The sequence below is a fragment of the Colossoma macropomum genome, unplaced genomic scaffold, assembly GCF_904425465.1.
Source record: "Colossoma macropomum unplaced genomic scaffold, Colossoma_macropomum, whole genome shotgun sequence".
Taxonomy (NCBI): Eukaryota; Metazoa; Chordata; class Actinopteri; order Characiformes; family Serrasalmidae; genus Colossoma; species Colossoma macropomum.
In genome coordinates this window covers 37,805,953-37,878,041 of record NW_023494792.1, presented here as the reverse complement: position 1 = coordinate 37,878,041, position 72,089 = coordinate 37,805,953, and the positions used below count along the sequence as shown (strand labels likewise).

The window sequence follows — 72,089 nt, the reverse complement described above, 5'->3', positions numbered from 1 at the left end:
GACAAACATGCATATGTTTGCAGCACAACAGCTCAGGTTTAGTGTTTATCATCTCTTAAAAGACCATCATCACTGGAAAACAGTCCTACCTAGCCACATTATGTTTTCCATTTTGAAGAAGGGGAACACATTTCAAATAGTGAGTCAAACAGCAACATAATGAGCCACACTTACTGCTGTCACCTTTCTTACTCTTAATGCTAGTTGTACCTTTTCCAAATGTCAGGATGTCCAGATGTCACTGTTTCTTGTCATGCCTGAAATCAAGACTAGATCTTAACTAACCATTACTCTTTAACACCACAGGAGAGGCTTGTATTAAATGAAAATGAATATGAAAAATCATTACTTTTTAAAAGTGAAGTGTTCTAGTACAAAATAAACATTTTTAACCAACACATTTTATGTTATATGAACCCAGGAAAGAAACTTAGAATCTGGTCCGGGCTTTGTGAAATGTAAGGTAATAAATACAGATATAATTTTGTCAGTGTTTGTGTGCACCAACCCAATTTGAATGGCATATTTCCATGAGTCAGGGATTAGTCTTTGGTTTTGGTTTCACACAATTCCACAGTGCAATCAAATCATCACTGCAGAACCCAAAACCACCACTTCCCAAAAAGAGAAGTAAGTCTACAGATATTGAGTATTCTGCTGCATTACGTCAAAAAGTGAATCAACTTTGCTATATTTGACATTTGCTTTGTAATTTGATATTCATGTTGCTTCCTGCCATTAGACTCTGTAATCTAATTTAAACCACTTACAATGCACTCTTCTCTCTTCCCTTGAAGAGGGAGCAGCTCACTCGTCAACCACACTTAGATGTGTGTCTAATCCAGGAAGATAAAGGATACAGTCGTTGCCTGGAAACAAGACCTTCCCTTTGAGAAGTTCACCCATAATGCACCCCACAGACCAGATATCCACTGAAAAAAAGACCAAACCAATCAATCAGCATCAACCAGTGGAGGTAAGATTTTATTCAAACCATCACAAAGTTATTTACATTATACATTGTCATATACACATTTCTAACAATGAGTAATTTCATATGGCAGCAGTGATTTGAAACAGGTTTGGAACAGAATGGAAAGTTAGACACATGCTAACTCATTTTTATTTACTACATGCCTCATCTACAATTTGCATCTCCAAACTTTTCAAAAAACATTTAGATTGCTAAATCTGTTATGGTAACACTGTAACCGATAGGATGACTAATTCTTTAGCCTGAGCATAACCAACAATACAGGCAGAATTTTTTATTACTCATCACCTGTTATATTTCACAGTTTATAATCTGTAATGCTATTAAATAGTGCTTTAAGAATACAGACCAGGACTGGTTGCTCTCTCACCTGTTTGATTGTAGTGCATCCAGTTCAGCATAATTTCAGGTGCTCTGTACCAGCGAGTCGCCACATACCCTGTCATCTCATCATCTGTCTGTCTGGCCAGTCCAAAGTCCAGAATCTAACAATACAATCAACTGACCAATTACATTGCCAGCGGCTCAAGGCAGTTATGCTTTTATATTTACATTTCTATTTTATTCATACTTAATTTCACAGGACAAGAATTTTACGAGAATTATGAGATTATGAGCCGTGTGGTAAATTCCTTACCCTGAGCTCACAATCTTCATTCACAGCTACATTACTTGGCTTTAGGTCCTATAAAACAAATAGGAAAAGAAAAAAACTGCATTAAAGCACAGTCATACGGCCATATGCAAAAGTTTAGGTGTCCCTGTTCAAAAGACATTTTGTTGATTTTCTGAGTGAAAAATAATTTAAAATATTCTCTACAGAGAACACATTTTGCACAGGTACTGTTGAAAACATGGCCTGTTCAAAAGGCACATTTTATGATGTATTATTATTTTTTTTTACAATATGTTAAACTCTAAAATTTACAAAAATATTACATATTTTTCGTTTTGGAGCATGTGTTTATTTATATACTTAAAAATCGATTACACATACCATTTACACTTTTCTCCCACTGGACAACATCCTTGATGATTATTGATTTGTTTGTCACTCATTCATTACCATGCAAAAGCTCAGGTTGATGCGTCTAAAACGCATTACAGCGAATTATTAATGTTAACACCATGCTGTTGTGTAAATTCAGATACAAATACAAGTGTTACACTTTAGGCACACTATAAATCTTTACTAATATGTACTCATACATACATAATAATGCTTTACTGTAGCCTAGTAAATACAGTCTAATGAACAAAGTCTCATAAAGACTTGTAGGTTGTAGTGTGAGTGAAAAAGCTTTGCTCTGCACGTATGCATGATAAAATTAGCGTTAACTACATATCTAACAAATAAACAAACATCCCCCTAAACATATTATAGGATCCAGTTAAAGTTAAAACTTTGATTGTTTATGTAAGACCCTGACATGTCTGAATGTTTAAATGTTTCTGCTTTCTTTTATTTGCATTTATTTATTTCAAGTGCACTGATGAAAACACACCCATTTCACAATCTGCTTGTTGTGATACAATATTATTTTGAAAGCTAACAAATAGAAATTAGTTGTGGTCCATTTAAATACCTGTGATCATCTCAAACAACTGTAATCAGGCCTAGTTATCTGTTTTGCCCAAACATGTGGCGAAGAATTTAGTATATCAGATCCTATGGCAGAGTTGGGTAATATGACAATATGTTATCGTTATTGTGTTAAATGTTATCATGATAAAAAATATGCTCTTCCGAACATACTGTGGATGTTGTCCATGCTTTCATTACAAACAGATCTTAATTAGTCCTCTTCAATTGGATTTAGGGCAGCGCTGTATCTGCCCTAGTTTTTATAGCAGTTTTCAATGTGGCTCTACTAGTGCATCATGTCTGTTTCAAAATATTGTATCGTGTATCATGAAAATATCTTTAAGTACTGTGATAAAATATCTCCCACCCCTACCCTGCAGACACCCCAGTGTGGTTTTAGACATGTTTGTTGTCAACTGTGAATAAAGAGAACAAGAGAAAAAAGAGAAACTCACTCTGTGTATCAGTCCGGCTGAATGAATATACTGTTTTGGAAAAAGAGAGGAATAAGATTGGGGATGTAGGAGGGAAAAGAGGAGACAAAGGCAAAATGCAGTGAGAGAACAGAAGTGCATTCTAGAGCTGCCCAGAAACAAATTTCCTTTTTTCTAGAGACTCTGTGAAATTCCATTTTTTGAATAACCTTAAGACCTCGGAGCAGCTGATAAATGAGGAACTGCACATGCTCGTCTGAAAGGCGCTGGAACTTGACTATGTTGTTGAGGTCTGCTCCCATCAGATTAGTGACGAGATAGCTGGAAAGACAAGAGGTGGATGAGAAAAGGCTACAAGCTGACATTTGGGTAAAATGTTTGAGTAGATCCCGGTGTAAAACCTGAGACAGATTTACATTTAAATAGAAGGGAATTCTACAAATCCTTCACAATTTCTTCACATAATTCTATCACAGAGATGTAAACTAAGACATTTAGAGTGATTTGCTAAGGAAAACTCCATTCTAGAAAACCCCTTTTCTAGAGTTTCCTTTACAGTGGTGGTGATAGGAACCTGGAGTCGCAGTGAACCTACATGTCTCCTGAGTTTCATAATAGTGAAACAGTAGTTAATAGAAAAAAAAATCTTCTATTTTGCCTCATAACCCCCTATATGTACCTCTCTGCCATGAATGCATTAACATGGTTTTCGAACAAAACATATAACAATAAAACAATGCTTTAGGCAGCACCAGTGTACCCCTAACCATTTTTTTATAATAGCTTTCTGTGAGGGAGCCTTTACAGGCATTAAACTCTTCAGACGTCTGGTTCCTATCACCAACACTGAAAAACTCTGACTCTGCACATTTCTCTAGAATGCAGCATCTCACATCAAACCACTCTGAATGGCTGTGTTTACATCTTAATTATTAAATTATGCAGAGAATTTGAAAACTTGATGGAATTCCCCTTCAAGCCAGTTCAACAACATGCTCCACCTTCCAGATCTCCTGCTGGAAGCCAATACAAATAGACGTACGATAGCCGAGACCTATACTGTAGATACGTACACCTCATTGAATTCTTCAAGAGATGCTGCAGGAGTGAAAACATCTAGCAACCCAATAACCTAAAAAACACACAAACATACACAAAGAAAACATAAATCTCCATAAATCAACATAAAGGGCTCCTGTGAGTCCTGTGAATTCCTTTACAAAGTCCGATAAATGGCTGATGTATTTTGCCAACATTATCCTCTCTCAATTTAAATTCTGCATCCAATAAAAGAAGTTTATTTCTTTGAACAACCTTCAGACTCTAGGATGAGAGGTCAGTCACGGTGCATATTAAAAGTGAAAACATTGCGTATGTGTCTAACTCACATTCTCATGCTTCATATGCTTGAGAAGTCGCAGTTCTCTATAGGAGCGTCTGCTGTGGATGAGTGACTGGAACGGCCGAGAGAGCTTCTTAACGGCTACCTTCTGCCGGAGACACACATCATACGCTGAGCTGAAGAAGAGAAGAGAAGAGAAGAGAAGAGAAGAGAAGAGAAGATACTCAACAGCCCAGCAGACAACAGCACAAGGACTCAGTAAGAGTCACCACTCAGGTATAACAATGAGAAACAGTAAAAGCCGCTACTGAGCTGGTCAGAAACCTGACCTGACATTGCGGTCATAATTTGAAGTCTGACTGATTTCACCAAGCACACGGTTAGTGTACTGACAGAATACTTTTTAAATGCAGGCTGTATATAAAGGAGAAATCATACACAAACAAGTTCTCTCTTTTTAGTAAGATAATTGGTTGGCAAATAAAAATAAAAAAATATTACTGCAATAATATTCAACAAAGTGGATTTTAATACTGACCCACTTTCGCAAAACATGCTAAGTAAAGTTTCAAATCCATGTCATATGCAAAAATTTGAACACCCCTGGTCAAATAAGATGTTTTGTTGGTTTTCTAAGTGAAAATAAGTTACACATCCTCTACAGAGAACACACATCTGCAAATTTTAATGCACAATAACTATTTTTGTGCTGTGTTTAACAAATTAGAAGAAAATAAAACTTAAAATGTGGCCTGTGCAAAATTTATGGCACATTTCATGTTTTATCTCTTTCCAAGATTATTAACCTCAAAGAAATAGAACTTTTTTACAAATATTTGCTGAAAAATTCCACATAGAAGTGTGTTCTCTGTAGAGGATGTGTTAACTTATTTTCACTTAGAAAATCAACAAAACATGTCATTTGACCAGGATGGTCATTACCCTAACAGTTAGTTATGTATTTAAACCAGAATATTTAATCAAGGACCTAAATATGCATGTATATAAATACCAACATTAGACTGTTCACCTACCTTATTAATGCCTCTGTGTGATGTCTGCAGACATTCACACGGCGCAAGGCCAGATCATTATTTTTAGGTCTACAGGCTTTATATAAGATACTGTGTAGAGTCATGTTGCACATAGAGCTAATTCAAGAGAAATCTAACATTGTAGAACTTTTTAGCGATATAGCATCTAAACTAGAACAGACAGAGGTAAAGACAGAGAGAAAAGACAAAAAAGGGAAAAGGCTGAAAACAAATCTATGGTGAGAGGACAGAATGAAGGGAGAGAGGACCAAATGAAAAGAGGTATGGAAGAATACAGAGGGGATCGAGTCAAAGAGACGTACTGCTCATACCATCATCATAAATGTTTTATAATTACCAGCAATAAGGTTTTGTCTTACATTAGAAATGTGTTGTTAAATGTTTATTCAGCATGCCAAATATTCCAATGTTGGCCATTTCAAATTGTCCCCAGAAATGTTCAGATATAATGCAGCATCATAACATAACGTTATTCATCAACCTCAGCAATAGAAACTTTGGTGTTATTACATGCACTTCAACATCACTGTATTTATTAAAACAATATATTTCTGACCATAAGCTTTTTCCCCTCATAGGAGCCTGAAAATAATAACTGATGTAGCTAGAATCGATATCTGAGACTGATTTAATAACTGTAACACATTCAATATGCATATATTGTACACTCATCTACTGTATGTTTTAAAGTGTGCTTAGCACCTTGTATATTCAAGTCTATTAGGATACTGAGTAGTTAACTAGGAACAGTAACTGATCCTCCACGTGTTAAAACTCCTCCTCACACTCACACTTTGCCAGTGGTACTTAAAAAAGGTTCTCATCAAACTTCCTTTTCTATAATCAGACTTCCTTTTCCTCATTATCTCTGATCTCTCTAACACAGATCACTACAGCCATTAGACAGAGGGCTGAGAGAGAAGCGCATTGACAGAATTGAAACAAATGCTTTCAGAGTGTGATTCAAACAGACATTTTAATGGGAGTACCAACCGGGCATCGAACAACAGAGCACAAAACCAGACTCTGTGCTCCAAAACTGGACACCTGAGAGATCTTAGTTAGACATACAGAGGTGTCACACAGACACAGGTGCATATCTTCATATGTAGAAGCTTTTTCTAAGTTTAACGAAGTAAATAATTGTGCTAGACATACTAAACTAGCCAGCTTTCACTAAAGAACGGCCTTGTGTTTTTAATCCAGCAGAGAGCTACAGTCTACGATATATAAGCTGGCAGTGTCTTACATTATCACAAGTAGCTGTCTAGTTTACTTCTCTTTTAAACATGCTTGACAGTCTTAAATTTTTTCAAAATTATACAGGCCTGTGTGTCATGGTAAATGGAGGAGGATGCGTTTGTAAGCTTAACATCCAACATCAGCACCTGATTACACTAATGCTCTTGTGACTGAATGCAATCAAATTCTCACAGCAATGTTCCGACATCTAGTGTAAAGCCATCCCCAGCTGTTACTGCTGCAAAGAGGGAGAAACGCTCTATTAATACCACTGATTTCAGGAGAAAGGCTGAATGAGCAGGCCTCTGCAGATAGATTTGTACAGCCTAAGAAGCCTAGATTGACTTGCACATCACTTACAGAGAGAAGAAGCCGGACATGCTTAAAAGGGGAAATTCACATAAGACATTTCCACTCCCACACATTGATTTCCTGCAATGGTGTCAGTTCATTCCAGTAAGGAGTCAACCAGATTTATAGAGCAGGATATTTCACGTTCTCCATACAGTGCTCAAGAGTAGGTTTGGGACTCCTCTATCATCATTTGCTTTTTTTAGAATCACTTAATATTATAATGTGTTATTGACATTATGATTTACCATGTTCAACTAGAGAGGCTCTAAAGGGCCATGGATTCACATTTTTTTTTTTTAACTGTTTTTCTGTAATAACAAGTCATTTTCATTTGTTTTCTGGAGTTATCTTCACATAATGTTTCCCCAAGATCTTAATATTTCTGCCATTATCACAACATAACAAAGGTTATCTTGGGAAAACAGTATTTGTTTTGCTGTGATCGTGACATAACACAAGATCTCGAGAAAACCTGACAATACCTTGAAAAATGGACTAAAGAAACATGTGAATCTATGGCTCTTTAGGGCTTCCATACAAAACACATCATTTGAGCTATATTATACTTTATCAACACTTTGGGTCCTATTGAACAATAGCAAACCAGAAAACATTTACCTAAACCCCTCTTTTTCCTCCAATACTACTCCTGGAAAGCCACCATCCAACATACCTGACTTAAGCTTTTTTACTGAGTTGAATTACTCTCATAAAAAAGACAGCTTTTAAAATTAAAAAGACAGAGAGTGAGAAAAAATCCAAAATTAAGCATAAAAAATGTAAAATGTACTAAAGTGATGTAAATAGACAGGCAGTTTTTAAAGCCTGCCACGCTCTGGCCATCCAAAAGAGAACATCTAACAATCCTGGCTGAGCATCACTTGTGTAAACTAATGCCTAGGAAATTTCAAGCTGTCACCCAAAAGAAGAGATATGCCACAAAATACTGACCTAAATAAAACACTAAATACTGACCCACATAAAGGAAAGAGACACTAATGCTTTTTCCACTAATCTTTTGTTGGACAATTAACTTGGGAGGTGCCAGAAAAGCTGGAGTAGGTGAGTCAAGTTAAGCCATACAGTGCGTTCCAAACATGTAGTGTTAAAATGTCTTTCATTTGGCAAACTGTCATGAAGAATTTGGGTAAAAATGAATAGTTTTCTCTTTACCATCTACAATTTTGACAGCTCTTTTACATAATGCGTTTTGCTAGGCTGTTGAATCTACTACTTTTGGTTCATTCATTTTTTACCTCAGTTTGCAGAGAAGTAAACTCCAGTTAACTGCATTTCGGCCAAGCATGAAGCACAATCACTGCATTCATTCACTACAACCATGTTTAATAGCATCATAGTATCATCCTCTGTAAGATTTTTGTTTGATTATTCAGCAAGTCCAGAAAGTTTCCAAACATTGTTAATCGAAATTAATTATTAATCCGAATGCCATTATTTTGATTTGCCCTGAGAGAATCGGTCTACATCACAACATAAGAGAACAAAAACAGAGAACAAACAACAGCATCTCGCTGCTGCAGCATCAGGATGTGTGCTTTGTGCAAACTGCCAAAAAAGTAATCCCACAAAACACATGAATCATGCTTTCTTGTTCTATGTGGTGCTGAGAACTCAACGGCTACAGACAGTACTGGATTATAAAAACACTGTGGAACATTACATGAGCAATGACTCAGAACTGCCCCAAAAATGTTATTGTTGTTATGTTAAAGCATTCAAGGCCAGAAAAAGGCTTGCTGACACCATCTCCACCAGTACTGCTGTACATTAACTATTAAAGATACTCTGAAAGGTAAACTGAGTTAACAGCCAAATCATTGGAGTGTCATAAAGTATCATAAAGTGTTTACATGTACATGAAAAAAATTAAGACAGTTTAGCCTTTATACATTGACTTTGCTGTGTTTTTTTTAAATTCAGGTAATATTTTAAAATGTAATATTTGTAAAATGTTATACAAAATACAGTTGGGGCTTTACTCGCTTGACTTTACTCCAATTTTATGCTTAAAAATATATAGTCATATGCAAATTTTGAACACCCCTGGTCAAATTACAAGTTTTCTTGATTTTGTAAGTAAACATGAAACGGTCTTTTCAGATAACAAGCTTTATTATGGCATTTGCTGCCAACTTCAGTGCACAACTTTCATTCATTCATCAGATCAACATACTGGACAAACACAAAACATCCAATATAAAATGTGCCATAACTTTTGCACAGGCTACATTTCATATTTGATTTATTTTTTGTTGATATTTTTTGTTGGTTAAATTGAGCAAATAAACAGTAATTGTGCATTAACATGTGCAGAAGTGTGTTCTCTGTGAAAGATGTGTTCACTTATTTTCACATGGCATTTGACCAGGGGCGCACAAACTTTATTTGAGTTTGATGGTTTAGCTGATCTGCCAGCATGGCCAACATGACTATGTTGGTTTACATGCATGACCAGCAAGACCACATTAGTTGACCAGCATGACCAAGTTGATGAGCATGAATGAGCTAGTCGACTGGCAGACCAGCTAAACCATCAACCAGGTGGTTGACCAGAATAGTGTATGCTTTCATTCAGTCGAGCTGGATGTCAACCACCCTGTCAACCACTTCCACAGTGAAGGCTGGACCAGTAAATCAGGGACTTGGGGGAAGGTTTATTAACTGGAGTAGGTGTGGCAAAGGAAGGTAGCTCTCCAGGACCAGGGTTGGAGACCACTGCTCTACACCATCAAAGACCAGGTTAGACCATCTGAAACCAGCTACCAGCCAAAGCTTTTGTCTCGAGAGCAATGTTACGCTACACAGAGATCCCTGGCTGTAACATTTACCAATAAATTTCTATCACAGACTCTGGCTACGGGTGATGCAGGAAGCTGTATCACCACAGCAGCTCACCATGGCAACCATATGAGTCACAGCAGGGGGGTGTCTAATGGTATAGCTTGGACTTTTGCAGGAAGCTAGGGGACTTTTTTAAGCAAGAACCTGAGCGTGCACTGCAGAAGAGCGTGTTCTTGGTGCAGATGTCTGCTGAATGGTAATGATGTAATGAAATGCTTGAGCACAGAAGAAACACTGCAGCACGTGCTTTCAACCTGAGCAGTAAATGGGTGAGGCAGGCGCAGCTACTCCAAGCCAGGCTGGCAGTGTGGTACAGGTTCACTATGCCTTTAGCAGCTGCGTTGGGTGAAAGCTTCTGTTGTTTAGGAACCTGGAAGACAATGATCACTGAACAGGACTGGCACGGCCTAACTGACCACAGCAGATTCTGCAGCACAGAAGTTAGTAGAGGCTTATAGTTGTGCATTTCTAATGCTGGCTAATTACACATCCTGACAAGCTGCATGCAAAGCCCTGTCCAACTAACAGACTGGACTATGTGCTGAACTCGCATTTTCTATCCTACTTCAGTAGCCAGTTCTCTGAAATGGCCAAATATACATACTTATTAAAATCCAATGGACACATTTAGACAGATTCTAGGAGAAAAATCAGATCTGAACTACAGCTTGGAAGAAGCCTGACACAACGTCACTGGATGACCAGGCAGGAACCTCTGAGTCGATGACCACTTTGCAACAAACGTCAACCAACGTGGTCCAGCGTGCTTCAGACAGGGATGAGCTGATGTACATTACTGAGGTTCATTTGTCTCAGACTAGGATGATTATCCGGTTTAACGCAGGCACGTTTTAGTGAACAGACGCCTGAAGCGTTGATCACAGTTCAGCTCTTTGTACTGCCCGGCGCTACACCGTTATCGCTACAATGCGGTGGGACTCGCACTGAGCCAGTAGCCTGTAACGTTAGCTCCACTCCGCCTGTGAAATCAGGACTGAGCTGGTGGTTTCTGGAAGTGAATCGTGTTCCGGTGATGTGGATTTTTAGCTGCCGCGCCCTCCCCACAATCTGAACTCACCAGACGGAGCCGTACGCCCCCGAGCCCACCGGCGTCAGATTCTGGTATCTTTCGGGCACCTCCCATACGGTCTTGTTGAGCTCCTGCCGATAGAATCCCGGTCTGGCTGTCATTCTTTCCACCAAAGGCAGCAACGAAACCGGCAGCAGTGTCCACCTTTCAGCCTCAGCAGGATGCTCCAGCGAAATGTCCGAGCCGCCCAGACGGTTATCCCCCCAGCCGCTCAGCCTCTCTTCTTCTTCGCAATTTAGAAGAATGGGAGGCGCCGTCTGCGGGGGAGGAGAGAGAGAGAGAGAGAGAGAGAGAGAGAGAGAGAGAGAGAGAGAGAGAGAGAGAGAGAGAGAGAGAGAGAGAGAGAGAGAGAGAGAGAGAGAGAGAGAGAGATCGATCTAGTGCCACATCTATGGTGTGCCTGTATTCGTATACTCCTGTTCTGTTTTTGTTTCTTTCTCGGTTGAAAGCGGGGCAGGATTTCTCGGTTAGCCTGATAACTTAGCCTGTCCAATAGTAGACGAGCTAAGAAGCATTCCTACTGACAATCCTCAACTTTTGGCCTAAGTCATCCAGTGTACTGAGAATTGTTATACTTAAGCATATGTATTTGTGTGCATGCTGGTAGACATGCCCCGCCAAAGAAAGACCATCAGAACCAGGATTGAAACCCGAGGGCTTTGCTTTCTAATAGGAATTGGATTAATGGTTACCATGAGAGACCACTGGTTTCCTTAGTTTCCTGTAAGACACCTTTAGATCCCATCAGAAAAACATCAGATGCATCTGGAATCAGAACACCTGTTAAACCATTAGATTACACTGTGATATCAACCCAAGCAGGAAAACATAAAATACCATCACTGACTATCAGACACCACCAGAAACGAGCAGGAACTTTTAACTCTTGGTGTCAGGATACAAACAGGTGACACATTAAGAAAAGGAGTAGAGAAGCATAACGAGTGCAGATGCTGTCAGACAGGTGTACTACATGATACAATTAAGCAGTCATCCGCCTGCCATGCTCTGTGGTGTGTAAGTGTTTTTGAAAGAGAGTTCATTATTCCAGCACGGATGGCAGGAGCCTCAGTCACAAAGGGACAAAGGGTGCGTTCAGACTTGGCAGGTTTGGTTTGATTAAAATGAATCCCTGTAGCAATTGCTCTGTTAGTGCGGTAAGAGCACGTGAGAACATTGCCACCCTATAAATCTCTGTGCACTAAATAACCGGACAGAGACGCCCTGAGCAGTTTTGTCCTAATTCGCTTCATAATGAACTCAGGTGCGGTTTGTTTGCAGTATGAACACAATACTTCAGAAGTCTGGAGAGGACATGACCTAGTAAGAATTTTCTGGATTGTTATCTTGAGATCATGACTTAATTATCTTGTGATCTTAAGATGACAAAGTTGTTTTCTTGAGATAACGAGTTAATTATCTTGTGATCTCAGGATAACAAAGTTGTTGTCTTACGATTACAAGTTGTTAACTCAAGATAACAATCCAGAAAATTATAGCAACACCTCATGGTCTCTCAGGACTTCCGTACATTATAGACCAAAATTGTCTAAGTGGACCAAAAACATTGAACCTTCATCACCTCTCCCTGTGATTACTTTGGTGGAAAAGGACAAGTTTCTGATGCTGTTGCAGGTGCATGTGTTGTGTCATCTCTTCATAAGCTCTGAATAGGTCATTATAGAACGGATAATTTGGGTTTTAAAACAAGGACATGGATAATGTCATCATAAAATACTTCATATACACATGTGACTGCACACATACATTATATTATGTATTAAGGCACCAAAGTTTGTCCGTTTTGTAAAGCAGTAAGCCACTCAAGGCTGCTACAGGGATTTCATTCTGCTTCGCCTTGTACAAAAACACTACGTTAAACTCAGGGAGTCTTGTGGCCTATCGCTCTAATGTCACAAAACTGATAAAACAAGACATGAATAAAACCAGAGAGCCCAGATAGAACAAAGGACAGATTTAGAAATTTCAGTGAACATTATCACAGTCGTTGTGCATCATAAAATCTGCCCAATCAGACTTTTTATTCGTATGACTTTTGTTTACATCTTTTGGTTTGATGTTCAGTATGTCAGGGTGAACACCTAGTGAACCAGAACCAATGTAGAATTTTCTGCTTTGGTCCGGACCAAAGAAACCAAACTACAAGTGTAAATGCTTCTAAAGATTGCTCAACTGGCCAGTATTGCAGTAGGAACAGGAACCAAATCATTTATTTTCAAATATCCCAGTGACTCTGCATTATTAGCTCTTTTGGCAAATTAATGGTGGCAATAGTTTATTTCAACAAAGTGTTAATAGGCTGGTAGATCAGTGCAACCAAGAACCCTCTTATTGTCAGTCCAAAAAAGGTATTTTGGGTCTTTCACCTGATTCTTATCAACCTCCATTAACAATTCATGTCCTATAAATATCTTGGGGTACATAAAAATGCAACATTATCATGGAATAGTCATACTGATTCTATGTGCAGTAAAGTAAAGCAACATATTTGTTTTAAGATTGTTAAGATTTTCGGGGCCGACAAGATTTCATTTTTGTTTTGCACTACAGTGATCCAGAGGGTGATGCAGTGTTGTGTGATAGCATAGTACATTTGTCTTAAAATTAAGTCGTAAAATTAAGGACTAGATTGTTTAGACTGAAATGGATTTGTTCCTGATAACTTAGCCTGTCCAAAAGTAGACAAGCCAAGAAACATCCCTACAGACAATCCTCAACTTTTGGCTGAAGTTATCCAGTTTACTGAGAAAGCCTGCTTTGTGAAATACCCCCCATGTATATGCATATGTGTTTGTGTGCATGCTTTACACTGTGATGTTAACATAAAATACCATCACTGACTCAGACACCACCACAAACGAGCAGGAATGTGTAACTCTTGGTTTCAGGGCACAAACAGGTGACACATTAAGTCAAAGTCAAGGTGAACTTTATGTCATTCAGACTATACAACAAGGAGTGCACAGCTGAACTCTGATGTGCAAAACATACATAATAACAAAGGCAACTGCACATAGACATTTTACACAGTATAGACAGACATAAAAACATATGTATATAGAGGCCAAACATATATGCATGTATGTATATATATGTATGTGTATATATATATATATATATATATATACACACATGCAGACATATGTTCTTTGCACATATATGTATGCATGTATGTATGTATATATATATATATATATATATATATATATATATATAGAGCATGTAGTATTTTGTCTGATATGCTGAAATATGATGGTTTTCAATCACAACCCAATGAATGCAAATCATTCCAAGTTGTATCAGGAAACTGTACAGCAGAATGTCAAAGCCTCTGAGATCTGAAACTCAAAAGACACTGGATTAACATGACAAAGATCTGACATGCAGGAGCAAATCATTAAAAGAGTGGCCAAAGCCAAAGCAATTCTGTACATTAGTCCTGATCTCAGTTCTTTGAAAATGCAATTTTACCAAATTAGTTCAGTCATTGTTGAAAAGATATTTCAGACTTTTAACTCACTTGGTATTTAGACTAAAATCCTTTTGCTTTGAGTGACCCTATACCTTAATTATGTTTATTTTATTAAAACAAATAATGAACATTCAATTTTGTCCACTTTGAAATCAGAAAGATCTTTTTAAAATACTACTTAAATACTACAAAAAAAAAAAACTCAATAGACTTAATAAAAAATTTCAATAGAAAATACCCTTTAAATGATGATTTTGTATACTTAGCTTATTACTATCTCAATTAATGCTTAGGGTTAAAATGGACCATAACACTGATGTGTTTACATACACTCAATAATCCGATCATAATCGGATTTCTGCAGTTATCTGATTATTCAAATGGTCATCTAAACACCATACTCCGATCTAGAAATCTGATTAAGAAATCTGATAAAGAGAGCTAGATTTTAACTTAATAATCAGATTTCCCAGTGCATGTATACTCTTACTCTGATTTCTTTCAGATTTCTCAGTCTGCACATGTGCGGAACAGACTGCTGTACCAGAAGATAAGCAAGCAGCATTGCCGCGAGATGGCAGCAAAACACTTTTGGAGCGACACTGAAACCACATTCACACATTCACAACAAAATGAAGCATTTAAATATTCTTCATCTTCTAGATGACGTACGTTCATATTTTCATAAGTGGTGCAATGTTTTTTTAAATAAGTCGCGGCATGAACCTTTAGTTTACATTATGTTTATGTCACGTCTTCTTCTGTGAGTTTATTGGCAGGCTGCAAAACAGAAATCCAATTACTGTCTGAATCATGTAGACCTGGTTTTCACATTATCTGATTACTCAAGTGCATGCAAACACATTGATCGGATTACTGACAAAGTCTGATTTTTTGCATTTATCGGATTATTAAGTGCATGTAAACATGTAAAAAACATTATCCTTGTAAATATCTAGGATCTGAATGTTTAATTGGTCCTTATATTAACTGAGACAGTAAAGGAAAGTGCTGTGCAGGAGCGATTCACAGCTACAAAGCAATTGTTTGAGGTTTCTACAAATTAGGGAATTTCATACTTACTAATGGTTTAACATTCTTTTAAGCTTTGGGACTGCTGATGGCTGAGAGAGCTCGTGAACTGTTTAGTGTGCTCTTTTACACTGAACAACAACTTGAATTGTTTGATAAAAAGTGGAGATAGAAAACCAGCCATTCCTCCTTTTCCTCTTGGAAAGCTGTATTTTATTCGTAACTGGGGTTTTGCATTGTATTATTTTGTCCAGTCTTTTACATTTATCAGGTTTTTCCCCAGCAATTGCTATATAATGTGTATAGCAGAGCATCCAAAATCTTCATGTAGCTGCTTTCCAGTGAACCAAAACACTGGCCTAATGCAGTCCTTTGTGCAGTTACCAAAGCGTGCCACAAGGTGTTACCAAGAGATCAGTTACAGAAGTACTCAAATACTGTATCAGAGCTTAGTGATGGACAATAACACTCATTTTCTTTTCAGTTCGATACAAAGCAATATCAAGGCTGATATCCTGATGCAAAGATACTTACAGTCAAAAGATACTCGTCATCTTAGACGTATGTCATCTTATGTGTGTGCTTGTATGAACAGAGGAGAACTGTATGTGATTATTATTGGGATATAAATGATGCTGCAGTGGTTTGTTAGCTTATGGTTTGATATAGATGATATAGTTTCATAGCTGGATTTTGTTTTCATAGCTTCTTTCTTGGTTTTTATATGTGAAGGTGGTTAAGTAAAACCATGAAGATGTGAATAGTCCTTCTTCATTATCTCTGCAAGACTTCAGTGATTCTCTTCAATGTAATTAACACAGCACCTGCAGGTCTCTCTAAGGTTTTGTGTTTTTCCCTCACAGAGCTGGTGGATGCTGATAACTCTTGTTCAGGAACAGCACCAGTTCTCAATAATGAAGTGAGGGAAACAATATGCTATAACATCTGGGATGCAATAGATGCTGCAGGGGTGTGCAGTGGTACTGTGAAATTAATACATATGTTTTTTTGTATTTTTTTCAAAGATCTTTTTGATTTCTTTAAAAATTATATTTTAGATTTATCAGTTAATGTCGCTTGCAGATGTTGTTTGTGTTTGAAACATGATCCAAGCTCGTAGTCAAAAACATGCACAGGTCAGATCCAAAACAATCCAAAAAGACACAAAGAAAAACATAACACAGTCAGGCAACCAAGATCAAAAGGGCAAAGGCAAAAATCAGAGTCAGAAAAGTCCACAAGCACAGTCCAGATACACAAAATGCAAAAACAGTATAGACCACTCAGTAGCTCAAAGAAATAAAGCAATACCTCACAATTTGCTCAGCTAAAATCCCAGGTTTATATACTGACTAGACTCATGAGGCAAGCAAAACAGGTGTAACAGATTAGTATTCAGGTGAGTGTGGTTGTTGGCTGATCAGCAGTCACATGATCTCCAAGAGAGTTCTGGGAAGTGTAGTTCTCAGATCCAGAGGAACGCGTGACAATGACTGGTTATCAGGTTCTTTTATGTAAGCTTTTATGTCCGCAGGCCTTCATGAATGCAGATGTGTTCTTCTCAGTGCACATATTGAATTTCCAGCTGCTTTGCATTTCATTTCCTTTATTCAGAAAGTCTGATCCTTATCAATATTTGCATAATTCTGTCCCTAATAATCTAAAAAAAGAGTATTTTTATATGTATAAATTTTTTAAAATAAATACTTATTTACTCAATTGTTTCCACCATTTTGGCATTTACTTTACCCATGTTTTGTCACAAATATATTAAACTGAATATTGTATATTGTAAAATATGTTTGTCAGCTCAACCTAAAAATTCACTCTATGTGGTAAAAAGCAATTGAATTGATTTCATTTAATAATAAATACTTTAAAAAAAAACAATGCATAGCAAGATTTTAGTTTAGATGGACAAATGAATTAATGATATTCTACATGAATTCAAGCCATTCCAACCTGTTTCACATTTTACAGTGTAAGCAGGTGTTTATTTCCTCTCTCTCTGTGTACAGTGAATGGGAGGGACAGATAGATTGCATCCATATAACTGTGTTCAGGGTGTGGTTTGATTAGTGTGAACACCGTAAGGAGAAGAATATTGTCAGTGAAAGGACTCTGGATATTCAAGAGTTCTTGCACAAAAGAGGAGCGAATCACAGCGGAGATGATGTCAGGTAAGACAACTTTAGACTGAAAATATCTGACCATGACCTGAATGAGTCAAACTGGAGTCTGGGTTCAGGCCGGAGAAGTCATGTAGAAATATTTCCCATATAATGATACATTTTAAAGCATCAAAACTAGTGATTGATGAGCTTCCACTAAATGTCTTGTTTTTGCAAGGATTTAGAGACTGCTCAAAAGAAACTAAGTATGTAGGAGCTGCATTTTTGACAACTGCGATAGTGTTCCTCTAATCTCATCTGCAGGCAACTTTTTGTCCATACCATGGTTTATTGCCATTGGAGCAGGAAATAAGCTGATGTTAAGTGTTTTTGAGGTTTGAATTGCTGTAAATCCTGATGTACATCTATTTTTGTTATTGCTGGGTGTTTTTTTTTGAGAATCTGCACTTCAATTGAATTGTCTGTGATGAAGACTTTAACTTTTACCTCTTTATATTTTATTTTTCCTCTTAATACACGGTCAATAATGCAGCGGTTCTCCGTCTTGGCCCTGCACAACCACAAGAAGGACCCAAGAACAGGGGTGTCAAACTCAGTTCCTGGTGAGCCACAGCTTTGTAGAGATTGGCATTTTGGCTAAAGAGTAGACTGGAGTCTTGACACCAGTACCCGGTTCAGAATAGTTCACTTGTTACCTCATTCACTATTCAGTACCATGGCCGTAACCAGCTATGAGGACACCGAGGTCCGGACCTCGGTAGTTTCAGGATTTTTTTTTCACTTTTCTCCGTTCATGATGTAGAAACAGGGCCCTTATGACAACGTGGTAGTCTGCGCAGGGCCGCAGCCATGGTGTCACAGACCTACCCAGATGGGGACAGAATACTTATTATGCCGCATTTATTTCATGATAATGAAATTTGATTGCTATCCGCAATTACTTCAGTACGTTTGCAGCGGCTGTAATGTACGTAACTTGCGTTGGGACACCGAGGTACTCTGAAGTTTCTGAAGGGTTTTATGAGATTCAGTGCGGAAAAAGTGACAAAACTACCCAATGATTCTCAGCTGACCTCAGAACAGCTGTGGCTCGGCCACAGACTTTACTTCCCACTGTGTTCATCTCTGTACGAGATGCTGTAAGCCCTGACATTTGACATCTCTGCGGTAAAAATGTAGCTAGCTAAGAGTTTATTAGCACACTTAACATAACAATAAACCCTGTATTTCATTTTTTGCTTGGACTGCTCGTAATGCTGCTAGCTAAATCAGCATGCTTTAATCTGGCTCCAGTAGCTGCTCAGTTTAGGCTACAGGCTCCGTTGTTGGCTGTGCTACTTTTACCTACTCCTAACGTACATGAAATAAAGTCAATTTGAAACTATTATACTAAAAAATATTATAGTTTTTCAAAATAAACATAAATAAATAGTTATTTGATTAATTAAATAAACAGGATAACTAGAGTCAAATCAGTTTGTGGAACAGTAATAGCAGTTTATAGAAGAATGTAGGGATGGGGAAAAAAGTGAATTAAAGGAAAAGGTGCATAACAGTTATTGATGGGTAAAAAGGCAATGATTTGGTTAACAGCACTAAAGGAGCTTATGATTTGTGTAATATTCATATTCGGCAGTTATTTAATCACTATAAGATGTAGGTCACATTTCTGCAAAATAGACCTCACTAACATTTTCATCCTTACGGCCCTGTTCAGTACATAAGGAGCGAATCGGAACGCGGCTTATAACCCCGTAAAATCTCAGTCTTATGTCATACTAAAGCTTATTATTCAGTAACTACACAGACTCTAATGCAAAGTAGTTGAGTTATTCTTAGCTTATAGAAGTGTGTAGTAAAACTTTGGGCCTGTCGGTGGGCCCCGGGCATTTAAGGGTTTAAGAGCTTCTTTTGTAAAAGAGTTTCTGCTTCTCCCCAAATTAGCTGGAGATGAGGCCATCTCTGTGGAGAAGAAGCAACAGTCAATAAACTTAGGTTGTGCCAGTAGCTCCGCCAAGGCAACTGCAGCAAGAAAAACAGTGAAAAACAATTGTTCGCTTTATTCTTTGATTCATGTGTTCATTTATTTTTTCATCAGTTCATTTATTTTTTCATCAGTTCATTTATTTATTTTTCATTTTGGCAAATCTAGTCCTCCGTAACAGAGCGACAGCAGCCAATGGGTGAGGCTTTTTTGAGGAGTTTGAAGTGGAGCAGTGAGAGCACTGCTCCCCCTACTGACCGAACAAAATGTCTTTTTTAAAACAGTAGAATGATGTGATTGTGTAGTGCGATTATTTTCCTTAAATAACATATTTAAACTCTGCTTTATTGCAATGTATGAGATGTTTTGTATTGTTTATTTTTTAGGCAGCATCAGTGGTATAAAAAACACATTTCTTTTAAAGGGATATGGAATAACTGCAGTGTTTGTTTACACCAGTGTATATGAACATCCACTTTCGTTCTGGAATGCCATTTGCACCAATTATTAATATTATTGTTATTTTCTATTGTTTTTCTTGGTATTATAGATATTATTGCTAACTGTTTTGGTTATTTAACTGCAAATCAAGCATTTTTTCAGGTTGTTTTTACGGTCAAATTTACACACACAGGTTATCATACACATTTCACAGATATGCCAGACATGAAGTTGATGAATAACAAAACTCTGTGAAATTTATTTGTCATTTCATGATCAAATTTGACCATACACAAAATGACCATGCTGGGAGTGGCAAAATCCAAAAAATCCATTTGCATCCACAAAGCTTCTGCAAAACAAATCCCAGAGCAAAGAAATTCCCATGCACACCATCTTGAGAGAAGTATAAAAAGCTTTTATTCAAACATGGCAATATTTTAAAAATGTGCCAATGCGTTAAAGACTTCTCAGGCCTTCATCGGGACACCAAAAATGGCATATCAATAGAAACAACCCAAGAACACCCATATATACACAAGCTTCTGCCACCTGTTTGTGGAAGAAAAAAAATCAAAGACAAATCAATATCATCATTCAGGCCAGGACACTCTGAAGCTTTAAGAGTAAAAATCCAGAATGTCTCCCTCTGAAGTAACTGCTTTAATCTAATACCTCCTCTAATGGACTTTGGAATAACCTCAATGGCCATTGCTTGTAATGAGCTGGGCCTCAATGATGACCAAACAATAACCAAAAATAGAACCACTATGAAAACCAAATGTTAAATTCAGGGCATGCCTCATACATATTTGCCCCTCCAGTGTTGTATCTCTTGCATTACCAGCACTGATGTTTATAGTGGTAATGATGGTTTATGCACTACACTGGCAGCCCTCTAGAATTCAATAAAGAATTCAGAAAATCAATGTTCTTCTTAACTGCTTCTTAATAATGCTTGAAGAATCCAAACTCTCATCAAACCAGGGAGCAGTCTAGTGTCTGGGGAATTGATTTTTTTTAGCCAGCGTGTTAAACAATGGACGCTCAGAATAATATAAGCTGGACTGATGCCCAGATTAGGCCCAGCCTTTATTTGAGGAGTGACAGGTGTGACAGACATGACCATTTACAGAATGTTTGTGTCCAACCCTTTTCATTTCTCTGTTTTTTTTTTTCTATGAATCAATAGGGCAAATTCTCAAACTACTTCATACAATGACAACTTAAGGCTTCATCAGTTAAAATCAGACAGGTACCGCAACACACTGTATGAAGTTACCTTGGTCAGATTTGAGTTGCGCTACATCACGTTTGTATATTTAGCATTCGTGGTAGAATGCTCTCTTATGCATTTCTTCCAAATTGAATGCTTAGCCTATTCACAAAGCCATATCTTGTCCTGCATTAAAATGGCCTCAAAAAGTAGTTTTTTTTTCTGTGTGCCAATTAACTATCATCAAATATGTTCATCTTAAATCTGCAAAAAAAGGCTGCAGTAATGGCTTTTTGATGATAACAGCTGTGCTGCTTCCATGCATTTTCTGATTAAAAAAACTTTGTATGATTTATTGTTGCTTGTTTGTGGAGTAGTATGGTCATGATGCTGTTTTAAATGATGTTTCTTTACCTAAAAGTTTGTTTAAAGTTTAGTGCTCCTCCAGGTTCTCTTTTAAAGCTGAAGTCCAATTTACTGGACGTCATAAACTTTTTACAGTGGTCAGAAACAAATAGGAAGCTATAGAAAGCTGAAACCAAAAGAACTAAGCAACAACACTTCATTTTCACCTCATCAGAACAGAACACAATTATATGCTCTTATGATGTTCACAGTGGGACTGTCTGTGGGACAACAGAATGCTTTCTTCAGATTTTACTATCTGTAAATATGCTAATGAAGGAGTATGCAGAGCTCGTTAGACTTAGCTCACTCATTGACATTTTGTCTTTTTCTTTGTTCAGTAAAAATGTAAAGCATTTAAAAGTGTTGTAGATTTTAGATACACAGTAGTTTGTGCAAATACTAATGCACAAAAGATACTGCTAATGCACTAATTAACCAGAAGATTATTTAGTATTAGTATTATTATTTATTATTTAGTAATAACAATATTTTTTTATTTATTTATTGCAGCTTTTGTGTGGTGGCTATTGTACTTCACTGTCTGTCTAGGTAAGTAAATACATACATCAATGCACACAAACCCACCTTCACACTCACATACACACAGTACAGTGTAAGTCAGAGAACATTTCATTTATTTATTTTCGAGACAGCTGTTACGTACAAGTTATTCATTTTTTAGGAGATATTTCTGAGAAGATTAGATAAAAGACAATGCACTTACGTAAGGTACTTCAAACAAAAATAAGTGCAAAAATTGGAATTTCAAAAAAATCACCTTCAAGACCTATTCGGTATTTGCTGGGTGAAAGAAAATACAAACGACAAATGTACGCCAGATCTAGAGTTACACATTCAAGACAGAAATAACAGAAGATCCACGTTTATAGCAAGTCATCAAAGGTCTACACATTTAGTGAGCCTGATGATTTATCTCCCCACATAAACACATCCCTCAAATGCAGCCAGTACAAAATGATGCCTGCAAACCTTTTTGTGTTCATCAGTAGCATCTCATATCGGACATATGCAGAATAGAGCAGTAGCTTTAGTTTCACTTTATTTTTCAGCCTGCTATCTATAAAAGCATTCATTAAAAAAAGTAGTGTCTTCAGCATCTTATCTTCATGCCTCACTAAACCCACTCCTTTGTGTAGATGCTTTTTGTACATGACCTCCTGACACGGCCTGTTTACATACAAAGTTAAAGTTAAATTCATTAGGGTATAAAAGTTCTGTTATCTTTTACATATAATGATAATAATGACATATCTGAGTAGCCCAGGGTCTCCTGAAAATAACAACATATGGCATGTGTCTCATGTAAATACTTTGTAATTGAAAAGAGAAAAGAAAAGAAAAAAAGCAGCAAAATTACCTTAAGGTTATAAATGGCAAATAAATAAATTGGTGCAAAATGTTGCTTTTGTTTTCTTAACTAAAAGTATTTATTTTAGACAATTAAATCAGTGAAACTGCTTGTTGCCACTTTTTTGGGTTGTCCGGACACATAAATAAAACACATTTTTCTGCACCATATTGAGTGAAACCAGTTTTTACATCTTTTTCTTGTGTGATTTCTTAGCTTCCTTGTTTTTCTCATCTCAATTTCGAAATCAGAAAATGCACATTTCAGGTTTGAGAGGCTGCATTAAGTTCCATCACACACAGATTCTGATTCTCTATTCAACAGCTGGAGCTCAGTTAGACACAAATCAAATTCAAGGTAAATTATGTCTGTAATAGTTCAGATTTATTTGTATTTTGTTTTTGTTTCTGATCAATTCCTTTTATTCTGTAACAGAAACGACAGCAGCACATCACAAACCATCACAACAGAAATCACATTCCACCCACTCTGTTTAGTTCAGATTAACTCAGAATAATTTACATATAAATTATTATTTATTTCCTCCAGATCTGACCGTGTAGTAGAAAAACAAACCTAATTAGAGATTTTCACTCTGCTGTGTAAATTCAGTTTCACAGCACTGTCATTTATTGATGTAGCAAAAGAACATCAAACAAAATCCATCATTTAATACACAATTCAGTAACATGAAGATCTAAATATGCATTATTTAACATTCATAAGGCTCTTTTAGTGAATTGATAGCCCTGTTCACACTTCATGAAACCAATGTACTTGTAAAAGAAGTGAATTATAAATACTGACTGTCATGTTTGTGATCTCCTCATGTGTCTCAAACACTGATTTTAAGTCTCTGTCCAACAGCTGCAGTTACCTCCAGCATAGATCAACTTCAGAATAAATTATGGATCTAGAACTTGAGCTTTGTTTATGTTTGTTTGTTTGTGCTTTTGATCCTGTATTTGATTCGCTAACAGATATTATAGCACCATTCAGGCTTAGTGTTGATCTGCAGCGCTCCAACTTTAGTCAAATAAGTTAACACAAACTGATGTCAGTGTGACACTGTAGTGAACAGAATTCTGCTTATTTTAAATTAATATATTTAATCTAAATTAAAATTAACGGTCACTTTACTGTCTTTTCAATCCTGTTAAACATTTTTCAGCAGACATAATCTGTCAATAAATGTTCTTATCCTACAAATTTATAGTGCATAACAGTTAAATGTTGGTTGATCTGCCTACCAACAATTACAATATACTGTTTATCCACAAGATACCGCTGTTACAGCTTTGGATTCTACTAGTTAAATAAGAAATACAATACAAAATTACATGTAATTAACCCAATATTGAAGTCGATGGTTAATGTTTTTATTTTATCATTCAGTATATTCACAGAAATGTGGCATTATTAAAAATTATATACCATAAATTTTGGGTCATTTTGTTATATTCCATTTTTTATACAGGTGTCAATATACTTAATTACATGAACATTCTACACAATTACCCTTTACTTCAGCAGATAAAAGAATGGTGTACTTTAATTTTACATAAATACACAACAACCAATTCTCTATTGCTCTTTCAAAACAATAAAACCTCAACAATAACACATACTTTCAATCTTTATTTTGACAGTTGAACTTTAACAATCATGACACCACCCAGCAACCTAGCATTCAAAATAATCACCAAATGGAGGCAAAATCATAGCTACTGTGAATATTTCTACAGTTTTAAAGATTTATAATGTCTGTCTAAAACATAAACAATAATGTGAATTACAGCACTAATTACCTCCTGTATCGTTCTTGATTCATCTGTAGTTTGGACTGTACCAGGATGCACTTACTAAAAAATTCAGATTGGAACTGCATGTGAAAAATGTTTCTTGATTTCATTTACACATGCTAAAAACAAAACCAGCAACTTGAGGACTAAGCAACCACACTACACTCAGGACTTAGCTACACTGAATATGCCTCTAGCATCAGGACTTTTAATTGGCTAATACAAAGCACAAGGGTCAATAACAGAACATAGTACTGCAACAGTTATTACAGTCCTTAAAAGGGGCCTACAAAAAGTTGTTAAGGGCATTTTCAACAATGACAGTAAGCTGGAAAGTGTGCTGACAATACAAACCCTGAAAAATTTGGCATATTTTGTAAAACGCAACACAAAAAAGAACCCGTGATTTTCTTGAACTTTTATTTAACTGACAAATGTACAAAGAAATTATTTTTAATGTTTTGGCTGACCAACTTAATTGTATTTGTGAACATAAACAAATTTTGAATTTGATGCCTGAAACACACTCAAAAAAAGCTGAAACGGGGCAAAACAAGAGTGAAAAGTTTCTAGAATATTCCAGTTACTCCATTTTGAAACATTCCACAATAAGTTGGTGAAACGGTAACAGGTGATTGTATCATGACTGGATATAAAAGGAGCGTCCACCAAAGGCTCAGTCTTACCAGGCAAAGAGAGGATTTTCATGAGAGAATTGTCAAACAGTTCAAAAAGAACATTGCTCACCACAAGACTGCAAAGAATTTAGGTCTTTCATGATTTACGGGAATCTGGAGAAATCTTTGTCCGTGTAGGGCAAGGCTGGAAACCACTGCTGAATGTGTGTGATCTTCAAGCCCTCAGATGGCACTGCACGAGAAGGGAGGGAGTACTTCAGGAGGACTTTGAAAAACCTTTGTGAGTTAACAGTTCGCCGCTACATCAAGAAATGCAACTTTAAAACTCTATCGCGAAGGTGAAAGCCATACATCAATTCTATGCAGAAACATTGGCGAGTTCTCTGGGCCCAGGCTCATCTCAGACGGTCTGAAAGACAGTAGAAATGTGTGCTATGGTCTAATGAGTCCACATTTCAGCTTGTTTTGGCGAAAGATCGATTTCAAATTCTCCATTCCAAAGATGAAAGGGACCATCCAGACTTCTGTCAGTGAAAGGTACAAATGGCAACATCTGTCATGGTAGGGGGGCATCAGTGCCCATGGCATGGATGACCTGCATATGTGTGAAAGGTACCACTGACACATTTATTGGGATTTTAAAGAGACATATGCATCAAAACAACGTCTATTCTCTGGAAGACAATGCCAGGCCTCATTCTGCATGTGCTCCAACAGCATGGCTTTATAGACACAGAGTATGTGTATGTGCCTTACAGGCCTGCCTGCAGTCCAGATCAGTCTCCTATTGAACATGTATGGCACATCATGAAGAGCAGAATCAGACAACAACCACAGACTGTTGAGCCAGAAATCAATAAGTTCTAAGCATGAATGGGCAAAAATTCCACTTATAAACTGTAAAAATTAGCATCTTCATGTCCCAAACAATTAAAAAGTGTTATTAAAAGGAAAGGCGATGTAACCGAGTGGTAAACAGGCCTCAAATTCTAAATTTATTTTAAATAAGTTGGCCAGTGAAAACACTGGAAATCTTTTCTTTATACTTTTGTCAGTTAAAATAGATTCAAGAGAATTAACAAATCACAGATTCTTGTTTTACTGCATTTTACAAAATGTTCCAACATTTCTGGAAACGGGGTTTGTATTTTAAAGATTAGGACTTTAATTATATGCAATGCTCACATCAAATATCTCATAGAATGACATGTCACTGTTCATTATCACTGTGCACTTTTGTTTTCTTCAGTCTCAGTCCACTCACCCTTAACCGTCACTACATAACCGTTTTAACATACACTCTGAGAAAGATGACAGTCATCCTTGGAGGCATCCGTAAGGAAGACAATTCCATAACTCCAGGCTTTGGACACTGTGGGATCTCTCAATGATCTTGTTAGCTACCGTTAACATGTATCTGTTTTAGCCTGTAACCTGACACATCCTGTGCACTTTTAAATCAATTTAGCATGAATACACCGTAAAAAAAAAAAAATTGCTTGCACAACAAAAAAAAACTTGGTACAGAATTTCCCCAATTTTTTTCTTGTTCACTCAACTTTTATAAATTACTTGTTATACTGACTGACATTTTTTTGTCAACACTAAAAGAAATATTTAGTTGAGCTAAGATGAGAATATTTGTTGTACAAAGAAGTACAACTATACTTGAGCAAAGCTCTTTGAGTTGTACTGACTTTTATTTTTTTGTTTAACAAACAAAGAAATATGAGTTGTACTAATTTTTATTTCTTTGTTTAACAAACAAAGAAAATGTAGTTTATGTAACCATTACGTTCTAGCTCACTAAACAAAGCTTTTTGAAGTTGAGTTAACTAAAAATATTCTTTGGAAATCAGTACTAAGGAATATTAAGTTGTGCCATTAAACTTAAAGAACACAGCTGGTGTCCAGCTCTACAGTAAAACCGTGAATGTGTAAAGAAATAGAAGAGTTAGTACAACACAGGTGATCACAGCTGAGCATCAATAATCTGCCACAGCTCTAAGAAAATAATGTCATACATTAAGCTACTATGTACTGTATCATGTCCTCTAAATTTAACAATTCTTAAAGCTCACCTGTGTTCACCAGTATGTGGACATGAACTGATTACATCAGAAAGCATTTTGAACCGATTGCTTTAAGTGTCAAAACAACTTACACAAAACTTACAATTCAGACAAAATGAGTGAAATAACAATTACATAAGTAAAGAAACAGTTACAAAGGTGTTTACCAAAAAATTACAAACTAAATTGGTGAATGCAGTACACGGTTGTACTTGATTGTATGTACACACTCACTGGCCACTTAATTATGTACAGCTACCTTGTATTTATGCTCATTTCCAATTTAATCAGGTCCATTTAATGTACAAGTGCACTTTTGCAGATTGCATATTGTAGTTGATCTGTTTCTCTGCATACTTTATTAACCTTTTCACTTCGTTTATCAATGATCAGGACCCCCACCTGGACCACCACTGAGCAGGTATTATTATTATTTCGTTCTCAGTACTGCAGTAACACTGGCATAGTAGTATGTGTGGTATTGGTACTATTGTATCAGATACAGCAATGCTTTAAACACCCCAGCGTCACTGCTGGAGTGAGAAAAAACACAACATCTACAAGGAGGACTGACAAGGTAGGAGTGCCTAATAGAGTGGACAGTGAGTGGCCACAGAGTTTAAAAACTCCAGCAGCTCTGCTGTGTCCAATATACCACCCAAATAATACCTGCTCTGTGGTGGTCCTGTGGGGGGGGGTTCTGAACACTGAAGAGCAGGGGGGAAAGGGGGCTAAAAGGTATGCAGAGAAACAGATAGACTGCAGACAGTCTTAAGTTAGGAATACCTTAAAAATGCCCAGTGAGTGTATACGTATATGTGGGACAGAGAAACAGTAAGAGAATGAACATCTGAAGCCCACCTCACTGAGCTAAACATACTCGTCCCTTAACAGATGTGGAGGTCTCTGGTCAATTTCTTTGTCACTTGCAGCTTGTGAGGGTGGATTCTTCATGGCTGTATCAAAAATGAAGAAAAAGTAAGCAAAATTGGTAATAAACACTCACCAGACAAAACATAAGGATGAGAAAAACACCAAGAAAAAGAAAACACATATACAAAAGAATGCAAGGAGCATGTTATTGTGAATAACAATGTAGTATGTTTTTCACATCACACAATCTTGAAAGCTCTTGCTTTCACGCAACAATGTTGCAAAATAAAGAAAAAAAAGCAAAGCACGTGAGCCATAGTTCTAAGTACATCTTAAAATTCATAACACTGGCAATATTTTGAGCTAAAAGATGTAGTAAAACATAACAAAATCTGTACTAATAATATGAAAAGCAATACTATAAACAATACTATAATAAAAGCACCTGGGACAAGCTCTAAGTCCAAATACAAACTTGAGTAAAAGCAGAAATACTCTTGGTTAAATATAACTTCTGTAGAGATAATCAGTCAATATTTGAGCTTGAGTACTTGCTTCTAAATTACATAAGTATCAGAAGTAAAGATTATTATAGGAAATGTTCATTTTGATGAACACTTTCTGTTAAGAAAACGTTGCTATAGACACGATCAGTGAACATCTGTAGCCACACAGGCCTCCTTAACATAAATAAATATATCAAACTATATATCAGAACAATATAACTGCAACTGTTAATGTCCATGATCGTATTAAACACAATTCCTACACATAAAACACTAAATTCTTGTTTCACCATTTTCTTCCATCTGCATTGACTTTCACAAATAAAAACATATATAAAATAAAATAAAAAATAACCAATAATAGTTTTACGCTTTATGATATGTGATTGACACTGACTTTAAAACCAAGAACTTCTGTAGGTAAAATCATAAGTAGAATACTTTTACTTAAACTCAAATCATATCTTATAAAGATAATTTCTACTTTTACTCAAGTTCAGAAGTTTTGTACTCTGTTCACTCCTGGTGAGAAGCTCCAGTGGGGGGAGGGGTCTAGAAATAATGGAAAAAGAAATACAGAAACAGGAACCTAGTAAAATTCATATTTTAAACTTTAGTTATACAAGACAGGGGATCCACTATGGAAGCAGATATATTAGTCATGAACACTCGAGAGGAATACAAAAAAAAAAGACAAGTTGAAAAACACAATCCGCTGTAGGCCAGATCAGAGGCATCCTCACCAGTCAGAAGTTTAGCGAATTTAAAATGAAAATGAAACATTCTGGTGCACATTAAACTACAGGAAAGGAAAAAAAAAACAAGTGGTTCAGTCAAACAAAAAAAAGTTTTATTACCTAGAAACGAAGCATGGGCACAATCTTTATGGGCAACCCCCCCCTCCCCACCTTAAGAGTATTTTCTAGTTTCAAAAAAAGAAGCCCACCATCTTACAACGTCGTCTCAATCCTTAAAAGTTGGCAGACTCTCGTCCACATTGTACTGAAGAATATTAGTTACCAGTTCTGAACAAAGCAGGCCATAGTTCTCTTAATTTTTCATTTTTTCCATTAAATCACCTTAAATCTCAATGTTTTCATTTCACAATTTGAGGTGGCACAGAAATATGAATAAAAGCCAACTTCAGCTTCATGCTGTAAAAAATGACTCATCAGTTCAAGCAAAAAAAAAACTTCATGTGGTAACAAGTAAATTATCTAATTTTATTCAAGCTAAATAAATAATTTTGAATGAACAATTCTTTCAATCAATGTAACTTTTTGAGCTGAATAAAACAATCAATTGCTTGCTACCACATGAAGTAATTGTTTTAGGTTGAACTGACGAACCATTTTTTACAGTGTATGAGTGATGCAATATGTTTATTTTAAACGGTAAGAAACAGAAATGCAATCAGTGCTACAGATAGGAGAACTGTTGAGTACTAAGGAAAACAAACCAGAAACATGTTAAAGAAAGAAATGTAAATAAAGCTGCTTCCATACCTGAGAAATGCTGTTGGTAGATGGAGGAGATGTGGAGGTCATTACAAAAACAGTATCAATTTCGTTAAGCCTTAAAGCAACAAGAATAGAAGAGAAAACAAACATTAGTCTGACACAGGCTTTTAAGTCACTTAGCATCTAGTTACCAAATCATGACTCAGATAAAATAATAACTTACTGTTTTAACTGTAGCTCCAGCTCCAGTCCCGCCTGAGTGCGGGTAGAATATGCCCGTGTATTTTTTCCCTAAACATCAGCTGCTGAGTCTCGCCCGTACTCGTGCCGATTCCGCTGTGCCAAAACTCTTAGCCGAGACTGCCGCGCAGCAAACGATCTTGGGCGACTCTTTATGTTGGCTGGGTTACTAGCCCGTTAGCATGTTAGCTAGTGTCATCTAGCTAACAGCCAGCCTGCTGTAGGAATATAACGTTGTAGCTACTTAGTCGAGCTACAGAGAATGTACAATATAAACCAAATAGAGTCTGCTAATGGCTGTTTTTTGTTAAGTGTTAACTTTTGCAGCAAAAATTATTTCTATGTGTAGTTTTGTACACTGGGTTTAATATACTCTGTTACACAGCTCCATGTTTATAGAGAATCAGTTGGACGCTACTAAATCAGTTTGCTGAACAGCAAACCTGTCCAGGTACTAGAACCTAGAGATGAAACGGTTACCGGTTTCACGGTAAACCGCGGTAAAATTAATGACGGTTAGTAGTACCGTTTGAACTTTAGAGTATCGTTAAAACCGCGGTCGATTACCGCGGTGTGAAAAACTCGGAGATTCGGAGATATTTCAGCCTTCTAAGAAGACCAAGTCTGACGTTTGGTCATATTTTGGGTTTTATAAGAATGCAGAAGGAGAGTTAATTGAAGATGACCACCCTGTCTGCAGAACAGGCCGAAAGAAAAATGCGGGGAAAGGGGGCAACACATCAAACCTTACGAGTCATCTCGCGACCACCACCCGCTACTTTTTAGAGAATGCAAGGTTAACTTTAATGTAGAAGTCCTTCGAAATAGAAGAAATGTCACGGTTTGTGTGGTTTAACTTATGCTTATGGTTCGTTAATCATATAGAATGAAGCTTTTAGCGTCAAAAAAAAGAAAAACAATCGGTGAATCAACTGTGAATCGAAACTAAAGCTTTTAACAAATTTCTGTGGGGCAGAGTCTCCAAAATGAGCTCTGAGTTAACAGTCACACGAGCTCTGGAACGAGACGCTGCAGAGGTTCAATCTGCACAGCTCCCCTTTCTCGTCTCGCTTGCAGTGTTTACTGTCTGAGAGGAGAATAACACCGTCTCAAATCACTCAGTGTCCCCTACGTAGTGCGCTACTGTTCAAACAAGCACGATCATCATTAACAAGCAGTTGAGTTTTAAATAGGGAATTTGTAACCTGTTGTTAATGTTGATTATAGATGACTTAGTCGAACGTTTCCTGCACTCTTTGGGTGAAGGATTTGCTATTTCATGATCTACGAAGTGCACTACATAGGCAAGATAGTGTGCTTTGAGACGGGACCTCGCGAGTAAACACTGTGTGCTGCTTTTAAGAAAAGCAGAGTTTCAGAGATTAAACTTCAGGAGTGTTTCTGTCGCAGCTCAGATGCATGTTAATTTTAAGTTATGTTTTAGTTTTAAACGCTTTTAGAGAAGCAGCTCCACAGGTGAAGACACACTGTGAGTTCTACACTGTCTGCAGCTCACAGCGCGGTCACGCAATTCCTCTGTGATTTTGGCTGTTTTTCCTGGTGCACTGTATTGATTAGGGGTTCAGCGCCACAACGGCACAATAATGCTGCAAATGTAGTTAGGACAGAAATCCCCCGAGTGCAGCACTTCTTAGAAGTAGTAATTTTCCATTAAGACCCGCCTCAGAGTTGGTCCAGATTTAATTCTCTATGCAGGGAAATCCCTAGTTATTGTAATTAATAATAATAATAATAATAATAATAATAATAATAATAAGAAGAAGAAGAAGAAGAAGAAAAAGAATAACAACAGTAATAATAATAATAATAATAATAATAATAACTGTAATAATAATACATTTGCTATTCTTTTGTTTACAGAGTATTACAAGTATTGTAAGTAATACAAAAGTAATACTAAAAATGTATTGACCTCATTTTTTTAATGTTTATGCAAACAAAAAGTGCATATTGCTGCCAATTCTATTTGTGTTAATATAAAAGTTGGTGAAACGAGTTTCAGTTTGTGTATCAGTATTTATTTCTTTATTTATTTTACTTTTGAACAATATCGCGATAATACTGATAATCGTGATAATTTTGGTCATGATAATCGTGATATGAAATTTTAATATCGTTTCATCTCTACTAGAACCCATGTAAAACCGTTATATCAACTTGAAATTGTCAGTTGATGCAGCGTGTGTGCTATGAGGCGGCCATATAGTATAGGTTGTTGAGTCAGTTAAATCATCATGAGAAGGTTGGGCCAACTGTATTTTTTACATTTACATTTAGCGAGTTGGATTTTTTACAGTGTACCACTGCAATGTAAAATGCAAAAAATCTGAAATCATGATAACTGTTGTTGTTACTATTATCAGCTGTAATTGTATCATAATTAATATCTGAATTAGCTGATCAACTGGAAGTTATGACTTTTGTCACTTTTCTCTGCTCTATGTCACTGTAACTCTAACTTTTAAGACTTTGTTGTCTGATAGTCAGGCATAATAAGTAGCAATTTGATGACATAGTCTTCTTGACAAATTTCAAAAAAAAAAAAAGTGATCTTGAATCATAGTATGTGCAAGCTGTAGCGAAGGCTGAACGATTTGGGGAAAATATCTAATTGCAATTTTTCTGACCAATATTGCAACATTGATTTAAATGCAGTTATCGTCTATAAATTAATATAAACTAATTATTTTATTGGCCAAGACAACCAGAATATCCAATTTTTCTGGCTTGAGGCGCTTGAACACTTTGTGAGCAATTTAGTGGTTTTCATGTATACAGCACATGTGTTGGTCAAACTCATCTACAGGCAGTTCACAAGCTCTGTATGTTTTGTTGAAATTTCCTCATTTAAACCGTGTTAATATATATTTTCTATTTAAATGTAAAAGTGATTAATCTGCCAGGCCTAGCTGTAGCACTAATAGTAACATTTCAGCCTTCATACTGCATCATTACTTCATTTTCTAATGTTACGTGAACATAACCAAAAAACATACCTTGGTCATGTGGAATCTTCTAAAGACACGTGGGAACACAGCAAAATGTGTCCCTGATGCAGCACTGAACAGAGGTTTTCTGACAGGGCAGAAGTGAAAAAAAAGCACAGGAAACAAAACAAAAGTTAAAATTGTAATTGCTGTTTAAGTAGAGTTCCCAAACATTTTCATTGAGTTTTCATTTCTACCATAGTCAGGTTGATAACAATAATCACATGTAGCTCTTTGTACTTCTGTCAAGAGCTAACATCTTTCACCTGTTACTGCCAGGTTAGTACATTAAATAAGCTCAGTAATATAATAGTGACCACTACAAATTAAGTAACATTTGACATTGTTTGCCTAAACTGAACTTAACAGATGCACCATCACATTACATTTTTAAGACTATTGTACCTAAACTTGTTAAAGGGATTAACCAGGGTTGCCAGGTCCAGTAAAACTCTCCAGCCCAAAGTGTACTTAAAACCTTCCCACTAGAAGCTGAAACTAGCTCAAAATTTAAAGTATTGAACTGCAAAATAATTGTAAATTGTATATATGCAATACTATGCAAAATTTTCAATGATATGTATAATATGTAAATCTACTGATCTGGGCAGTAAATGGTATTATTAAAAAAAAAACATTAAATACAAACACACAATAAAGAAAATGTTATTTTTAACCATTTAATACCATCCAATGAATAGGCTGAATCTCACATGGCTCCCTACTCCCTTACATAATGTACAACATAGGCCTTAACTTATAGCTCCTGCACTCAAACACTGCATACTGTGTCTAACAGAGAGATACTGGTGATTCAACCACCTGCTCACAATTCACTACAAGACATTCAGAGCAAAAGAAGCCAAAACTCCGTAATTCACATAGTGCACTATACAGACAGGAGGCAGCCATCAGAGATTCAGCACTAGCTTATCTAATCAATCCTTCATTAAATCAAAACAGAAGTGCTGGACTTTAACAAATCCATTCTGAACTGCAGAAATCAGGAACCAGAACTGTGTTCCTCTAACTGTATTCTTCTAACCAGCATATTAATAACCAGCAAAAACACTTTTATTTCCAAAATGAATCGTTTTAAACAATTTTCTAGGCTGCCTGGGACTTTTGCACAGTACTTCATTTAAGGTACTTTACTGCAGACATTATTTCACTAAACACTGAACATTGTAACTTGTCTAAATACTGCTGATAGACATCAGTAAACTTTCAGGTTTCTCCTTAGTTTTTGTTTGCATTTACTTTTATAGCTAACCTTTACTGCATATCTCTCTCTCTCTCTCTCTCTCTCTCTCTCTCTCTCTCTCTCTCTACTTCTTGCGCCAGTTCTCCGTCATGAATAACTCACTCTCACTCTCTCTCTATTACTGTACCTGCCTGTGTGTCCTCAAGTATACAGCTATTCAAATCACTCATACAGCGATTCCTCGGCCGTGGTTCATTCTCAAAGGGCCCGAACACACCAAAACTCTGCACCCCCGGCTTTCAAAATTTCACTCACGGCTTTGTTTTCAAATGAATCTGTTCAAACACTCCTACGACGATTTGTTTATACGCTAATAAGGCCGTTCATTTTCTACTGTTTTTTTCTACTGTCTGTTCCACTGTCTGTAACTAGTCGTTTTAGCCGCTACTGCCATTTTCAAACGAGCCCAGTTCATTAGGCTCATTCATTTATTGGCTGAACAGACCCTAACCACGATTTTGTCAAATGAACACACACAACTGTATACTAAACTTATTTTTTGTTGTTTCAAAACATTAATTCTACCAAATATAAGACAACAATATACATTTGAGCTGATATTGTAATTTTCTGTCTATTTTAAAGAGAAGTGTTATGAATTACTCAATGGATTGACAATTATTTGAATTATTTAAACCTCATCATCAGTCAAAATATCTGGTCTGATGCTGTATGCCAGTTGATAATATGGAAGTTTAAATTAATTTACCATACATTTACTGTTTTAAAACAACAAATTACTGTTATGTTACAACAGACAATGGAGTTGTTATATTATTATTACCTGTATTGAAAGTAATTTTATATATAAATTAATTTTCATTTAAATTAACTTTCATTCAAGTTTTATAATGTGTTTATTGCTTGTAATTACAGCAAACGTAAAAAAACAATGTTCTGTATTTTTAATTAAATGCACACAGAGCAGACAACTTTATTGGTCTGTATTTTTACAGAGATAACTGCGTTTTTACAATGATAACTACTAATTTAACACTCAAAACTCTTAAAAAAATGGTACAACCATGTTAAAAAACCATGGATTCTTATAATTTAAAATAACAGACTGTATTTTTACAGCAGATTTATTGAAAAAGGTGATTTTCCTGTATTTTACAGGTATATTTGCTTATCACAAAAAATATAGAAAATTTATTTTACAGATTTATTTATGGTCAAATCTTTTTTTACAGTGTGGATTCAAAGAGCTGAACTTTTCTGAGCATTATTTTATAAATTGAATTTGGACTAAAGTCTAATCAACGAGAAAAATGTTCTGTAGGTACGAAGTTTTGTATATGGCAAAAAAATTGCCAGATATGATCCCATGTGTTTCATGCACTGATTTTGGGCCTCTGTTCAACAGCTGCAGATCCCTCCATCGTGACCCAGCTTCCAGGTAAATTAGCATTTTATTGCTTTAATGAGCTTCATTTTTTCTGATCCTTCATGTTTATTCTGTAACAGATGTTATTGTACCTCTCTCTTTTAGCAATAAAAATTTCAAACTTTTCTTTATTGTAGTGTCACACGTGGATTGAACTCACACTATCAGGAAATAGTGAAAAGCTCACCACATTAATTGTTTAATTATCTGCTGTGTTATTCATGTTACTGTGTAAAGCTATTCATGCACAGATTTGTAGTGTTTACTCTACAGTTTAGATCTTGGCTTTGTGCTGCCAAATTGTTTATTAAATAATTCCAGCTCCACAACAGATGGATTTACCTTTCTTTTATATGATATTAAAAGGCTGTAAAATAAACACAGGATTAGTGATGTTCACCTAAATAAAGACTAACACATTACAGTCACTACATACTACATGAAACATTTGTGTCATATTCATGAACAGTACAGTAACACTATTACAGTTAGATCATTATTTTGAAACATTCATTGATTATGTTTAGTTTAAACAATGGAATGATCATAAATTTATTCAAATCTATTCAGGGAATAAAAATCCTAAGAAACTACATACACATTATGCATATTCAATAAATAATCGAATTATATTCATTAGCATAAAGTGTTAAAAATGATCTTGTCATGAAATATAAGTGAAATCTTTATGAAATTAATGCAGGTTCCAGTAATGTGTAACGTATAAAATGTTATTAATTTACACCATTTTTGTGTCATGAAGGCTTTTCAAACAGCATTAATAAAGCAATAATGAACACAATATGGAGGTCTTGTGAATACTACGTGCTTAGACTCGTATTTTTGCTCTGAAAATGAATATTTATTTTGATGAATTTATGAACATTTCTTGAAGTTTAAAGTAATCATCACTGAGTGTTTTCAATTCATTATACTAAACACTCATTACTCACTAACAAAGATGTTTAATAAATGTTTCTAAATGATTATGTAACTACTGAAGTGTTATTTAAAGTTTTTTATGAACATGCTACGGATGCTTCATGTACAGTGAGGTGTTAAATAAATAAATAAATAAATAAATAAATAAATAAATGTGTAGCACTCAGGCTAAAAACAAATATGTTATGAACTTCAATCATCTTCTTATAATTGAATATCCTTCTTTCTAATCTTACTGAGTTTCTGATTTTATTTGTTAGTAGGCAGATAAATGGTGCAATAAAGTAACTATAAATTAATATAATACAATCCTATACAGAATTATCTATTAATATTTTATAGGAATCAGATTAGTCAAAATCTTAAATAGATGTAGCTTTAAGAAAATAACCAACACAGCCTGAAAAAAAATCTGCTACAGACTCTTCATGTTGATGATAAATAATAGAATTGAATGGAACATTTAATTGTTAACAATATAGTTTTATATATTTAAGAGGTTCAACACAAATGGAACAGCTGAGAGTGACTTTAAACTCTTATAAAGTGAATTTAGGCCACATTTTTATATCAACCTCTCACATTAACATATAATCTCAATCAGTGATTCAAATGATGCATAAATTCTTATTGTACATATTTCTCTGGTTCATTACATTGTCTTAAAATCAGTAAAAGTATATTCTTCTTTATCTTGAAACCGATTCAGAGCCACCTGCTTCAAATGTTCTGAGACTTTACTTTAGCCAGAAAAAGAAATGAGCACTGAAGTAGGAAGCAGGACTAAAAGTCTAAACATCATCTGTTCTTAAAACCAGAAGTTAACTGTTTATTTTGGGCAGATTTGTACATGTCAATGTGTATTTAATTGTGAAATTACAATAATTGGGAAAATACAGACTTCACGTTTATGTGTTTGGCTCTTTGTACAGTCTTTTTTTTTTTTAAATAAAAGTCTGCATGTCCGTCTTTACATGCCATCATGGACACCTATAATTTCTCAGGTGTGACAGAGTTGTTTTCAGAGCTTTTAGCAGTATATAACAAGTCTTCAGTGTGTAGATTAGACAGAGCTAGAATAATCCAGCTTTCTAGATTTAGTGAGAACTGTAGCAGCTAACAGACAAAGACATTTTGTGTATTGAGGGTAATACAAGATCTAATCTAGAGAGCTTCAGTAATAATTCACAGATGTTCACTTCTGTAAAGTCTGGTCAGTCATGAAATTAGTCACAGTGTAAACTATATCCTCTGCCTAATAGAAGTACCTGATGAACTTAATACATCCTGTAATGAGATGTCATTGTAATTTCTGTTGATGCACTGAAACCACACAGACTCTATGTTTCTGTAAACTGGTCTGATACAAAAGGATTATTATTACACAAGAGAACTCAGCCCTGTGAAGAGCAGAGCAGAGAGAGAAGAAAGAATACAACAGTGACATAATCCACTGGGAAATGAAGTTTTAGTAGATATGTACTACTGCATACATGTGACAAAACAAACTGGAAATGACAATCTGTACTTGACTTCTTCAAATGTGGTGCTTTAAATTTAAAAAATTACACAAAATCAGCACATCTTGTTCTCTGTACAAGTCATGTTTTACTTCAGGTCTTTACTAGCCTCAATGTTTACATCAGGGCTTGTCAAACAGAGCCATAAATCATGTTTTACAAAACAAAATGTCATTATTTGACATCAATATGCAATAATAACTTTAAAAAGAGATGTGATTGAGCCTTTTTTGGCAGTTCTACAAATGGTTGCTGCTTTATTCAAAACACTTTCAGCATGTATAAAAGAAATCAAATTTATGGATGTACTTTGAGAAATCAAACCGTTATACTCAAACTCTTATTTACTGAAGGAGGCAGTGGTGTGTAAATTATAACACAGTCTGTTTAGTTTGGAATAATTCTGTTTTTCAGACTGGCCTGGTGACCTGTTCAAATTATCACAAATTGTCACAAACCAGATTTAGATCTCAGCACAAACACTGAGAAGCACTGTTTTATGTAACTCCACTCATCTCTGTATATTCTGTGTTTTGGCTGTAACATCTGGGTTCTTCTATTCTTCAACAGATTCATATTCAGACAAGACCTACTATCTTGTGAATGAGATGAAGAATTGGACAGATGCTAAGAGTCACTGTGAGCAAAACTACACAGATCTGGCTGTTATCTATAATCAGGGAGACTGGAAACAAGTACTAGCAGCTGTAGAGTCTTCAACAAGTGAAATGTGGATTGGACTTCACAGAGATCGGGAGTGGAAGTGGTCAAATGGAGAGGACTTCATGTACTTTAACTGGAATTCTGGCTGGGGCACAACATCTGGATATGATTGTGCTTACTCATACTCAGGAAGATGGCAGACAGTAACTTGTGCAGGCTACTATACATATATGTGTCAGAAAGGTAAAATCATAATTAACTTAATTCTGTTTTAAACTGAGATAAAGAGAATGATTAATAATGAGCATTTAATTAAGATAATATTTAGTTTATTAATGCTGAAATAACACAATATATGAACATTCCTTCACAACATTAATACCCTAAAAAAGCCTAAAAAGGAAATGTAGATTTCAGTTGTACTGAATGAGTCTATTTTTTTACAGTGACAAACACAAGTGGGATACTGATTAAGACGTATGAATATAAGTCAGTGAGTGCCACATGGGAAAATGCTCGTACTTCCTGTAAAAGTGAAAATGGTGAACTAGCAAGTATCACCAATAAACAAGATCAACAAGAGTTTAATAAAATTGCTCCTAATAACACAAACATCTGGATTGGACTGAAGAGAGATAATGATGTGTGGAAGTGGTCTAGTGAGGAACCGTTTCAGAACTGGGCTACTAATGATTCCTCCCCCATGAAGAACTGCATTAAACTGTCTGGAGATAAAAAATGGACTCCTGAAGACTGTTCACATAAGTACATGTTCTTCTGCTACACAGGTGAGCTCACAGTTTAAATAGTTCATATTTCAGTCTAGTTTAACCTTTTAACTGCACAGAAATAATTGAAATTACTCAAGAACAGCGTTGTTAATCCTGTTTCCACAGTGACTCCCACCTTTACTACAGAGTCCACCAATTCCAGTGAGACCACTACAGTTACACCACCCACCAGTTCGGCCACCAGTGGAACTACTCTCTCTAACACACCTTCATGTGGGTCACTGCTGAAGTACTGAAAGATAAATCACTCTTTCTGCACTATTTAATAATCAGAATTGTGATGTGAATATGATGTGATACAGTAATAAGACTGAGCTTTAAAATGTAATATTTATTGTCACATTAACTAAAGAAAGTTTCTCTAATATATTTATTTGCATTAAATTCAAATCTGTTTTTAGATTTTTTTTTTCTATTACCTAAGGAATGTTTTGTGACACACGACTGAATACATTGACATACATTTACATTAAAATACAAAGTGTAATTATATTACTTATGTAGCGCCCCCACCAGGTACTTAACTGAACAACAAGGGCCTAAAGGTGTTTAACATTTAACCCTGAACTAGTAGCATGGGAGGTACAGGGTGGGTCCTACAAATATAGAAATGTAACTGGCTTATTTGCTAGGGTGATATCTCCCTGGAGGTTCAGAAATGTAGCTAGTCACTTAAAGCTACTCAAATCTCCCATGCACAGATACTTTACTTGTATTCTACTTCCTCTCATAGCATCCAATCACACTCCAAGTTTCCAAAACGGGATACTAGAATACACTGCACGCTGCGAAACTGCTTATAGTGATTAGGGCGATTATGTTTAACACCTGCACCCTACACGAGCATTACCTCCTAATACAGGTGTTGGATATGCACTTATAACCTTCCATGAACTGCATAAATACATGAAAATTTGCTGGGACAATAAAACCACAATTTATATATGTGTGAAACACAATTTTCATTTCCTTTGAACTGGTATTTGAATTATTAGTTAGTCTTTCACTTGAACTAGAAATCAGTTTTTGTAGTTAGGGGACTTTGACTTAAATTCACAGGCTTTTCATCTCCCAAGTTTAGTTCTCCCCTCTGCCCACCTTCTCTCTTCTCCCCCCAAAAAAACACAGTCTCTCTCCTGCAAACTTTTTAGCTCCCCCGCCCCCTTTCACCGGAAACACCAGAACTGAACTCAGAACAGTGAAAAAAAAACTCCCATTTAAGCAAAAACTTGTATTAGGCTCAATATCTTTTCAAAAAGATACCATCAAATAAATGTTCAAATACAACTGTACATAATGCAAAATTACAAACATTTTATCACCCCCTGTTTATTTATTCATTTTACTCATGATAGAACATGAACTTAATACTACATTTTTCTCATTTGTATGACAAGAACACAATTTTAACACAAAGCTCTGTTTTTACTCCTATCTGTCCTTCCACCTAGAGTTATTAATGTTAAAGGGCCTCACTTATAAAGTTACTTTAGTTGATTTTACTTAATTAATATAATAAATTCATTTACTGAATTATCAATGTTTTATATGAATCAGATTCATTAAACTCCTAAACAAATGTAGCTTTCAAAAAATAACCGTCACTGTCTGAAAAAATCTCCTACAAACTCCTCATGTTGATGATAACTAATAGAACTCCAGACATTCACAGCTTATTAAGATTTTCAAATGATTTGGATTTAATAAAATATACAGAACACTTTGAATGGAACGTTTAATTGTTAACAATATAGTTTTATATATTTAAGAGGTTCAACACAAGTGGAACAGCTGAGAGTGAGTTTAAACTCTTATAAAGTGATTTTAGGCCACATTTTTATAACAACCTCTCACATTAACATATAATCTCAATCAGTGATTCAAATGATGTATCATTTAGTAATAAGTGAAAAATGTAAAATAAAATAAAATAAAAATGTAGTAATAAGTTCTTATTGTACATTTTTCTCTGGTCCATGACTGCATCTTAAATATGTTTTCCTTTTAGATTGGGCTGATAATGTTCTTCTTTATCATGAAACCAATTCAGACTCACCTGCTTCAAATGTTCTGAGACTTTATTTTAGCCAGAAAACACATTGGCACTTGTGGTGAACAGGATGAAAAGTCTAAACATCATCTGTTTGTAAAAGTCTAATTATGAAATTGTTAGCCATCTGATTACTTAGACATTTAATATGTCCACACAGGCAGACTGGACACCTATAATTTCCCAGGTGTCACAATTAGAGTTTTTGTCTTCAGTGTGTAGATTAGACAGAGCTAGAATAATCCAGCTTTCTAGATTTAGTGAGAACTGTAGCAGCTAACAGACAAAGACATTTTGTGTATTGAGGGTAATACAAGATCTAATCTAGAGAGCTTCAGTAATAATTCACAGATGTTCACTTCTGTAAAGTCTGGTCAGTCATGAAATTAGTCACAGTGTAAACTATATCCTCTGCCTAATAGAAGTACCTGATGAACTTAATACATCCTGTAATGAGATGTCATTGTAATTTCTGTTGATGCACTGAAACCACACAGACTCTATGTTTCTGTAAACTGGTCTGATACAAAAGGATTATTATTACACAAGAGAACTCAGCCCTGTGAAGAGCAGAGCAGAGAGAGAAGAAAGAATACAACAGTGACATAATCCACTGGGAAATGAAGTTTTAGTAGATATGTACTACTGCATACATGTGACAAAACAAACTGGAAATGACAATCTGTACTTGACTTCTTCAAATGTGGTGCTTTAAATTTAAAAAATTACACAAAATCAGCACATCTTGTACTCTGTACAAGTCATGTTTTACTTCAGGTCTTTACTAGCCTCAATGTTTACATCAGGGCTTGTCAAACAGAGCCATAAATCATGTTTTACAAAAAGAAATGTCATTATTTGACATCAATATGCAATAATAACTTTACAAAGAGATGTCATGGAGCCTTTTTTGGCAGTTCTACAAATAGTAGCTGCTTTACTCAAACACTTTCAGCAAAGAAATCAAATTTATGGATGTACTTTGAGAAATTAAACTGTTATACTCAGACTTTTATTGACTAAAGTAGACAGTGGTGTGTGAATTATAACACAGTCTGTTTAGTGTAGAATAATTCTCTTTTTTGTCAGACTGGCCTGGTAACCTGTTCAAATTATGCCATAACTCAGATTTACATCTCAGCACAAACACTGAGAAGCTCTGTTTTTTGTAACTCCATAGTTTAACCTTTCAATTTTACAGAAATGATTGAAATTACTCAAGAACTGTGTCTTTAATCTGTGTTTCCACAGTGACTCCCAGCTTTACCACACAGTCCACCAGTTCCAGCAGGTGGAGTGTCCAACCGCCCACCGGTTCACCAGCTGCCAGGTTCACCACGGCTATAAAACCCACCAGTACAGCCTTCAGTGGAACTACTCTCTCTAACACACCTTCATGTGAGTCAGTGCTGAAGTACTGAAGAAAAATCAGACTCTTTCTGCACTATTTAATTATCAGGATTGTGATCTGAATAAACCATGATACAATAATAACACTGAGCTTTAAAACTTAAAATATATTGTCAAATGAACTAAAGAAAGTGATTTAAATGTATTTTATTTCTACTAAATTCAAATCTGTTTTTAGACCTTTTTCTATTACTCAAGGAATGTTTTGTGACACATAATTGAATTTGTCAAGAAAGTATACATTTACATTAAAATATGAAGTGTAATTACATCACTTAGTTTCTTTTGTTGATGTTCTGCAGTATTTCACTTGTGGAACGTCTATTTTGAGGGTCTCACAGTAGTCAGTGAGATTACTAGGGCTCCATTTGTTCTGCTTTTCAATGTTTTAAATAGTCTGATTTTAGCCTCTTTATTTAATTACCAATGAAAAGCCTTTTAAATAACATTCATGTCCACATCAAACAGTTTTTACTACAGAAATCCTAATGATTTCTACTTTTTAATAAAAATGAAATCACATTGTGATATTAAAGAATATGTAAGAAGGTTCATTTGCACCTATATAAAATATCAAAATTGGTTTCTTATTTCTCCTGTCAGATAACCTGACCTACATTCCTGATCAAAAAAACTGGATTGAAGCACGGAAATACTGCCGCAATCATCACAAGACTTTAGTGCACATCATAAACTCTACAGTGCAGGAATACGTCACACAGATGCTGCAGAATAAGTTCTATCCAAATGGTGTATGGATTGGGCTTGAGAGGAACATGCGCTTAACGTGGCTGTGGACTGGTGGACCCAACCTGAACTATTCTGAATGGCATTCTAGCTTTCCAGTGGACCCCATCAATCACTACTGTGGCAAACTAGGTGGCAATGGGACCCAGTGGCTGGATTTTTGTTGCAGGGAGGAGCTCCCTTTCATCTGTCAGGTCAGTTTGAGCTTAAACAGCTCTCTGAATTTGAATTTTGAAGTTTTTTGACAGATTATTCAACATTGTTGTTCAGTCACATGACTAGTGATTTATTTACATGACAGCAGTCTGTGATGAACAGTGTTCATAATGAAAATCACTCTTTATTGTTTCTAACAGGATTAGACCACTAGGAGGAGCTACTTCATGGGAAAAAAGTCTTTAGTGAAACATTGAATTAATGTTGGAGCTTCATATTAAAGTGATCAAGAATCCAGCTGGAGTGCAGAAGTAGCTCTGCTGTCTGACCTAAACAGCTGTTATGAAGTGTTTATTACATACAATTACATCTTCATGTCAAATCTGCAGAAAGCTAATACAGCTACAGACACTTAGAAATTCAGTTTAATTACTACATAATATACAATTCAAATGAATCTGTATAATGTTCAGTTTTTCTTAATTGTCTGGATTCTACAAAAGATCCTTAAATAATTGGACGACCTCTAAAGTGATGGAGATTGTGTGAATGAGTGTTATGTGATGATGAATCTTTATGTTTTTCTCAACAGCACATATATCTTGTAGGGTTACGATTAAATAAAGAACACCATTACCTGTTTGTGTTGTTTTTTTTATTTATTTCTTTTATGGACAATTAGGGTAAAATCTTTTTCCCCTGAGCCCTGATTTAACCACTGAAAATTTTAATTTTGCTTTAATTTTTACACATTTATTTACAATCTAATCTCACATAATTAAGGGCAGATTTGCTTGAATTCAGGATTTTATAATGAATACTGTGAAAATTAACCCCTTAAATGGCCAGGGAACCCCCAGCAAGCCCAGAGCTTTATTACACATTTCTATTACCTACACTGTAAAAAAGTACGCAGATTTTAAACTTCAAAAAGTATGTAACTGGGTTAACTTGAAATGAAGTTCACAAATTATTCCTCTGTTAACTTAATGCTACAAGTTCGATGAACTCAATGTTTTAGGTTGACCTGGTTACTTTTTTTAAGTTTAAAGCTGCATACATTTTTACAGTGTAACAGTAGCTCAACCACTTTTACAGTAAAGTCCCTATAGTTACTGAATAGTAAGCCTTATTGTGTAATAAGCCTGGGAGTTTAGGGGGTTGACTGCTGAAAATGATGTACAATGAAGGTGAATTGCATAGATAAAACCAGAGTAGACAAAACATACAGGCAACCAGAGCAAAAGGGCAAATACAAAAAGCAATATCCAAAAAACAGGCAAAGGCTTCAAAACACATGTTGAGAAAACAGTAGAATAACGCTCAGTAGTCCACTGAAGGGCAATACCTCGCAATGAGGAGAATAAACCAAAGACTATTTACAGTCTGAGACAAACAGACACAGGTGAATCGCATTAGAATTCGGGTGACTGAGAACGAGGCAGATGCACGTGATTAGAGGAAAGGGTGACATCATTGGGATTGGAATCATGGGAAATGGAGTCCTGGAGCATGCTAGGCAAGGGAGAAGAACACAGAAGCGTGACAATTTCCTTAACAGAGAGATCCAAATCCCCAAATATTACATAGTGCAGCTTTAAATTATCAAGAAATAAGCAAGAAAGCAAAGAATAAAGATAAAGTTTGTTAGTCACTGCAATTCTGGAAAGTCTGTTCTACAATGACTGACCACTGGGATGCTCTTTTTATACCCAGTCATGTTACTGACCTGATGTCAATTAACCACCAGGTTTTTTTTAGCATTACATCACTTTACCAGTCTTTTGTTGCCCCCATCGCAACTTTTTTGGAACGTGTTGCTAGCGTCAAATTCAAAATGAAAAACAATGAAGTTTCTCGGTTTCAACATTTGATATGTTGTCTTTTGTTGTTCTATTTTCAATCAAATATAGGCTTTACATGATTTGCACATTGTTGCATTCTGTTTTTATCTACACTTTGCACAACGTCCCAACTTTTTTGGACGGTTTTAACATTGTTTTGTGTTTTTATATTGGAATATTGATATGATGATTTACATTAAATATCATGAGAATTTGGTAACTTGTCATACTGTATTTACCTGGTTTTATAAAATATGATATAAAATATGAAAGACAGCATATTAGTATTGATGGGTATCAGTATCAAGCTGATATAAGCAGAAAATGTTACATACTGTAGTGTTTACAACTATTAAAGAGTCACAGCTTTCACACAAGTCAGGCTGCATTATTTACCAGCTGTTGTTGGCCACAGCTATGCAGTTCACAAGCTCAAGAGTTTTTCTTTGGCTGATACTGGCTCTCAGTTCTTCCAGCTCTGCTCACATATCCCATCTGGTCAATATAGGCAGAAAATGTTATATAAAGCAAATACTACTTTTGCTAAATTTGCTAGCAATATTTTACCAACCTGAATTATTATTATTATCACCAATAAAATCATTAATAACAGTAAAAATATAAAATAACAATGACACACTACTAACTGTGTACCCCAGGGCTACTCAGTCCTGGTCTTGGAGATCAACCACCCTGCAGGGTTTAGCTCCAACCCTAATCTAACACACCAGGTGAACTCTCCAGGATTGTAGATCTCCAGATCCAGGATTGGGCACCCCTGGTGTACACGGTAATCCTTGTTCTAAAGTGGACATATTTCATTTTAAACACTGATACGAACAAATGCTGAGACTATATATTCCATTTAAATATGTTTGCCTTATACTACTCATACAGTAAACTATGCATAAATACACAACAGAGCAGCAGAATCCAACTCATATACTGCAATAACATAACTACAGCAGCCAGTATTTTAGGAAAATAATCATAAATAAAAAGCTGAGGCATTGTGTTAATTTGACACTTTTCTTTTCAATCATTCAACATTCAGTACTATCATGCTGTTTAAGCTCTGCCCAGTAGAGGGAGCAGTGCAATTCCTGCTCAACACCAAGCTCAACCTATGAGGGTGGCCATTAGATCATGCGCTTGCCTCAAGTTTTCCTGTTGAATTGGGCTAGTTTGAAAGCACAGTGGCTTCAGAGAGATATTATTTATGAAAACAGAAAGTTTGTCTAGATGAATATGCTCTGCTTATTCTTTACCTTTAGCACACAAAAGTATTGAAAATGTTAAAAACTTAAACTGCAGTTTTATTTGAAAGAATAGATGTCATTACCTAAGAAAACTATCCTGAGAACATTTAAGGATGGAGGCTTAAATTTTATAGATGTTGATACTATGAATGGTTCCCTAAACTAAAATGGATACAGGGTCTCCTTTCCAACAGCCTAAGCTTTTAGTATAAAATTCCTTTAACTACGTTTAAAGTTAAAGGTGGTATACAATTTCTACTGAAGTGTGATTATGAAGTGTCCAAGCTCCCTGTGAAATGATCTGCCTTTCACCAGCAGGCTCTCTTACATTTCACTTTGGCTTACAAATATAATGTCTCAATTTGGAATAATAGGTGCATTTTAATAAAAACAGAGTCTAAATTTTTACAAAATTGGGATAGAGGGATTTGGTATTTGATATTTAAGAGAGAAATGGTAACATCATGGAACATGTAGAACTTAATAAGGTATATAAGCTTAGCTGTTCAATTAAAGAATATAAAATGGTAGGTAATTCCATTAGCTGTGATAAACCTAATCAAATGTTACATTTAATACAACAATCTCTATATTAGGGTCCCTGATTATTGGTAATTCCAACTTTAAAGAAAATAAATGTTCAAAACTACTAGACTAATATTACATAATCAACTTTATCGTAGTAGATGCAAAAGAGACTAATGTTTTTAAAACATACTCAAAAAAGTACTGGCAAATTTAGAAACTGCAACTTTTAATTTTTCACAGTCTAGGACAATAATAAGAGTATTGAAGAGTAATGGGAGTTGATATGATTGATATGATAAAGAATAATGGGATTTGTAAGATGTGCAGAAATTCTTAAATATTTATACACTGTTTCATATGTTTGTGTTGGGACACACATTTTGGGCTAGTTTCAGCTTCTGATGGAATTTAAGCACAGTTTGTGCTGCTCAGTAGGCCGTAGTCTGCAATGCTGATCTTCACAGCTGGCAAAAACACCAGTACAGCATGCGGTTTTGTTCACTTAATTTAGTATTTTTATTGTGTTTTAAACTAAAATTTTATTTTCACTTTGTCAGAAAAAATCAGTATTATACTCTATGTTAATGCTTGAATCACCATATATGGTTATGCTTAAGTCAAGAACTCTGTAGGCAGAAGAGTTCAGACAGAGTGCACTGCGTACACTCTGGGGTCAGATGAAGGGCTCTCCTATCAGTAAGAAGTGAAAACAACAGTACACAGAAAGGAGAACTCGACCTTTGGGTAAACTCGAAGAAAAGGGATGTATCGGGAAATAGATAAACAAGAAGTTAAAGAATAGTTCAGTTGAAGTAAGAGTAAAACGTACATTTCCAAAGATATAAGACAGGGCATGACCCAAAGCACTTTGAGCATTACACTCTAGACTTGACTCTGTATGTAACTGCTCCCTTGCTGCAAGAATAAAAGCTTCAAAGACATCGGTGGTGTCAGGCTGATTATTTAAAGAAGATTTTTCTAACACACTTGATCATGACAGTATCATTTGTAATAACGATTACTTACCCCATTTTCCTGGTATGTGATCTGCTCATAATATTAGGACACCACAGTAGTGCAAAGTGAGCACATTATCTTATTAATCTCTTGATTTTTCTGATAATCTGGCTGCTTGAAGTTTTGATTCACTCTGTTACAGCATTAATGAAGTCTGTTGAAATGTAAAGTCCCAACTGCAGCCAAGATAGAGAATAATGAGGTAGACAAAGCGAAAGTATAACAGTGCTGTTTATTAGAGTGAAGGTGAACAGCACACAGCCTGGATAAATAAGGCTGCCTTAATGACAAGCGCCAAGTGCAGCCCAACAACGACGGCTTTTAATATACACAATATGATTACAGAAGTGTTTTTCTTTTCGTTCACTTTTCATTTTTCTTGCCACCCCAATGATTAACTCAAGTTCACACCCATGTGAATGTCTGGTCAAGCATCAGTTGCATCAATAAATGTGTTTTAGCTCCAGCTGCCATGAAATGCTGCCATACACCAGTGTTACCTTACCATACCATTCATACATACATACATAACATACCATTAGAATCCCCACTGGAAAAAAAAAAACATTCTCTGCATTTATTGTTATCTTGAGTTGGCCTATAAGCAATTTAGGTGCAAAAAATCACAGAATTATTATAATTTTTTTTAGGCTATTTTAGTTTTAAAAATCTACATATTCATTCCACAATTGTCATTTTGTTTAAGAGAGAAACAGAAAAATTCATCACCACATAATATACCTATTTTCAGCATCATTATAGAAAAAGAAGACAGAAAACAGAACATTAAATAACAATAAATACTTTAACTATTAACATATAATTAACTAATTAACTAATAATTGGATAATAATTGTACAAAATATTCTTTAGATAAAACATTAAAAAGTCAAACATTAAAAACATTAAAAAAGTTAAAACAAGTGTATAATAAATTGTGTGTAATAAACACTTCATAACAGCTGTTTAGGTCAGGTAGCAGAGCTACTACAGGTAGCAGAGCTACTACAGAGCTACTACTTCCCATGAAGTAGCTCCTCCTAGTGATCTAATCCTGTTTGGAACAATAAAGAGTGATTTTCAGTATGAACACTGTACATCACAGACTGCTGTCATGTAAATAAATCACTAATCATGCAAAAGTTATACAAAAATGGTCAATCATTTACTAAAGAAAGAGGTGTTTAAGTGTTCAAACTGAGCTGACAGATGAAAGGGAGCTCCTCACTGCAACAAGCATCCAGCCATTTGCTTCCATTGTTAACCAGTTTGCCACAGTATTGACTGGTGGGGTCCACTGGAAAGCTAGAATGCCATTCAGAATAGTTCACATAGGGTCCACCAGTCCACATCCATGGGGCACACATGAACAGCATGTTCCTCTCAAGCCCAATCCACACGCCATTTGGATAGATCTTATTCTGCAGCATCTGTGTGACGAATTCCTGCACTGTGGAGTTTACAATGTGCACTAAAGTCTTGTGATGATTCTGACAGTATTGTAGTGCTGCAATCCACGTTTTTGGATCATCAATGTAGGTCAGATTATCTGACAGGAGAAATAAGAACCTAATTTTAAAAACTTTATTTTACATTAACCTCTACATATGCAAACAACAAACCCTGGGTCAGTGGAGACCTGAAGGCCCTGCAGAACTAGAAGAAGAAGATGTATAGGGCTGGTGATAGGTATGATATAAGGAGTATACAGAGGGAGCTGAAGGTAAGAATTAGAGATTGCAAGAAGGCTTCTAAGCAGGAAAATGGAGAGCAATCTTTATAGGGCTGAGGTGAAAGAGGTATGGGACTGAATAAGGAAAGTGTCAGGCTATAAACTGCCTGCAATCAGCAGGCTGAGGAGAGCTGAGGGCAAATGAGCTGAACACTTTCTTCAATAGGTTCGATACTGGGCCATTTGCAAATCCATCACTAGGGACATCACTGCAACATACACTCCCTTTGTGTCCTCCCTAGCCCTGAAACAATGATCACCCCTTGCTGTCTCACCCTTCTACTGGTTGCACAGAGCTTACTCACACCTGGAGATGGCAGGGAGCACTGTGAGGTCATATTCTTTGACTATTCTAGTGTCTTCAACACCATCCAGCCCCCTTGATGTGAGAGCCCAGCTGCTGAGAGCTTTCCATGAGTCTGTGGTGTCATTTTCTATGCTGTTGTGTGCTGGGGCAGCAGTATTACAACAAAGGACACTGACAGACTGAACAAGATCATTAGAAAGGCCAGCTGAGTCATGGAGCCTAAAATGGACACAGTGGAGACAGTGGTGGAGAAGAGGATGCTGGCAAAGGTATCAGTGATGATGAAGAACCCCTCACGTCCACTCTATAACACACTGCAGGGACAGAGGAGCACAATGAGCAGCAGACTGCTCCAGCCTCGCTGCAGGAAGGAACGCTTTTGCAGGTGATTTCTTCCTGCAGCCATCAGACTGTACAGTCTAAAGCCTAATTCAACTATTACTCATTCATTATTGTTTATTTATGTATCATCTGCATTGCACTTTATTACTGCTTATGTTGCACTAGTAATGCTCTTCTGCACAATACTGTATATTACAGCAGTACTGCACTACATTATTTATTGCTGTGCAATATTAGTGCAACTGCAAACTGTCTCATCTGCAGATTACTGTTATTGTAGCACTGTAACTGTGGTATTAACTGTAGCACTAACTGTAACTTCATACTTTATATATAAGTGTAACATCCATACCGTACTTTTGCACCTTAGCAGAGCTATAGTTGTATGTATACACACAAGCACATGCATGCACACCCCCCCCCCACACACACACACACACATTGATATTGTCATTGTTGAACACATGGTTTAAACAACCAAGGTCACTAATGGAAAAATAACAAAAGAATAATGACCTATTAAAGTAGTGGCTAACAATGACTATTGGAGCTAGGCTTTCACCTCAGGTCATAAACATCAAAACAAGAAAAAATAACTTTATGATAATGCTAATTTCATTAATAAATATATTTTTGGCTGTTCTAGATTACACACAGATATGTGAAGCTTGGCTTGTAGAAGATATACTAACATATATTTTACCTTGTAGCAATTTACAGTGACTCAGTAAAGAGCCCCAGCATAGAGCTACCATCACTGCTTTCCATACAACTGACTGAAAAGCATTGGTTAGGTTATCACTCGCAGCCAGTGAATTATGTAGGACGTCCTGAAGTCTGAGGGTGATGTTTTTTCTCACTAAATTGGCCTCACCTATTTGAGTGTCTGATTTCTCTTTCAGTACTTCAGCACTGACTCACATGAAGTATTAGAAAGAGTAGTTCCACGAGAGGCTGAACTGGTGGGTTGCATAACTGTGGTGGTCTTCATCACTGGTGGACTGGTGGACGATTGGTCACTCCACCCGCAGGAACTGGTGGACTGTGTAGTAAGGGGGGGAGTCACTGTGGAAACACAAGATTAAAGACACTATTGCTGAGTAATTTCAATCATTTCTGTAGAATCAGAAGGTAAAACTGGACTAGAGTATGACTTATTTAAAATATGAGTGCACTTGTATAAAAAAGGGAAATTATTATCATTTATAAAGTAAAAAACAGTTAAATTTGGACATAAAACATAAATTTAAAGCTTGATTGGTTGATTCCTGTCACTTCTTTGTTATTTTAATTGTTGGCCTGACAGGTTAGGCCTCTAACTCTGTATATTAGAAGGTCCAAGTAAGAGTGCTGGCCTAGTGTTAAATGTGATGACAGGATCTGAAGGAAATCACTAAAGTATATATATAAATATGAGCAGCTATAAAGCATTTCATTGAGGTTTCAGAAAAAAAAGAATAAAGGACATACCACTGTTGACTAAATATAAGAATTTAACATATTCTTTATCTTTGGGATCACTACTGATGGAGAGAGCCCCTGGAATGTTAGTTGTGCCCTCCCAAACTGAGCAGCAACTTGAATTGTTCGCTTAAGAGTGATGACACAAATCACTTACAACACAGGGTTAATTAACTGACCTCGCATAACTGAAATCTTAGAAGTGAAAAGAGGCCGTATTACAGAAACCTCTCATCTTTTTGACTTAAGATCTGACAAGTCAAGTTTTTTCCACAAATTTGTATTACAGAAGAAAATCTTATCTTAATTTAGGAATGTTAGCGTATCTCATGGCATCTTAACTTATCTCAAGTTAGGAAATCTTAACCTATTCGATCGAAGTCGACAATCAGCTGTAATGTCTGTTTCCTAGCAACCCACCTTACGTGCACAGCTGAAACAAACACGTAATCAAACAATCAAATTAGAGAGTCAGATAGCTCATGTTAGCTGCCATTGCCAACGTAAAAAAGGTCAAAATAAACTTGAAGTTAAGAATATTGTGCACTTTGGGCTGTTTATCAGGGCGTCGCTGCTCCCCGGTTTCAGTTTCCCAAACACTTATTCCACCGTTTATGACCGTTATTCCGCTTATTAAAACATTCCAACGTTCAGCTCTGTCTCCTCATTATTCACCACCATCACTGTTATAGTTTTTCATCAGCATTAACACACAAAGGCTTCTCTCTCTCTTTTACTCAACCTCCAACAGAAAGAAACAATTCTACTTTTGTATTAATCTATAGAATGCAACTAGAAACTAGACAAAACTGGCTATTAAAATATAAAACTATGTATCATGTTACATCATTCAGATCAAGTCCTGATTATGAAAAATACAGAAAGAGTCTGATTTTTCTTTCAGTACTTCAGCACTGACTCACATGAAAGTGTGTTAGAGAGAGTAGTTCCACTGGAGGCTGAACTGGTGGGCTCTGTCACTGTGGCGGTCTCGCTGGAACTGATGGACTGTGTAGTAAAGTTGGGAGTCACTGTGGAAACACAGGATTAGAGACACTGTTCACTAATATTTCATAAGCAGATCAATTTAAACACTTTGTACAATCATGAGTGTAGTTTGAATGTCTATTGAGTATGTATATTGTGCATTTAGTATTGGTTTTTATTTTCTGAATAGCTTTAAATAAATTTATGATCATTTCATTAAGTTTTGAATGAACATATTTAAAGAATGCTTCAAAATGCGGTCATGGGCTGGAGGTTAGGGAACCAGCCTTGTGACCGGACGGTTGCCGGTTCGATCCCCTCAGCTGACAGTACGTGACTAAAGTGCCCTTGAGCAAGGCACCTAATCCCCAATTTCTCCCTGGGCACTTTAGATAGGGCTGCCCACCACTCCGGGCAAGTTTGCTCACTGCCCCCTTGTGTGTGTGTTCACTAGTGTGCATGTATGTGGGTGTTTCACTGCACGGATGGGTTAAATGTGGAGGTCTAATTCCTCTGTGTGCAAAACACAGTAGACTAATGGTTCTGAAAAAAATGATTATGGAACTGTAATAAAGTCTTACTGCACTGTTCATGAAAATTACATGAATGATTCATATACATGTAGTTACTGTAATGAATCTAGTTACTATAATGTGTTACTCTTTATTTAATTGAACATCACTATAATTACAGAGTACACATTCATGAATGTATTAATTAAAAGACTGAGTTAGAATTATGTTAATAATTAATAATTGCCTTTATTAATGGTTATTCATATTTAATTCAGTTCTTTATTAATGTATATTATTTCCTGATGTGTTAAATATTAGTTCATGAATGAATTGACTGTGATGAAATCACTAGTTAAGTGTTAATACATGTTTATTTGTGGACCAGTATTGTAAAGTGTTACCATTATTACTGTATCACATCACATTCAGATCACAATCATGATTATTAAATAGTGCAGAAAGACTCTGATTTTTCTTTCAGTACTTCAGCACTGACTCACATGAAGGTGTGATAGAAAGAGCAGTTTCACTGGAGGCTGAACTGGTGGGTTTTGTAACTGTGGTGGTCTTACTGGAACTTGTGGACTGTGTAGTAAAGTTGGGAGTCACTGTGGAAACACAAGGTTAAAGACACTGTTCACTAATATTTCATAAGCAGATCATTTTAAACACTTTGCACAATCATGAAAGTATAGTGAACGTCTATTGAGTATGTTTATTGTGCGTTTAGTATTGGTTTTTATTCTCTGAATAGATTTAAATGAATTTATGATCAGATACATTAGGTTTTAACTGAACATATTTAATGAATGCTTCAAATTGTTATGTAACTATAATAGTGTTACTGTACTGTTCATTAAAAATGACATGAACGCTTCAAGTACATGTAGTTACTGTAATGTATATGTAGTGGCTATAATGTTTGTGTAGTGACTATAATGGACTGTTAATTGAACATCACCAAAATTACACAAGAGTACACATTCATAAAGAAGAAAAAATGAAGTTACTGACACCATCAGTGGTTCAGCACCTCAATACATGCAATTTCTACCTCTGTTTATTTTATGGAGTTTTAATGTCATAGCCTTTTGTCTTTTAAGAGAAATAGTGTGTTAAATGAATCAGTTGTGAAGCTGGAATTATTTAGTAACCAAATTGGCAGCACAAAGTCAGGTTCTGAACCGTAAATACCACAAATCTGTTAATGAATAACTTTACAACAATAACACAAATAACACAGCAGATAATAAAACAATTAATATGGTATTTTTTTTTATAGGGTTCACACATGTGACACTGCAATAAAGGAAAGTTGAAAAAGTTTTCTTCCATAAAATTTTCACCTGCTGTGATTTGCAATCATATCTTTTACAGAATAAACATAAAGGATCAGAAAAAAGAAGCTGAGATAAAGTGCTAATTTACCTGGAGGCTGGTTCTTGGTGGAGGGATCTTCAGCTGTTGAACAGAGACCCAAAATCAGTGTACAATGTACAATATCCTCACAACACATATATCATATTAGGCTTTAGTCAAAGTTCAACTCATATTCAGTGCTAGATAACATTAACTGCTCTCTACAAGAATCTGAAAGCTGGCATTGCTGTGAAATTCATGAATCTTATTTTTATATTGTGTTAACTTAATGACTGAGGTTAGAACACTACCAAACAAAAAAACAAACAAGCAGAGGACAGAGACTTAAATTCAATATATGAGACACATAACATGACATTTGGCCAATTTTTTAGCAAATAATGTTCAGAAAATAGTATATTTACAAATATATTGGTTTCATTAAGTGAGAACGGGGTATTAATTCACTACTGAGCCTTTTCTGCTTAAAAGAACCTTATGAGCAATAATTTATGCATATTCTCAGTAGGATTTTGTAAATATGTGCTCATGTAACTGAATGATGCATTAAATGATGGATTTTGTTTGATGTTCTTTTGTTACACCAATAAATGACAGTGCTGTGAAACTGAATTTACACAGCAGAGTAAAAATCTCTAATCAGGTTTGTTTTTCTACTACACAGTCAGATCTGTAGCAAATGTAATAATTAATCAGTAAATTATTCTGAGTTAACTGAACTAAACAGAGTGGGTTAAATGTGATTCTGTTGTGATGGTTTGTGATGTGTTACTGTCGTTTCTGTTACAGAATAAAAATAAATGATCAGAAACAAAAACAAAATATAAACAAATCTGAACTATTAAAGACATAATTTACCTGGAGTTTGATTTGTGTCTGGGGGGGCTTCACCTGTTGAATAGAGAATCAGAATCTGTGTGTAATGGAACTTAATGCAGCCTCTCAAACATGAAATGTGCATTTTCTGACTTCAACACTCAGAAAAACAAGGAAGCTACAAAATCACATATTATTTATTTATTTATTAATTAATTAATTAATTAATTAATGTATTTATTTTTTGTTTGTTTGTATTCACATTATGAGGAACAAGCACCTTATTTTAGGCTGATAAAAAGGAAAAAAATAACTGCACTCAGTATGGTGGTTGCAGTAAAAAGGATTTTTACTTATGAAAGGTTGGTTGCATTAATTGTATTTGATTGTATACACTGTAAAAAATGGCTAAAAAAACTTCATGACAGAACAGCTGTTCAACTTTTCTTTTTCAACTCATATAATTTTTTACAACTGTTCAAAGCTCAAAAACACTTCATATAAATATCTGCCTTGGATTTCTCTACATGCGTGCTTCCACTCGCTCCCGCCTGAAGGGATCTAACTTCCGCCTGCTCCCACGAGCTACACTGAAAATACCACAAGATATTGTGTCGGGTCCCACGGGAGTCCGCAGTAGTGCTGACCTCTACCTTCCTCTGTCTCTCTCTCTCTCTCTCTCTCTCTCTCTCTCTATATATATATATATATATATATTTTTTTTTATATGTGTGTGTGTGTGTGTGTGTGTATTACTGCATTTTCTTTCTTTCTGCCAAAAGCTTTATAACACTAATATATTCATCATTGTAGACTCTAGCACTGTTTTTTTAATCTAAGCATATTCTTCCCCTGCCAATCCGAGAATACACACTCTGCTGAAGCTGTTTGTTTTCCAAACTTTCCAAGACAACATCTCAAATACTCAGCTTTGTGTAAAGACAGATTTGAGTGTTGGTGTTTGCCTTTACTTACCTAAACATACAATGAAGCACAACAGCCAAAACATAAAGGCTACAAAAAATACAAAGAAAACTCATTTATAGTTTACCTTCATCTGACAGCCACTTACAAATCAGACAAATTCTGCTAATAAATACATCACACAAAACTGAAATATTATTAACAGATATTAAATAATTAGCAGGTTATTTGTTAATTCCTGACAAACTGTTTAACGTTTTAGTGTTTGCATGTTTCCTGATCTTGTATTGATTTTGTATAATTCAGTTTTATATATATTTTATGTTTTATGTTAATGTTTTTAGTGAATCACAGAAATAAAAGTAGTAATTTTATATTTAGATTAGTGATGTCAAAGTTACATATTAATAACATATTAACACAATAAATATTTTTTTTCATTCATAATAAGATTTTTTTTTTAATCTTTCTAAAAGTTATTTCCAGCTACTGGTGAATTTGTTTATCACTGAAGTGCATCAACTCTGAAGTATTCTTTACAGACAAAATACAGCACTAATGTTGATTTCAATAAATATTAGAGACGTAAGCTCTGGTGGATGCCTTCAGCAGACAATATTGGACAGTGTTTGCAGGTAACCAGATGCCTAGCCCAGTTATGGAAATTGAGACAGTCAGTCGTCATCAATAAAGCATCAGTTATGCCATACGGTGAAAATCTGCCTTCAGGGTTGTTATCAAATAGTTACAAGAGTATAATGATACTGTATTTAATAATTAGTAATATTAGTGTGACGGGTTAATTTTGCTCAGCAAACAAGTGAGTGAATGTGCACAGTCAATGTGAATCCTTCAGCAGTTCTGCTCTGTGAGCTACATTATGAAGTGGGCTATGTGATGGTAAGATCAGTTCAAAAATAAGTCTGTGTACAAAGTGTGGTGTGAATCAGTCAAAGCATTTAGCCAATGTGTTACATGTTTTAGGTAAGAAACACCAGGCCTAACATCAGCTAGTGGCAAAAAAAAGTGAGATCAGTGTAGTGAAAGTCTGAAATCTTATGTAGAGCTGGTTATGCAAACTGTGGGAATGAGCTAAGCATCCAACTTTGCAGAAATACATAGGAGTGGCAAAAGCTTCCATTCCACAACCTACTATGAATGCTAAGTATAAAAACGTGTGAAGAAGAACCTATCTGAACAAATGTTATATTGTGTAGTGGTACGGCTAATACGGTAGATGTCAGTTCATCTACAGAACATAATCTCAGTTATGTTGCAGTGCTGCCTAGTACCAAAACCTGTCAGCAACAGTCCTGTAAACTGAGGGTAGAGGGTAGTCGGAACCATTCGGAGCTCCACAAGGTTCCATTTTAGGACCGCTGCTTTTCTCACTTTACATGCTACATCTAGAAAATGTGATCAGGAAACTTGAGTTCAATCTGGGCTGCTGCAAATTTGACATTTTATTTTTTCATAATGGTTCTATTTTCATTCATTGTTTTGTCTTCTGTCTTTGTGCCTCAGAAACACTTTCAAATGTGTTACAAAAGCAGCCCTTAATTATTTAGCAATTATTTTCTTTTTCTCTCAATCCTTAAATAAAATAAGACAAGACATTCTATAACTAATGGAAGCTTCTCTGTCACTAGACTCCCATTTGACTAATTCATTGTTCAGATATTTTCAGTCTGAAACTGTCTTACCTGACATCATCTCTGCGGTGATTCGCTCCTCTTGTGTACAGGAACTTTTGAATCTCCAGAATTCTTTCAATGATAATATTCTTCTCCTTGTGATGTTAACTCTCATTAAACTACACCCTGAACACAGTTATAAGGATGCAAACCATCTGCCCCTCCTTTTCACTGTACACAGAGACAATACTATGCAAATCATTATTTGAGGAAAAAACCCCACCTTGTTTATTCAGCTTATTGTTCTATGAGACAAAGGCAATGCCAAAATACTGGAAATACTGTAGCAGATCAGTGAAACACAGAATAAATTAGAAAGCAAAGGAGGAGGTGTTATTGCACTGCTATTTCATGAACAAAAACCTACATTTTTTTTCTCGAACACTTGAAAGATTAATATTGTGCCTGTTGCGCAAAAATCTTGTACCTCCATTTTTGTCAATTATTACATTTTTTTTGGACAATTTAAAAACTCCAGTTACTAGCATTGTGTTAGAATTTTGTGATGAATGGACTAATAGAAATGCTTCGAAAGTACTTGGTCTAAAAATTCTTATTCCATTACCTTGCTTTATAAGTAAAGAATGATTTTCCTTCTACTGTAAAGTTACCATCTTGGAGATATGTTTTGTTCCAACAGCAACGATATACAAGTTTGTGTAACACTTCCACACTTTCTTGTAGGCTGTCAGTATTAATATAGGCCAATGATATTTGTTGAAACTATTTTTCCATATAAATAGGAACAGAATTATGCAAATATGGATAAGAACCACACTTTATGAGTGAAGGAAATGAAATGCAAAGCAGCTACCTTTCTGTGGAAATTCAAAGTGTGGACTGAACTGAACAGTAAACTGCGCAGAGCGCTGCAGACACAAATGACACATGATCCACTGAGGCCTTGAACTTGAGTCCTATTAATATTGAACTGTCCTGTACTGCTCTGACATCTAATTCATAATAAGAAAATCAGTTGTAGAAAATTGTTGGCTGTCCGGCTTTTAACATCCTCCAGACACTCACTGAGACACTTCACAGAGAACACTGTTGGGCTTTATGGGTTTTAGATTTAGTAACTTACACCATGTCCCTGATGGAGCCAGTTACAAGGTATATAGATTTTGGCCACATAGTTTATCATGGGTATTACGCTACTAGTGAAGTAGTACAGAGCTCCAGCCCAAATCCATCACTCCTGATCCAATCAATTGCATTAATCTTTAAAGTTAATCATTTACAAAAACCCTGATTAATACCCATTTATCAATAAATCAACTTATTACTGAATCAATAAAACACAACCTTAAACTTCATCAGACCAGGAGCTACAAATGGTTCTTCTATGACATTGCTCAAAGAACCATTAATGCTCCCCTTATTTTTAATAGAGTAGGTTTCAACATCTCTGGTTTCAGACAGTATCGTAGCTTAAGAGTGGCTTTTGGACCCTCTAGGGGAAACAAACTGTGATCCTGGAGGCTCTGTATCCAGCACAGTCTGAAGATTTTACTGCTCTTGACACACCAACTAACCTCCAATTAACTGCTGAGATGAATTAAGTGTATTTGAGCAAGAAAATCACCAGACTGCACTGCACTGGAGTTCACCACCCCTGGACAGACTAAAATAGGCTACATGGTATTTAGGTTAAATTATATTAACTATACAACAAAGTTATTGTTGATTTTCTGAAATGTATAATGCAGTTAATGTTCAGGCAAAGTAAAGTGTAAATCATGAATAAAGCAGGACTATGTCAGTCAACATGTGATGTTAAATTGCAGTTTTACAGATGTTTGTAGAACAGTAGCACCAGCATGTGTTGCACTGGCTCCTCTTCATTTTTAGTCTGCTACACACATATTCACCTACCTGGGTTCTATATATTGTGTCAAAGTCATTAGTTGATGATTTTTCTTTAAATTCCTATGAATTTTGTCAATGTCCAGTTTTTATTTGATCCACACTGTATTCATCATTTGTTTATGTTGCTATGAGGGCAAAGGAACTAATTTGTTGGCAGTTCATCAGTAATAAAGTCAGAATAATCAAATGCTTTACTTTAGGGGGCAAAAACATTATGAACTCATAATTAATCTGTATTTAATCAGTAATAAAGTGTAATAAAGGGCTCATCACTTTTTTTCAGGAGGCACAAACATTAGAAACTCATGATGAATAATCAGTACTCATGAATTGAGAATTGACTCTGCACAGTGTTGTATTTTCCTGACTCTGACACACCTCAGCCAGCACAGAAGGAGCTTGTAAATTAGCAAAGGAGTTTAATCAGGTAAACTAGTTGAGGAAAAAATAGGACTTGTACGTAGTGTGGAGTCCCCAGGATTGGGATTGGGAACACCTGAGAATTCTTATAAGCCCAGGAAAAAGTTACTGTACTTTCAATTAATAAACAATTTGTATAGTTGTAAGTGTAGCATAAAACGTTCCCTCAAGACAGAAAGATTCAGGGTTTTTTTCTTACATTGAACTAGCGTTCCAGTCAATGCACTTTGCATTTGAAGCTCTAGATATCCAGATGTGCCTGGAGAATCTATAAAAGAGAGCTGATAATTACACAGAGTATAGGATGTTAATTTCCAAAGTGAAACACAAATAAAATGTCAGATGTTGCTGTGTTTTTGTTGGCAGTGATCTGCAAACTGTTTACTTCAAAGGGTCAGATATAAAAAAGAAAAAACAAACATTTTCTGCTTCCACTGTGGCTATGCTGCAACTTAGGATGGTTGACGGTTTGAGTTTCTCAGTTTGCTGATGCTGTTTTCTTCAACTTTTAGTAGGTACATCTCTCAGCGGTCTGATCTGAATTGATGTCATCTGTACTGGGGTAAATGTGTTTGTGAAGAGTGGATGCATACTTTATAAGGAAGTGTTGCATTGGTGGTTGGGTTTATGTCAACCTGTGTTCTTGTTAATCTGATTGTAATCTTGTCTTTTTTTTTTTCACCACGGTGGTGTTTTGAGATATGCAGAAAGAAGGTTTTAACCTGGTTTTCATGCCATAGCTGGACACAGAGCATTTGGACAGTGTATTGCTTATGTGCTGTTGTCTTAACTACTTCATCTTAACTAGCTACATACCAAATGACTTAATAGAGGAGTGATTTAAAAGAATCAGTTCATTAATTATGTTAATCAATACAGCAATCAGATTTCACTAGAATTCCTTCCAGAGTATTACACAAAGTAAATTCATATAGATTCTTTAAACTTTAAGGAAAAGTTTCAGCTATTTGGAAATTGAACATAATTGTGAATCTCTTCTAATTGTGAATATTCTTGTATAATGTGGACTGTTTGTAAAATCACTGTATCCACTGTCGTGTTTCACTGTGAAGACATGATATTTGGGTAATTGTCTGCATTTAACGCTGAGTAGCCCTGTCTGCGATTTAGGTACAATAGCAGACAAAAAAATACATTAAATAACAATAAACAGTTTAACCTGAAAGTATATATTTAAAGAATTATTGAATAATTATTTGAATAAAACATGTTAAAAAAGAAAACAATGTCCACTTTGCAAACTTAAATAATAAAGAGGTTTATAACTTTAAAAAGTAGCTGAAAGATATGAATTGATAGGAAACTGAGCAATCAGTGATTAATTAATGTTTAGTGTTGTATTTCTGTAGAAATGTTCAGTGACTGAATATTTAAGTGAAAGTCTGTCTGTAGCTGTATTAGATTTCTGCAGATTGGACATAAAGATGTAATTGCGTGTAATAAACATTTCATAACAGCTGTTTGTCAGACAGCAGAGCTACTTCTGCACTCCAGCTGGATTCTTGATCACTTTAATATGAAGCTCCAACATTAATTCAATGTTTCACTAAAGACCTTTTTCCTGTGAAGTAGCTCCTCCTAGTGGTCTAATCCTGTTAGAAACAATAAAGAGTGATTTTCATTATGAACACTGTACATCACAGACTGCTGTCATGTAAATAAATCATTAGTCATGTGACTGAACAACAACGGTCTTTTATTAAAGAGAGAGCTGTTTAAGCTCAAACTGACCTGACAGATGAAAGGGAGCTCCTCACTGCAATAAGAATCCAGCCATTTGCTTCCATTGTTAACCAGTTTGCCACAGTATTGACTGGTGGGGTCCACTGGAAAGCTAGAATGCCATTCAGAATAGTTCACGTAGGGTCCACCAGTCCACATCCATGGGGCACACGGGAAGAGCATGTTCCTCTCAAGCCCAATCCACACGCCATTTGGATAGATATCATTCTGCAGCATCTGTGTGACGAATTCCTGCACTGTAGAGTTTATGATGTGCACTAAATTCTTGCGACGATCCCGACAGTGTTGTAGTGCTTCAATCCAGGTTTTTTGATCAGGAATGTAGGTCAAATGATCTGACAGGAGAAATAATAAACAATATATATTTTTTTTTTCATTCATGAGTCTTAGAGATAGAAATAACATAGTGTATGTGTATATGTGTATAGTGTATCTCCTTATATTTAGGTAAATTATGCAGTAGAAGTGCTTTTTTTTTATCAAACTCTGTAGATCACATTAACTTACCACAGCTTTGCTGTTTACAGTTGTGAGATAAAGTATGTGAACACTTATCTGTATTTCTCTATGGGCCCTAAAATGTGATGTCATCATTATTGGGGTCATAATTATAAATAAAGAAGAGCACACACAAATAAATAAACAAACACACACACATGCGTTGATATTGACATTACTGAACAAATTGTTTTAACCAACCAAGCTTATTGATGGAAAAAAAGATTTAAATACTTCTTAGCAGTGGCTCAGGCCATAGATATCAAATTCAGTCAAAAACAACTTTATGATAAAGACCTTGTTTTATTCAAAGCTCGCAGCAGACATATTAACAAATACTATATTGCCAAAAGTATTCACTCACCCATCTAAATCATTGAATTCAGGTGTTCCAATCACTTCCATGGCCACAGGTGTATAAAACCAAGCCCCTAGGCATGCAGACTGCTTCTACAAACATTAGTTAAAGAATGGGTCGCTCTTAGGAGCTCAGTGAATTCCAGCGTGGTACCATGATAAGATGCCACCTGTGCAACAAGTCCAGTCGTGAAATTTCCTCGCTACTAAATATTCCACAGTCAACTGTCAGTGGTATTATAACAAAGTGGAAGTGATTGGGAACAACAGCAACTCAGCCACGAAGTGGTCGGCCATGTAAAATGACAGAGCGGGGTCAGCAGATGCTGAGGCGCATAGTGCGCAGAGGTCACCAACTTTCTGCAGAGTCAATCACTACAGACCTCCAAACTTCATGTGGCCTTCAGATTAGCTCAAGAACAGCGTAGAGAGCTTCATGTAATGGGTTTCCTTGGCAGTACAGCTGCATCCAAGCCTTACATCACCAAGCGCAATGCAAAGCGTCGAATGCAGTGGTGTAAAGCGGCACCACTGGACTCTAGAGCAGTGGAGACGTGTTCTCTGGAGTGACAAATCATGCTTCTCCGTCTGGCAATCTGATGGACGAGTCTGGGTTTGGCGGGTGCCAGGAGAACGGTACCTGTCTGACTGCATTGTGCCAAGTGTGAAGTTTGGTGGAGGGGGGATTATGGTGTGGGGTTGTTTTTCAGGAGTTGGGCTCGGCCCCTTAGTTCCAGTGAATGGAACACTTAATGCTTCAGCAGACCAAGAGATTTTGGACAATTTCATGCTCCCAACTTCCATAAAGACATGGATTAGCGAGTTTGGTGTGGAAGAACTTGACTGGCCTGCACAGAGTCCTGACCTCAACCCAATAGAACACCTTTGGGGTGAATATGAGCAGAGACTGCGAGCCAGGCCTTCTCGTCCAACATCAGTGTCTGACCTCACAAATGCGCTTCTGGAAGAATAGCCAAAAATTCCCATAAACGCACTCCTAACCCTTGTGGAAAGCCTTCCCAAGAGAGTTGAAGCTGTTATAGCTGCAAAGGGTGGGCCGACATCATATAAAACCCTATGGATTAAGAATGGGATATCAAGTTCATATGCGTGTGAAGGCAGATGAGCGAATACTTTTGGCAATATAGTGTATATCCAACCTTCTAGCAGTTTTACAGACTCCTTACTATGCTTACTCAATCAAATGTCTACAGTAGGCCTGGGCTACAGGGCCATGAAATATTGACAAGTAACCCAATGGTGTGATGTAAAAGGTGATAATCACTGTGTTCAGAAAGAGAACTGAGAGAGAACCAGAGAGGACTAATTTACCATTAAACAGCTTGTAAATATGTTGGTAAATTGGGGTTCATGTTTCTTTAAGAAGTATGCAGGTGCACACTCCAATAATAAGAGAGAGAGAGAAAGACAGACAGGCAGAAGTTTGTAAAGAAGTTGCCTATTGTTCTTTCTGCTATGCTCTATAATGCTAGCTTTATTGCACAGCTTTTCATCTTCTATTAATTTACCTTACATTAACTTTGGCCTGAGTGCATTGAGCTGAAAATAAATGTCAACATGTTTTGGAGTTTTAACTTGCTTTCATTGTGTCTCACTGCAGTAAAACAGCTGAGCTAAGGTGACGTTTTACCAGAGACATTATAAAGGACTTTGGGTTTATCCTAGATCAGCTAAGTTAGCTCCAGCTCTGGAACTTTTAGAAGTAGAGAAAGTTGTATCTCATCCCCTCGTCTGCCAAGTCAGACAATTCGTTACAACTGCATGGATTTCCAAAGGCATCTATATATGAATTCCTGAGTGACTCTGTTATAATGATGGGAAATGCCTTGTTTTTCTAATGTTCAGAGCATGTGGGCATGGCTTTGGAAATCAATTATATCAGTTTAATTGATAATCAGAATTTTTAACCATAAAATATTGGCTAATTATTTTTAGATATTGCAGCAAGCATGAAAATTGTATTAAATGAAACTGAACAAACCAATAACATTTTCCATTGTCCTCATAGGGCTTTTCTGAAGTCTGGCTGGAGTGGGCATCCCAAAAAAAATCAGTGCTCATGTGTACTGCAGAATTCTCAAACAAGTGGCAAAAAACCCTAGAATAACAACTAGGAATCTGCTTGTACCTCTTACACTTGTTAAAATCTGTGTTCATGAGTCTTCCACAAGAAAAACACTGGGCTACATTGGTGCAGGGGTGGCGCCACACCTCCACAAGTAGTGGGGCAAAACATATTTTTCAGAAAAGTAAAAAAAATAAATAAACGTAATAAAATTAAAAATAAAAAATAAAAGTAAAAACCCTGCTCTGGTGTTGACAATCTGGTGTTATTCCTTCGTGAATTAGTGCGGTTCAGTTATTTGGTACTGCCTGAATTCAGGTGGAGTCATATGTCAAAACTGAACTAAAGAAAAAGTTCACACTATCCAAGGCAGGTCTGAAAGCACCTCCCAGCTGAAATGGAGATTCTGATTGGCTCTGCCACTGGTCAGTGCTTCATGCAGTTTAGTAAAAGTGGAGGTTTTTATGTGCGTCCTGAACTCACAAAGTAGTGGGGCATTGCCACGGTACTTTGAAAAGTGGTGGGGGGAACGCCCACTCGCCACCATGGCTCTTGTGGCCCCGCATTGGTGTTTATGGAAAAATCCATCTTAAGTTTGTTAAAACTGCCTGGATATTCCACAGTACCACTGGAGAAATGTTGTGTAGACAGAGCTGAACTTTCTTGTTAATGTTCACTGCAAAGCAACACAAAAACTCCTTGCAATTATATGCATTTCAACTGTTTAGAGTAAAATAGAGAGCATAATGATGTTGTCAACTTCAGGCCTGAATAGTTTGTATTCACAATGGAATGAATTTTAGTTGTGTCAGGAAACTGTAAAGCATAATGCCAGGACATCTGTATGAGACTTCATGGATTACACATGACAATGATCCAAAACATGGGAGTAAATCATCAGTATATTGGTTGAAACCAAAGAAATTCTGTATATTAGAATGTCCAAGTCAGAGTCCTTAAAACATGAAGACATGATCTGAATGAAGCCACTACAGTAAGACATAACAATATACATGAACCGAGACAGTCTTCTGTAAAGAAACAGTGGCAAAAATACCAACAGCTATAAAGCATTTGATTGAGATTATCTGAATAAAAAGAATAAAGGAGGGTTTTTGAACATGCACTGCCCGTTTCAGGTCTTGTCACAGCATCTTAATGGGATTCAAGTCAGGACTTTGACTCGGCCACTCCAAAATCTTCACTTTGTTTCTTTGGAGCCATTCAGAGGTGGACTTTGGGCAATTGTCCTGCTGCATAACCCAACTGCGCTTGAGCTTTAGGTCATGAACTGAAGGGTGGACATTCTCCTTCAGCATTTTGTGATAGAGAGCAGAATTCATGGTTCTGTCAATTACGGCAAGTTGTTCAGGTCTTTTGTTTTCTTTTTGGTCAGCAGTGGTTTGCGCGTTGCAGCTCTCCCATGGATGCCATTTTTTGCCCAGTGTCTTTTTATTGTGGAATTGTGTAAACTGATCTTAACTAAGGCAAGTGAGGCCTGAAGTTCTTTAGACGTTCAGCTTGGTTCATTGATGTGCTCTTGGTGAAATGTTGGTAGGCCGGTCATTCCTGGGAAGGGTCACTGCTGTTCCAAGTTTTTTCCGTTTGTGGATAATGGCTCTCACTGTGGTTCACTGGATTCCCAGAGCCTTAGCAATGTCTTTGTAACCCTTTCCAGACAGGAAGATTCCAATGACTTTGTTTCATATCTGTATTTGAATCTCTTTAGAACATGGCATCACGCTGCTGTTTGAGACCTTCTAGCTGCTTCACATCTCCAGACAGGTTCTATTTAAGTGATGTGTAGATTCAACAGTAGTCATGCCTGGGTGTGGGTGGTAAAATTGGACCCAAAAGTCATTTGAATTTGGTTAATTGGTTGATGTAGTAGCTAAAGGGGCAATTACTTTTTCAGATAGGGCCAGCTATGGCTGAACAGGATTTTGTGTTTACTTAGGTCATCTTTGTCTAATATTAAAAGTAGTGTGATGATCTAAAACATTTAAGTGTGACAAATATATAAAAATAGAAGAAATTGGGAAGGAGCAAATCATTTTTAACACCACTGTATACATCATATCTCAGTACATCCACAATGCCAGTCATAGAAGTCAGTGAAAAGTTTGTTGCCTTAAGAACCTCTCTAGTCCTCAGTAATAAAAACAACCAAAGTATGTAATGGAAAAGCAGATGTTATTACTGTATCACAAAATATTCAAATCACACTTCTGATTATTAAATATTAACCTTTACAACCTGAAGCGGTAGGTAACTTCTGGCCTTCATAACTTCAGAACGGTTCAAGCTACAGATATGACCCACATATCAGGACATTGAGCAGACCCGGCCCTAACTAGCAAGCCTTATTGAGATGTGATGTCAGCATAAGTGAGTAATTAGGCTCAGAAAATCACCCAAAATCCTGATATTACTGTTTTACTTTTTAAGTTTACAATGTGCACTAAAGTCTTGCGACGATCCTGACAATATTGTAGTGTTTCAATCCAGGTTTTTGGATCATCAATGTAGGTGAAATGATCTGATGACAAAAATAAGAACCAAATTTGAAAAACTTTATTTTACATTAATCTCTACATATGCAAACAACAAACCCTGGGTCAGAGGAGACCCGAAGGCCCTGCAGAACTATAAGAAGAGGACTTTTCGGGAGGTATGGTATGAGGAGTATACAAAAGCAGCTCAAGGTGAGAATTAGAGATTGTTAGAAGATTTATAAGGAAGAAAATAGATGTCGATTTTTAGAGGGGTGAAGTGAAAGAGGTGTGGAATGGAATAAGGAAAGTGTCAGGCTGTAAATTGTCCTGCAATCAGCAGGCTGAGAAGAGCTGGATGAGGGCAAATGAGCTGAAAACTTCCTTCAATAGGTTCAATACTGGGCCATTTGCAAATCCATTACTAGGGACATCATTGCATCACACCGTGTGTGGGGACCTGCAGTACTTTTACAGTCTCAGCCTGGCACTGCAGAGGGACATTTTGCATTGTCCCAATACCAAAGATCAAGAACCCCAAAGGACTGAATGACTGCAGACCTGTACGACTGATGTCACATACAGACATTACACTGGAGAGTGTAACGCTTTGGAGTCTGTCCAGCTTCGAACTGTAACTCCAACCTGGATAGCGCAGGGGTTCAGCAATGAGACCCAGGCTGATGAAACACAAAGTGAACTGAGTAAATACAACCAGTGACTCACACACATTGGTGGTATTCCAACCTGTTGGTTTATATTTCTAGCTGACCACACAAGCCAGGTCTCACAGCTTTACTTGTCCATTCATTCATGAATCAAGAACCAGTTCCAAACCCCCTTAATGGCAGTACTCACAGAAATAAAAGTAGAATGAAAAACATGGCCCAGTAGTCATGTTACAACAAACTTGCTCTCTTACTACTGTGCGGCAGAGCTACATGCTTGTGCACATTATTGGGGTGCACCTTAAAAAGACAGTACACGTTTCACTGGCTGTTACAAAAGGCTTACCCTGGGTCACCTCAGAACACACGTGTGTGCAGAATTGCACCCCTTACAGTTTGCCAGTCTGTCACATGTTGGGGATGAGGATACTGTGATTTACGTGTTGCACAGAGCTTACTCACACCTGGAGATGGCAGGGAGCGCTATGAGAGTCATGTTATTTGACTTCTCTAGAGCCTTCAACGCTATCCAGCCCCTCCTGCTGAGGCACAAGCTGAGTGCAGCACAAATGAATACTACTGGTAACCTGACTATCTGACCAGCAGGCCGCAGTGCATGTGGCTACAGAACTGTGTGTCAGAGCAGACTGTAAGCAGTACAGGTGATCCACAGGGGACTGTTCTTGGTCCCTTTTTTCACTTTTAGCACCTCTGATTTCACATATGACTCTGAGACGTGTCACCAACAAAGTTCTCAGATGACACTTTTATTGTGGGGTGTATTAAGGAGGGGAGGAAGGAGGAGTACAGGAGCCTAGTGAAAAACTTTGTGGAGTGGTGTCAGCATCTCCAGGAAGACAGAAGAGCTTGTGATGGACAATAGGAAAATGAAGTCTCTGTGTGACAAGTTGGGATGGGAAGTGAACGTGGAAAAGCTGTACAAGAAGAACCAGAGCCAGCTCCACCTTCTGAGGAGGCTGAGGTCCTTTGGTCTGAGAGACCAGCTGCTGAGAACTTTCTATAAGTCTGTGGTGCTAAGTGCAATTTTCTATGCTGTTGAGTGCTGAAGCAGCGGTATTACAGCGAAGGACACTGACAGACTGAATAAGATCATTAGAAAGGCCGGCCCAGTCCTTGGGCTAAAGTGGACAGAGTGGAGACGGTGGTGGAGAAGAGGATTCTGGCAAAGGTGTTAGTGATCATGAAGAACCCCTCACGTCCACTCTACAACACACTGCAGGGACAGAGGAGTACAATGATCAGCAGACTGCTCCAGCCTCACTATAGGAAGGAACGCTTACGCAGGTGATTTCCTCCTGCAGCCATCAGACTGTACAACTCTAAACTCTGTAAACTGCCTTATCTGTGGATTACTGTTATTATAACACTGTAACAACAACGGTAACTTCAATACTTAATATATTTGTGAGTGAAACATTCATACTGTACTTTTGCACCTTAGTAGACACATAGTTGTATGTATTTATATGCAAACACACACTTATTTTTTTTATTTTGTACATATTATATAGTATAGTTATATTCATAGTTGTAGTTATATTTATAGTATTGTGTAATATTTCATGCTTTAAATTTCTTCTTCTTTTTTCTTCTATTTTACTATTTTTACATTACTTATATGTATTTTGTGCTGGGGTATCTTATTTAATCTCATCTCATCTTATCCTTAAGATGACTCACATAAAGTGTTAGAGAGAGTAGTTCCACTGGAGGCTGAACCGGTGGGTTGTATAACTGTGGTGGTCACAGCAGCTGGTGGACTGGTCGATGGTTGGTCAGTCCACCTGCTGGAACTGGAGGACTGTGTAGTAAAGGCGGGAGTAACTGTGGAAACACAACATGAAAGACACTATTGCTGAGTAATTTCAATGATGTTGATCTAACATCAAAAGGTTAAACTGGACATAAAACCTATATTTGAATCTGGATTGGTTGATTCCTCAGTCACTTCCTTATTATTTTATTTGTTAGCCTGACATTAGGTCTTCAGTTTTACTTTTTTTAGTTTAGTTTTATGTATTCTATGTTGGGGAATCTTATTTAATCTTCTCAGCTTATCCTTAATATTACAGTATTCTTTGTCCGTATTTGTTTTATAGAGACAGAAATAACATAGGGCCTTATAATTCACTGAATTACATATTCAGTAAAAAAATTCAAGTGTTTAAAGGACTGGATTTTTTTTACATTATTTTACTTAATCTTATAGCTTTGCTGTTTACAATTGTGAAAAAACTATATGAAGACTTGAGGAATTATTTGGATTTCTGAATGGGCTTTAAGCTGTGAACTGTGAACTTTATTGAGATCATAACAAATAAAGAGAGTTTTAAAACACACACACACAAACACTGGTTTTGCCATTACTGAACAAATTGTTTAAGCAACCAAGGTCAGTGATGGAAAAAATATTAAAAGAATAAAGACCTATTAAATTTTCTCTTTAGCAGTAGCAAACCATGATTACTGGAGCTAGGCCTTCAGTTCTGGCCATAAATATCAAAACAAAGAAAAATAACTTCATGATAATGCTAATTTCTTAGATT

At 36.3% G+C, this 72,089-nt stretch overlaps 3 protein-coding genes across 5 annotated transcripts in view; 1 reads left to right on the top strand and 2 right to left on the bottom strand.

The window, feature by feature from the left end:
- Nucleotides 1-11,172, bottom strand: part of mapk11 (mitogen-activated protein kinase 11) — a 16,926-nt gene extending 5,754 nt beyond the window's left edge. The window contains exons 1-8 of the mRNA XM_036577085.1: nucleotides 10,947-11,172; nucleotides 4,402-4,531; nucleotides 4,087-4,145; nucleotides 3,223-3,334; nucleotides 3,035-3,064; nucleotides 1,632-1,679; nucleotides 1,365-1,479; nucleotides 861-932 (exon numbers count right to left, since the gene is read on the bottom strand). Of these exons, the coding sequence (XP_036432978.1) occupies nucleotides 861-932; nucleotides 1,365-1,479; nucleotides 1,632-1,679; nucleotides 3,035-3,064; nucleotides 3,223-3,334; nucleotides 4,087-4,145; nucleotides 4,402-4,531; nucleotides 10,947-11,059 (679 nt within the window). The 5' untranslated portion in view covers nucleotides 11,060-11,172. The remainder of the gene's footprint in view (nucleotides 1-860; nucleotides 933-1,364; nucleotides 1,480-1,631; nucleotides 1,680-3,034; nucleotides 3,065-3,222; nucleotides 3,335-4,086; nucleotides 4,146-4,401; nucleotides 4,532-10,946) is intronic.
- A 6,398-nt stretch (nucleotides 11,173-17,570) lies between these two features.
- On the top strand, nucleotides 17,571-44,901 carry LOC118811190 (macrophage mannose receptor 1-like). Its single transcript, XM_036575354.1, has 9 exons — nucleotides 17,571-17,663; nucleotides 22,175-22,213; nucleotides 36,263-36,295; nucleotides 39,316-39,651; nucleotides 39,855-40,196; nucleotides 40,305-40,412; nucleotides 43,501-43,647; nucleotides 44,263-44,600; nucleotides 44,763-44,901. Exons 1-9 carry the CDS (start codon nucleotides 17,654-17,656, stop codon nucleotides 44,766-44,768), a joined length of 1,359 nt encoding a protein of 452 aa, XP_036431247.1. The 5' UTR covers nucleotides 17,571-17,653; the 3' UTR covers nucleotides 44,769-44,901.
- Nucleotides 44,902-50,384: 5,483 nt separating this feature from the next.
- LOC118811365 (cell wall protein DAN4-like) lies at nucleotides 50,385-59,482 on the bottom strand. 3 transcript variants are annotated; one of them, XM_036575522.1, is made up of 8 exons: nucleotides 59,378-59,482; nucleotides 57,726-57,764; nucleotides 56,793-56,825; nucleotides 55,983-56,015; nucleotides 55,055-55,162; nucleotides 53,976-54,083; nucleotides 52,513-52,656; nucleotides 50,385-50,759 (listed from the first exon to the last, which is right to left on the bottom strand). In XM_036575522.1, the coding sequence occupies exons 1-8, from the start codon at nucleotides 59,385-59,387 to the stop codon at nucleotides 50,395-50,397; spliced, it is 840 nt and encodes a 279-aa protein (XP_036431415.1). In that variant the 5' UTR covers nucleotides 59,388-59,482; the 3' UTR covers nucleotides 50,385-50,394. The 3 variants fall into 3 exon arrangements, with proteins under 3 accessions (XP_036431415.1, XP_036431416.1, XP_036431417.1); XM_036575523.1 differs by lacking the exon at nucleotides 56,793-56,825; XM_036575524.1 differs by lacking the exon at nucleotides 57,726-57,764.
- Nucleotides 59,483-72,089: the final 12,607 nt, after the last annotated feature.

Bases quoted from the DNA above. Each gene is read 5' to 3' on its own strand.
- LOC118811190 (XM_036575354.1), top strand. The intron at 22,214-36,262 runs GTAAGTAAATAC...TCTGTTCAACAG, and splicing joins GTACTTCACTGTCTGTCTAG to CTGCAGATCCCTCCATCGTG. The intron at 36,296-39,315 runs GTAAATTAGCAT...ATTCTTCAACAG, and splicing joins CATCGTGACCCAGCTTCCAG to ATTCATATTCAGACAAGACC.
- LOC118811365 (XM_036575522.1), bottom strand. The intron at 55,163-55,982 runs GTAAATTAGCAC...GTGTTTCCACAG, and splicing joins CACCAAGAACCAGCCTCCAG to TGACTCCCAACTTTACTACA. The intron at 52,657-53,975 runs GTGAGTCAGTGC...GTGTTTCCACAG, and splicing joins TCTCTCTAACACACTTTCAT to TGACTCCCCCCCTTACTACA.